Raw genomic sequence first — 64852 nt, 5'->3', positions numbered from 1 at the left:
GTTCTTTGCCATCTGAGCAAGTGCTGACAATACCTGTTGTCACAGTATTCTGTAAGGCAAATGGGCTTCCAATGGCCACCACAAATTCTCCTGGCCTCAGATCAGCTGGAGTGTCCCAGTAACAGTACTGGTATTTTTTTCTTAGGGTGAATCTTTATTGTTGCAATGTCAGATTTCTTGTCAATGTCTCTGATAGTTGCTTCATAGGTATCTCCATTCTGTAGCTGAACTTTCAGTTGCTGTCTCCCAGATATAGCATTAGTGCTTGATACCACTTGGCATTGGTCACAATTAAACCAGAATCAGACATCATAAACCCAGATCTACTGGAGAGCGGAACGTTTCGACCGAAGAGAGGATGATGCCTGAGGAAAAGTTCAATGTGCACAACTGCAGGTGCAATCTTTTCCACCACGTCTGCTCTGAAGTTGAATTTGCATCTCGGGCTGTAGTGGAACAAAACAATCAGACGCCTCTGATTACCGAGAAGTGGGTGTGAGCCGGTATCAAATCCACCTGTGCCCAATCAGGGCAGGGCCCCTATTGAGCATGTGCAAGACCAGGGGGCCAATAAAAGGTGAAACTCACACCCACAGACCAGCTCACTCCCGAACACTGTGTTACCTTTATTGCGCCACCAGCGCTCATCGCCTCCAAGGTGAGGCTCTCTGTGGAGTCTCGAACCTGAGGCCTTCGGCATTGCAGTACTGGGTCTTAACCAGCTGCGCCACGAGAGCCTCACCTTTCCCCCTTTCCTGCGAGGGACTGGGTGGGGACTGGGAGCGAATGGGAGGGACTGGGACCAGATTGGGAAGGACTGGGAGGAACTGGGAGGGACTGGGAGGGATTGGGAGGCACTGGGAGGGACTGGGAGGGGAATGAGAGGGACCGGGAGGGACTGGAAAGAACTGGGAGGGACTGGGAGGTGACTGGGAGGAATCTGGGAGCGACTGGGAGAGGGCTTGTCGGGACTGGGAGGATCTGGAAGGGACTGGGAGGGGACTAGGAGGGGACTGGAAGGGACTGGGAGGGTCTGAGAACAGAATTGGGAGTGACTGGGAGGGACTTGGAGTGGACTAGGAGGGGACTGGTAGGGACTGGGAGTGACTGGGAGGGGACTGGGATGGACTGGGGGGAGATTGGGAAAGACTGGGAGCAACTGGGAGTGGATTGGGGGGACTGGGAGGGACTGGGAAGGACTGGGAGGGACTGGAGAGGACTGGGAGGGACTGGGAGGAACTGGGAGGGACTGGGAAGGGACAGGGAGGGGACTTTGAGGGACTGGGAGGGGATTGGGAGGGAGTGGGAGGGGACTGGGAAGGACTGGGAGGAACTGGGAGGGACAGGGAGGGGATTGGGAGGGACTGGGAGGGGACTTGGAGGGACTGGGAGGGGATTGGGAGGGACTTGGAGGGGACTGGGGGGGACTGGGAGGGACTGGGAGGGGATTGGGAGGGACTGGGAGGGACTGGGAGGGGATTGGGAGGGGACTGGGAGGGGATTGGGAGGGACTGGGAGGGACTGGGAGGGGATTGGGAGGGACTGGGAGGGAGAGGGGATCGGTAGGGACTGGGAGGAGACTGGTAGGTACTGGGAAGGACTGGGAGCGACTGGGAGAGACTGTGAGGATATTGAGAGGGACTGGGAGAAACTGGGACAGACTGGGAGGGGATTGGGAGGGATTGGGAGGGACTGGGAGGGGATTGGGAGGGGATTGGGAGGGACTGGGAGGGGAGTGGGACGGACTGGGAAGTATTGGGAGGGACTGGGAAGGGAATTTGGAGGGACTGGGAGGGGACTGGGAAGGACTGAGAGGGACTGGGATGGACTGGGATGGGATGGGATGGGAGAGACTGGGAGAGACTGGGAGGAGACTGAGAGGGACTGGGAAGGGACTGGGAGGGGACTGGGAGGGACTGGGAGGGACTGGGAAGGGATTGGGAGGGATTGGGAGGGACAGGGAAGGACTGGGAGGGGACTGGGAGTGAGTGTGAGGGACTGGGAGGGGATTGGGAGGGAATGGGAGGCATTGGGAAGGACTGGGAGGGACTGGGAGGGACTGGGAGGGACTGGGAGGGACTGGGAGGGACTGGGAGGGGACTGGGAGGGACTGGGAAGGACTGGGAAGGACTGGGAGGGACTGGAGGGTGACTGGGAGGGACTGGGAGGGGATTGGGAGGGAATGGGAGGGGTCTGGAAGGGACTGTGAGGGACTGAGAGCAGGATTGGGGGGACTGGGAGGGACTGGGAGGGACTGGGAGTGACTGGGAGGGGATTGGGAGGGAACTGGGAGGGGACCGGAAGTGGATTGGGAGGGACCGGGATGGGATTTGTAGGGACTGGGAAGGACTGGAGGGTAACTGGGAGGGGACTGGGAGGGACTGGGAGGGGACTGGGAGGGACTGGGAGGGACTGGGAGGGGATTGGGAGGGACTGGGAGGGGACTGGGGGGACTGGGAGGGTACTGGGAGGCACTGGGAGGGGATTGGGAGGGACTGGGAGGGACTGGGAGGGGATTGTGAGGGAATGGGAGGCGATTGGGAGGGACTGGGAGTTACTGGGAGGGACTGGGAGGGGACGGGGACTGGGAGGGACTGGGAGGGGTCTGGGAGGGACTGGGAGGGGACTGGGAGGGACTTAGAGGGGACTGGGAGGGGATATATGGCCACAGCAAGACTATTATTTTCTTGTTTCTTTATTAAAACCCCTAAGGATTTGGTCTAACTCAGCAAATCTCTCCACGTTCTGTGTTTGAGTGTGTAGAACATGGAGATTCTGAATAAAACCCCACAGCAGTATCAGCCCATTGTGAGAAATGGCTGAGTCTCTGGTAGTAGCAAGTGAGACTTGGTTTTATTTCGGTGAATAAAGGCAAAGCAAAGAGCGCTGGGTGCCTGGGGAGTCTCCGCATTAAATTAAATTAAAATTAAAAGTTTGATCTTTTGGCTTGTATTCCAACCTTTAATTCATATTCATAACTATTCTAATACTCTGTCACGGTTTAACACTGGCCCGGCAATTAAACCGGAATAACAGACGCTCTCTATTAATGTCTCTCTCCTCTTGACAAGAAAGGAGAGAGAATAAGGGAGAGAGACTGATGGGTTGGGAAACTAAACTACACAACTTTAATGAACAGTAATGATAAATAGGAAAAATTACTAAATATATACAAATATACAGGAAAATTGGAAACCACATTCCTCCCTCCTTTCCCCCAATAACTCTCACGTCACCACCGAGGCTGGGAAAGTCCATGCTGGACTCCTGAGTTGGCAGCAGTCAGGAACTGGAGGCAGGAACACACAGATATGGGCTGGCACGGATCAGGACCACAGGCAGACAAACGGACAGGGATCCTTCCAGGATGTCGGGTGAAGGAAGGGAAGAAGGGGAAATCAGGAAATCCAGAAGTTGGCAAATCTGGAAATCCGGAAAGGATCTGGCTCGGCCCTCGTGATGCCTCAAATTTATACTGAGTGTGACGTATATGGGATGGAATCCTCTGTTGGTCAATTCTGGCATCTATCTTGTCTGTTCCTCCCCAAAGGAGGGCTCAAGGTGGGACCTCTTTATCCTCCTGGACAGTAAAATGTTTCCTCAGAGCTGAGCAGTGTCCTTGGCTCTGCACACCAAGTCTTCTAGCCAGTAACTATAAACATCAAGTGTTATCAAATCCTAGAAGCACACACTGTCTGAGAAACTTGCTGTTAATTTCAGCAAGTTCAACTATTTACAAGAGACTGAGCTAAAGCAAAAGTACCAAGACAGAAAATCACCTTTATCCTGGCCCAAACCAGGACATACATATTCATGAGTTTCTAGGAATAGGCCGGAATTATGTTTATTAGTTCTTGGGAGAGGCAGCCTTCAAAGGCACATGCCCACTTTAACTCTGAGGGTCTTTTTGCCCCCCCTTCTGGTGGTTGTTTGATCAAGTCAGTGTCTGCCTCAGTTTCCCCTCTCGTTTACCCTTCGGATTCCGCACATGAGCTCCTTCGCTCTTTCCTGTGCAACACTCTGCAGTCAGCAGTAAAACCAGCTCAGATTAGCACCAACAGGATGTACATCGGAGCCTTTTTTAGGGTACAGGAACTGTGCGTGTCTTGTTTCCTCTTCCCCTAAGCCTTTTGGTTACGCAAGGAAAGGTTTACATCTCATTCCCCTGATTCCACGTTGTGCCATATCCACAGGAATCTGTGTGTTTGCATATTTCACACTACGAAGAGGGAAGTGGATTATTTATACATATTCACAGTTGTTAAAAATGTTCCTAAAGAGTTTGATAATAATGTTGCCTCAAAATGATATGAATCCAGACTGGTTTGAATTGTGTTACGAGATGAAGTGAGAAGTTTTTAAGAAGCCAAGAGAGCAACAGAGGGGTCAGGTGTTTGTGGGTTTGGTGCAAAAGGGAAAATAGTAACCTGATTGTTGGTGGTGCTGTGGGTAGGGTTCCATGTAGGGTTAGGGCCAGCAGAAGGTTTTCCTAACCGGGCTTTAAATCGGAAGCTTCTCCAACCTGTTTTTTTTCTTTTTTTTCCCCCACCCCGCATTCTTCCTGGCAATTAACCCCTCCCATCTTCCCAGAGCTTCCTCAGAAAGCTTCCGGGACCTCGGAATTTAGGAATTTCCTTCCCACCCTTGCCCTGCTCTGGTGCCTTCAAAGCAGAAGCTTGGAGCATTTCGTAGGTACTTTTTGAAGGCTGAGCTTGACTGTGCTGCTGCTGTTAAAGAGGCTGAGTGTGTATCTGGGGGCTGTGTTTCCAAGTAGAGAGGGATAGGTAAAATACACTGAAAAATTGGTGGGGTTTTGGGGGGTTGTTTTTTTGGTTTTTTTGTTTGTATGTTTGTTTGTTTTGTTTATTTGTCGGGCACGTGAGGCGGGAGCCCAAAAAGGTCATGGGTGGGAGGAAATCCTGAGGTCCAGGTAAATTTCTGAGGTGTCTCCTGGAAGCTGGGGGAGGGAAATTGCCAGGAAGGATTTTGTAGAAAAAAAATATTCCAGAGCAGATCTAGATGCCTGGTCAGGACAAGAAGCAGGGAGGGGTTAGGGCGTGATGTTCTCAATGGGTTCCAGCTGAGGCTACTTCATCCCAGGTGGGACAGTCCAGGAGAGGAGGGGTTTTTCTAGGGGATTGTGGGAAAGAGTGGGGAAGGAAATCTCAAAGCAGCTCCAGGAGGGACAAGGGAACAACAGCCAGCATGGGGTGAGGAAGGCAGGTCCTGTCTGACCAACCTGAGCTCCTTTATCATCAGGGGAAGGCTGTTATGGAGTCTGCCTGGACTTCAGGAAAGCCTTGGACACCATTCCCGATAGCATTCTCCTGGGAAAAGTTTATCAACCCAGGGCTCAGACAGGAGCACTCTGTGCTGGGTTAGGAACTGCTGGAAGCCCCCAGAGAGTGGTTGCTGAACCCTCCTGATCCAATTGGTGTCCCCCAGGGATCAGTGCTGGGCCCAGTTGCGGTTTATATCTTCATTGATGATTGAGGTGAGGGGTTTGAGTTCACCATTAGCAATTCCAGATGATCCCTGTTGGGGAAACGTTCAGAAATATACAGATGGGAGCAATCTTGACTTACTTCAGCTTAGGCTACAGTGGGTTAATGGTTTATTGAGGCCTAGTTACAGGTTTCTAAAAATGACGTATGGGAAAGAGAAAACTAATTGGCAGCAGAAGAGAAAAATAATTATGTCGAGAAGATCGGTTCCGTGAGAATGGGATGTGTAATTGGAATACAAAAGCCACTGCATGATAAGATGGTGTAAACAAGGCTTCTCTATATAAGTGAGTGCAAATTATTAATAAACGATTTCATACAATCATACTGATGTGCACATGGAATCCTTTAAGCCTCCACAGACTGTTTTCCCACAAATGGCGCCCGAACAGGGACTAAAGGATGGCCCAGACCAGGGACTAAGGATGGCCCGGACAAGGGACTCTCATGCTGTTGCTTCCAGGAGTGATGAAAGACAGTGGAATGAAAGACGAGCGGAGAAGCCAGTCGAAAGGGAGATTGCTGCCCCGGCAGTCTGTGTAGCTGGTGCCCGGCTACGGAATAAACGAGCTCGGAATTAAAGAATCTTGCCCTGATCAGGTGAGCGGCTGGGGAGGAGATGGGGTCTACACTCTCTACAGAAGAAGAGACACAAATTAAGCTCCTCCAATGTATTCTCTCTCTAAGAGAGGTTTATCACATGAAGGTAGGACCTTACATGAATTACTGAAATGGGCACGGGATAGAGACTTGATCCCCTCGATGGTAACTGTTTTTGAGTTACCTACTTGGGAAGCCATAGGTACTGCCCTATGGATAAAATTAGCAATGGAGATGAGGAGGCACGATGCTTAGTGACACTCTGAAAATTGATTAGAGAAACCTTAAAAGAAATGAAAAGTGAAAAAGCATGGTGCTCAGTGCCTGACTGGGGTTCAACCACAGCAGTCTTCATTTGGGCCAATGTGGGGCACAAAGGGCTTAGATTATGGCAGATCTGATCAGAGTGTGTTAAAACAAATTGATTATAATTCTAAATTGTATGTGTTAAGAGTTTGATTGTCACCATATTTTGTGGGTGGTTTTGTTTTTTTTTATTTTTTCAGCTCTCCTCCTCAGTAACCAAGTTGGGAGAGATGAACGAGTGATTGGCTTTGTGGGGCTTAGGTGCTTACTGGGGTAAAACCACCAAGTTACTTTCTTGGTGCCCAGTGTGGGCCAGGAGATTGAGATAGAGGTTTGATTGCAGTGTGTTAACATATATTTGCTGTAACTATCCACTGTGTTGTTTTGCAGTCGTTGGTCGCCATGTTGGTTGGTTTGGTCTCAGAGCTGTTCTTAGAGCTGTGGGATGTCACACCTTCCTCTCTCCTTGTTTTGCTGTCTTTCAGCTCTGGAGCCTGCTCAGGGCATCATTGGGCTGTGCTGTGTGACACTGATGGTGACACTGACCCAGGACCTGCAGCCAGCATGGCTGCCATCTCCTCTTCAGGTGCCACCTCCTGCAGACTGTGAGCAATTACAGTCTTACAGTTGACTCATGAGTCAACTGATGCAGAAGTCATCGCATACCTCAGGTGCTCTCCCCTGGACATTATTGTTAGTAACTCCAGTTTTCCATGTGCTTATGGGGGAGCCCAGTTATGGAGGAGACGTGTTTCTGCATCATCCCCTTCTTTGCCAGGCTAGTTAAAAGCCTTTCATGAATTTTTGAATGTTTTACTATTATAAAGGTACCGAAGACATGTTGAACCTGCCTGGTCCTGTTGCTGGGAACCAGCACATTCCTGTATGTGGTTCAGGTCTTGTTTAGGATACTTTTGACCCATGATTTTTCTGCTCTTACTCTTCCTTTCTGTTGGAGGGTGTGGGCTTGATGAGCAAAGAGACGACTCAATACGAGTTAGCAACAAAGCTCAATTTTATTAAGCAAAGCGTTACATTTATATGTTCTTCGGTGTCTTCGTGGCTCATGTTGATTGGCTGCGTGTTGCTGTTCACACACCTGTTGTCATGTTGTGATAGGTGCTGCTTATCATCCTTGTCCTGCTTGCTGACCGCAGGCATCCTGTTTGCAGCTTTTTATCTGCCGTAACTTTCTTCTTCTCAGGGGTCAGAACTGGTTAAATACAACTGTTTATGTGCTGCCTATGCGATGCTTCCACCCTGTAATTCTTCTTTTCTGCTGCCAATTCCCTTATCTTCTGCACATAGGTGATCTTTTAATAACCTTGCAGCTGGCCTCAAGGCCCTTAGCTCTCTCTGGCTAAAGCTAATTAGTCAGGATTGCTCACATGTCCGTTTCTTCCAAAAACTCCAACACCTTTCCTCTTCCACCATCCCACCTGGGGAAGTGGAGTGAATGACTGTGTGATGCTGAGCTGCCTACCAGGGTAAACCCACAGGCACCAGAAGGAGCTTAGCATCTGTTTGCCTGTTTTGATGTCCCAGTAAGTCCCTTCTGGCCCTGTCTGCTTGTGTTCTGTTGTTACCTAGCAAGGAATGCATCCCCACATTCAAGATCAAACATGCAAAACGGGTTGAGGTGACAGAAAATCAGGCCAGGCCAACCAGTACAGTTTTCAAAGTTTAAACCACAGCAGTACAACAAGGAGCAGCTGTACATTGAGATTTAAAAAAAAACCTAGAAAATGTTCATGGCCTTCACCCAAAGGAAGCCTAAGGACCCTAGATGCTTTTAATGGTCATTTGACTCTTGTTTCAGATCCTCTACAGTGTCCTGCCATCATGAAAATATAATGGTTCTCCAGAGAGATGATTCAGTGTCACATCTCACCACCCAGCAGGTGGCTCACGTTAAAGTCCAGGCTCACTTTGCCATTATCAGAGCCACAGAAGGGAAGACCTGGAAGATGATTCACCTCTTTCTATGTGTGACACTGAAAAAAGCCCAGAAAAATCAGTCTCTACCTCTTTTCAGCCACTGATCAGCAAGTCTGTTTGGAGAAGATTTTGTCCTTGATTCCGCACACCACTCAGACAGGAACAGACCTTGGGCAGTCTCCAGCCCATCCTCTTTCTGAAGGCAGAGTTTCCACTGAATTCAGGCCAGGCTACTCACAGCTTTGGCCAGCTGGGTGGTATTGATCTGGGTGGCTAAAGTCCCCAAGAGCAGAAACTCCACAGTCTCTCTGGGACCCTATCGCTGTGCCACTGCTAGAATGTCTCCCTGGTCTTTTATTGACTTCCTTTTTCCTTTCCTTTCCCATCAAGTTAATCAAAAGTGACACAACTCAATGCATGATAACACAATGGAGGAGAATCACCCCCATGCTTTTGAACTTTTCTGAGTTGACTCATAGAGACCCTGCAGATGATCCGTGGGGTCTCTCAGGTGATCCCTCATACCTGAGGGTGGTCATCTCTTCACTGGATGTGTCACTAGATCCCTTTGACTCCTGTCTGTGCTTTGACTGTTTCCCTTGACTGCTGACCTTGTTCAGACACAGCCTGAAGTAGGTATTTGCATTAAATTCTTTAGTGTCACTGAAGGTGCTCTGGAGTACAAAAATACCATGGTGGAGCATGACATAACAGAAATGCATCAGGAGACCACTTTCCACCTTGAGCAGGATCAAAGCCAAGCAGAAGATCTGATTTTGTCTGACCAAACAGGAGGCACCTGTGATCAAGCAACCATGTACTACACCAAATCTGTTACTATTTGGGACTATATTCACAACTCTGCCGTATCATTTTGTCCATAAGAGTCTCTTCAAGGCAATTCTCACCGCCTTGTTCCTCAGGCTATAGATGACAGGGTTAAACACAGGGGTCACAATTGTGTAAAACAGGGCAAGGTATTTGTCAGTGTCTACAGAGATCGTTGAGTGTCTCTTTAAGTAAAACACTGTGGCTGAGCCATAGAAGAGAGTGACCACCCCAAGGTGTGAGGAGCAGGTGGAAAAGGCTTTGTGTGTGCCAACACCTGAAGGCATTTCCAGAACTGCCCTGCTAATTGTAGTGGAAGAAAGAACTATAAAGGAAAAGGGAAGGACTGCGAAAACCACGATGGTGGTGTACAGAGTCACTTGGTTCCAGAAAGTGTCTGCACAGGCCAGTTCCAGCAGAGGAGGAACATCACAGAAGAAGTGATGAAGGTCGTGGGATGCAGAGAAGGGCGAAGTGAACACCTGGTAGGTCTGAACTACTTGCACTGGTACAACACCCATCCCTGATCCCAGCAGCAGTGTGACACAGAGCCCGCTGCTCATGATGAGGCTGTAGTGCAGAGGGTCACAGGTGGCTGTGTAGGGGCCATAGGCCATAGCATCCAGCAGAAGGCATTCAATGCTGCCCAGCAAAACCAGGAAGTAGAGCTGGGCAGCACAGCCAAGGAAAGAGATCCTGCCATCTCCCATCAGGAAACCCACCAGCATTTTTGGCTGAGTGACTGATGTGCAGCAGATCTCCAAGAAGGACAAGTTCCTCAGGAAGAAATCCATGGGGCTGTGGAGGCTTGAGTCCACCACTGTGATGAGTGCAATCAGGTTGTTCCCTGTGAGGACCACCGGGTAGATGAGCAGGAAGACTGTAGAGGCCCTGCAGGCTGGAGTGGTCAGAAAATCCCAGGAGAATGAATCCAGGTCCAGCTGTGTGATTCTCCAAGCCTTTTCTCTGGGACATTTTCCCTCCACAGATCAATCCCAACAGCAGGCTCTTTGAGGGTGCTGATGTCCTGTCCACCATGCTATGGCAAGCCTAGAGAAAGGGGAAACAACCCCCCCATTTTCAAACCTGAAAAAGAAGAAGAGAAGAACTCCAGGCCATTCAGTCTCATCTCTATCTCCATTCTGTGGTACTATGATCTCTGTGCCTGGCAAGGTCATGGAGCAGATCCTCCTGAAGGCTCTGCTAAGGCAAGCAGATAACAAAGGGATGACTGGTGACAGCTTCACTAAAGGCAAGTCCTGCCTGAGTAACTTCGTGGCCTTTATCAGTGGGGTCACAGCCTTGGTGGAAAAAGGCAGAACAACAGACGTCATCTACCTGGAGCTGTGCAGAGCATTCAGTGCTGTTCCACACAACGTTCTGGTCTCTAAACTGGAACAATAGGGACCTGATGGATGGACAACATGTTGGATAAGGAACTGTCTGGATGGTCAACACCTAAAGAGGTTTGATTAGTAGCTCAGAGTCTGAATGGAGATGTGTGAGGAGTGGTGTTCCTCAAGGGTTGGTACTGGGACCAACTGTTTAACATCTTTGTTGGGGACATGGGCAGTGAAATGGAGCGCACCCTCAGCAACTTTGCTGACACCACCACACTGTGTGGTGACCTCAACATGCTGGAGGGAAGGAATGCCATCCAGAGGGACCTGGACAGGCTGGAGAAGTGAGCTTATGAAAACTTCATGAAGTTCAACAAAGCCAAGTGCAAGTTGCAAAGGGTTTAGGCAATCCCATAGATGAATACAGGTTGGAAGGAGAAAGGTTTGAGGACAGCCCTGAGGAGAAGGATTTGGGGGTTGTGTTAGACCAGAAGCTCAACATGAAATGTCAGTGTCCATGTGCAGCATCAGAAAGACATAGAATTCCTTGAGCATGTCCAGAGGATGAGCTCAACAAACCACTTTCAGTGCTCAATGCACAAAGTATTGACAAATTGTAGAGCTGTTTTTCATACCCAGTGGCAAAACTACCCACTTATACCTCTCCATAGGATCTTGACATAGGAACCGAAAATGCAAAATGTGTACAGTCATCTTCATGAAAATAAATGGTAAAGAAACAATTTTTAAGATCAACAATATAACATAGACAATTTTAAAGAAAAGCAACCCACTCAGCTTTCCCCCAGCACTGGGTTGGAGGAAAGGACTGAGGCAAGACAAGGAGAGTGTAATGATTGATGGGAAGGAGAAATACATTCTAATAATAGTAAAAAAATCCGACATTTTAAATACGTATTAAAAGAAAGTTTTACAAAAGACCTTTTCCATTATCCTCAGTTGTCTCCTCTTTGCTCATAGCCATTCCTGTCATCTATCCTGCTACTTTCATGTTCAAGAACTCAAAGCTCACAAACATTTCAGCTGTCTGATTCTCTCCTAACCAATCTCTGTCAATGTTTTTTGGCCATCTTTTTGTGTCTCCTGACACAAAGGATTTCTCATAAGATTATCCCTTGTAGAAAGGTGACCTCATTAGGGACAGCTTGTACTTAGCCTATGGTTGAGGAGTGTGTTTGATTTGCCATGAAAATTTATCATGCTTTGCTTTGCTTTGCTTTGTTTGCAAAGCGGAAAACTCCTGCTGTGCCTGTGTGCAGCAGTTCTCTAAGGAAAAGAGGGGGCAGCTGGTGCAAAGGAGCTGAACCATCCAGCTGCAGAGACCAGGGAAGAAGTCTGATGGGAGGAGAAGTGATGCAAGTCCCAGGGGCCAAGGACAGCAGTGGTGGGGTTGGGGAGGTGAGGAGCAAGGGTGTCCACCCAGGGTCAGTCAGACCTCAAGGAACTGCTTCTCCTTCTGGTGCAGACCTCCTGAGGAGACCCTCTGGGTCATTATCACTTGGAGAATCTGCTAGAACCTCTCCTCTGAAGTACAAAGTAATGAAATATTCCCTTTCAATGAAGAGTGCAAAGGTGTTCTTTGAAATCTTCCTCCCCAAATCCACCAGGAAAAAATTAAAAACTCCAGGGAGATCCATAGGTCTTGAAGACATGAAGGAAAATACAAAAAGGTAAAGAGCTCCCCTGGGATTGTGAGGCTCATTAAACGAACTTCAGATAGTGAGAGAATAATTAAAAAAGATCTCCAATAAAGTCAAACTCAGAAGCAAAACTTAAAAAACCTTCACACACCGATGGGCCCCCCTGAGCCTGCCAGAGCCTCCCCATGGCCTCATTAGAGCAGATCCCTGGAGGCCATGATTGCAGGAGGCAAAGGCCCTGTGCTGGCGGCTGTAATGCTGAGAAAACCCTTTGGTTTGTTGGATGCAGCAGAAAGGCCAAGCCCTGACCCCAGGCCCTGGGAAGGCAGATCCTGAGAGCCTCAAGAGAAAGTTTCCTCTCCCCAGCCTTGGTGGCCCAGGACACTGCTATGGCCAAGGGGACAATGACCTCACTCCTTGACAGAGCCCTTGGCCACCTCTCCTGCAGGCTGTCCTACACTGTCCATGCCTGCAGCTCTTTCCCTTCAGACTATTGTCACCCTTCCTGCTTTCCCACCTAACTCTGACCCCAGCATTTCCAGACCTTCTCTGCTGTCTCTCTGCTCTTACTGGCTTTGCCTTGAAAACAAAATCCTGGGCTGATCCAGAACCCCTCTAAACTTGTAACACAAGGGTACCATCAGGGCGAGACTTCTTGTTCTATGCCTCCAGTCTGAACGTTCCAAGGTGACCTTTGTGAAGGTTTTGGACAACCAAGAGAAGTTCCATCATAAAGGCATAGAACTGTTTGGGTGTGAAGGAAGGGATGTGACAGACCAGACTTGTATTTCTCGTGATCACTCCAAAAGGACTGCCCAGACCACCTTTGTGGAAACTTCCCCAGGGTACAGTCTGGAGTTTTGCTGGGATGGGTAAAAACTTAAGTGTGATGTTGGCTGAGAAGAGTGTGTGCCTCAGAGTCTGGGATGGAAGCTTCAGATCCCATCCCTCTAATCCGTCTTGCTCTGGGGATTTAGGAATGCCCCAGGACATTCCCACAGTTCTGCTCCCAGCCAGGCAGCCCCAGCCTGTGCCATGGCCCGGGTGAGTCCCCTGCAGGGGCAGACACTGGCACTTGTCCTTCTGAGATTTCTCTGCAGATGAGCTCTGCTGCTCCTTGATGCCTTTCATGCAGGCACAGCCCAGAACAGGGTGCACTCCTGCTGGAGACAGCTCTATCTGATGGGATGGCCTCAGCAGTCCCTGGGGCTGTGTCACCCTGTGGTGGTCCTCTTGGGCAGCATCTCCAGCTCCTGGAGAAACCATGTCAGCTGTGGGGCTTCAGCGACAGCTCTGCCCCAGGCTGTGCTGGGCTCTGGGCCAGGAGAGAGCCCGGGTAGGGCTGGGAGTTCCCCCATGCAGGCACTGAGCCCAGCAGGAGGATGGAGATGCTCTGGCAGAAAGACCAGTGCCCAGCCCAGGCTGCTCTGGGCAGTCCCAGCACAGCCCCAGCCCCTCTGAAGGGCACAGCAGCTCCTGGGGGGCAGAGAGAGCTCAGAGCCCCAGATGGGTGACCATGCATGGCAAAAGGAGCAGGAGGCACCCTGTGTCCCCTGCTCTGCTCTCCAGGAGATCTGCAGAGCTCTGCAGCCCCTCGGGGCCATCCGCTCTGCCCAGCCCAGCACAACAGCCCTGGCCCTTGTGCTCCTCAAGAGCTCTGACTGCTCCAGGCACAGAGCAGCCTCCCCAGGGCTGCTGCAGTCAGGGAAGGGCTTTCACTTCCCATTCATTCCCGAAACATGGAAAAGGGACAGCAGACAAGATATTTGTTACATGTAGATTTATTTCCTTAAAACCAGTGGAGGCTCTTTATTTAAACAAGTTTTGTTGGTCACAAAAGGAGGAAGGATGAATAATAATAATACCTTAACAAAATTAAAATCACTGTTGAAGAAAAAGGAAAAATGTGTAAAGAAAAAAAGTATGGATTATTCTGAAACACAGACAGAGTCATTTGAAGAGGACACGAGGCAGCCTATGTCTGCTGAAAAACCCTAACCATTTCCCCATAGAACCCTTGAGCTCCTGGTTCCTCATGCTGTAGATGAGGGGGTTCACTGCTGGAGGAACCATCGAGTACAGAAATGACAACACCAGGTCCAGGGATGGGGAGGAGATGGAGGGGGGCTTCAGGTAGGAAAAGATGCCAGTGCTGACGAACAGGGAGACCACAGCCAGGTGAGGGAGGCACGTGGAGAAGGCTTTGTGCCTTCCCTGCTCAGAGGGGATCCTCAGCACAGCCCTGAAGATCTCCACATAGGACACCACGATGAAAACAAAACAGCCAAAAGCAAAACACGAAGTGACCACAGTAAGCCCAAGTTCCCTGAGGTAGGAGTGTGAGCAGGAGAGCTTGAGGATCTGGGGGATTTCACAGAAGAACTGGTCCAGGGCATTGCCCTGGCAGAGGGGCAGGGAAAATGTATTGGCTGTGTGCATCAGAGAATTGAGAAACCCAGTGCCCCAGGCAGCTGCTGCCATGTGGACACAAGCTCTGCTGCCCAGGAGGGTCCCATAGTGCAGGGGTTTGCAGATGGCCATGTAGCAGTCGTAGGACATGATGGTCAGAAGAGAGAATTCTGCAACAATGAAGAATAAAAAGAAAAAGATCTGTGCAGCACATCCCATGTAGGAGATGTCTGTGTTGTCCCAGAGGGAATTGGCCATGGCTTTGGGCAGAGTGGTGGAGATGGATCCCAGGTCGAGGAGGGAGAGGTTGAGGAGGAAGAAGTACATGGGGGTGTGGAGGTGGTGGTCACAGGCGATGGTGGTGATGATGAGGCCGTTGCCCAGGAGGGCAGCCAGGTAGATGCCCAGGAAGAGCCAGAAGTGCAAGAGCTGCAGCTCCCGCCTGTCTGCAAATGCCAGGAGGAGGAACTGCCTGATGGAACTGCTGTTGGACATCTGATGCCTCTGGGCATAGTGCACTGTCAGAGAAAGAAAATGTTAAATAAGTAATGTCAGAATTTTCGTGGCAGATCCATTCAGTTTCTCACAGAAATCCCCAAAGCACCTTGCTCCATACAGGAAGAATTTTGGCAGGTCTTGTTCATGAGCTGTGGTTGGTGCTGGCTGATGGTGTCATATGGAGAAAGGGCTGCATTCTTGGCTCTGCAGGTGTCAGTCCTGCCCTACAGAAACTGGTAAAAAAGAACATGGGGGAAATTCAGATTAAATGCACTCTTGACATCCATGAACATTTCAGAATTTTTACCCCCCAATGTATCAGCCTGCAGAGCATACCTGAAGGGAAAGTATTCACTTTGTCTCTTCTACTTACCTCATAAATAATGATGAGTATTTTTAAGGCAGATATGCCTGAGATATCTACTGGCCTTTAAGGAAAATCTGGAGGTAAAGTGTCGGTTTGGCAGAGCAGTGAGGACATGTGGTCTCTCCATCAATTCTGCTCTCATCTGTTTCCTTCTGGAGGGCAGCCTGCAGCTGGGGACATCCCAGATGATTGGAAGTTGGCGAACGTCACGCCAATCTACAAAAAGGGCCGGAAAGAGGACCCAGGAAACTACAGGCCCATCAGCCTGACCTCAGTGCCTGGCAGGGTCATGGAACAGATCATCCTCAGTGCAATCACACAGCACCTGCAGGATGGGCAAGGGATCAGACCCAGCCAGCACGGGTTTAGGTCCTGTCTGACCAACCTGATCTCCTTTTATCATCAGGTGACCCGACTGGTGGATGAGGGGAAGGCTGTGGATGTGGTCTACCTGGACTTCAGCAAGGCCTTTGACACCGTCTCCCACAGCATCCTCCTGAAAAAGCTGTCAGCCCGTGGCTTGGACAGGAGCACCCTGTGCTGGGTTAGGAACTGGCTGGAGGGCCAGGTCCAGAGAGTGGTGCTGAACGGGGCTGATCCAGTTGGCAGCCGGTCACTAGTGGTGTCCCCCAGGGATCAGTGTTGGGCCCAGTTCTGTTTAATATCTTCATTGATGATTTAGATGAGGGGATTGAGTCCATCATCAGCAAATTTGCAGACGACACTAAGCTGGGGGGGAGTGTGGATCAGCTGGAAGGCAGGAGGGCTCTGCAGAGGGACCTGGACAGACTGGAGAGTTGGGCTGATCCCAACGGGATGAGGTTTAACACAGCCAAGTGCCGGGTCCTGCACTTTGGCCACAACAACCCCATGGGGAGCTCCAGGCTGGGCACAGAGTGGCAGAAAGGGACCTGGGAGTCTGGATTGACAGGAAGCTGAACATGAGTCAGCAGTGTGCTCAGGTGGCCAAGAAGGCCAATGGCATCCTGGGCTGGCTCAGGAACAGCGTGGCCAGCAGGTCCAAGGAAGTGATTCTGCTCCTGTGCTCAGCTCTGGTGAGGCCACAGCTTGAGTCCTGTGTCCAGTTCTGGGCCCCTCAGTTTAGGAAGGAGATTGAGGTGCTGTAGCAGGTCCAAAGGAGGGCAACCAGGCTGGTGAAGGGACTCGAGCACAGATCCTATGAGGAGAGGCTGAGAGAGCTGGGGGTGTTCAGCCTGGAGAAGAGGAGGCTCAGGGGAGACCTCATCACTCTCTACAACTCCCTGAAAGGAGGTTGGAGCCAGGGGGGGGTTGGGCTCTTTTGCCAGACGACTTTCAACAAGACAAGAGGGCAGGGTCTTAAGTTGTGCCAGGGGAGGTTTAGGTTAGATATTAGAAAGAATTTGATCAAGCATTGGAATGGGCTGCCCAGGGAAGTAGTGGATTCTCCGTCCCTGGAGATATTTCAAAAGAGACTGGATGTGGCACTGAGTGCCATGGTCTAGCAACCGCAACAGTGGTTCAAGGGTTGGACTTGATGATCTCTGAGGTCCCTTCCAACCCAGCCAATTCTATGATTCTATGATTCTATGATTCAAGAGGAACCCCCAGAGAAAGAGACACTGTTAGTGGAAAAGTTTGTCACATGAAAGCAGTGCTAAACAAAAGGGGTCACATGCATCTGCATTCCCAGCACTAAGGAAGCAGGGTGGCAGAAGGCAGTTTCAGACAGGTTTGCATTTTTATTTCAGCTCCCCTCCTCTCTCCTAGGGAATGTTTCTGGATGTCTCAAACCCTCAGGATTTCTGCTGCACTCTGGGAGAACAGAGCAAGGCAAGAAGATTGCCTGTGGCTGCGTGCAGAGAAGGGGGAGCTGGTCTGATGAAGGGAGGGTCAGCTCCTCCCCAGCCTCACAGAGGGAATTGCCCAGAGCTCCAGAGGGCAGAGGGAAGGTGGACACCTCCTTGCCATGGACACATCTGCTGCTTGGAGCTGCCCCAGCCAGGAGCTGGTTCCTTGGCCTATCTCCCTTCCTGCCCCTGCTCACAGAGCCCAGCCCAGCCCCTGGGTGCCCAGCTCTGCCCTGCAACCACTCGGGGGGTGCAGGGGCTAAAGAACAGGGCACACACCCCCTGAGGACAATGGAAAGGGGAGCCTGAGCTGAGCTGAGCTGAGCTGAGCTGAGCTGAGCTGAGCTGAGCTGAGCTTTAGGGGGGTGGGTGGTGGGTGGAGGCAGTTCCCGAGGTTCCCAGTCCCCTTCCAGGTGATGCTTGAGGAGTCTCAGCCCCTGCTCTCCCCTGCACAGCTGAGTTTCCATCCCACCAAGCTGAGCCAGAGACAAGTGGAAGCAGAGCCTGAGAAGAGCAAAGACTGGAGCAGGAAAGCCCTGCCCTGAAGGGACTCCTGAAAAGTCCCCTCAGAAATCTTCTGAGCATCAGCTGGAGCTGTGTGCAGCCCTGAGCAATTCCTCCCTCTCTCACCAGCACCAGGAGCCTGCCCTGTGCTCCCTGTCTCCTGCCAGCCACAGCTTCTGCCAGCACCAGGGAGCTCCCCGAGCAGGCTGAGAGCTGCCCCTGGCAGGCAGGCAGGCAGGCAGCAGAGTCCCTGCCCCAGCACACAGCCCCTGGGCTGCAGGACCCTGCTCTGAAGGACAGCCCTGGGCACCCCTGCCTGCACACACCCCCTCACTCCTCTTCACAATTCCCCTTCCACCTCCAGCCCCTTCCCCCCTTCCAGCTCCCAGCACCTCTGGCTCTGCAGCTTTAGGAGATGCCTCCAGGAACTGCACCAGCTTCACTGCCCTGCACCAGACACTCACCATGTCAGAAGCTGGGAAGGTTCTCCTCCACTCAGCTGGCACTCATCCCCTCCATCTTCACCCCCTTGAAGCTCTCTGCCTTGCTCATCTCCCCCAGATAGCCTGGCAGTGCCCTCAGCCCTGCTGCGCTCTGCAGAGGAGCTGCTCCTACCCAGAGCTGTCTCTCTGCAGCACTCTCTGCTTGCCAGCAGCTCTCTCAGGCTCAGGACCCGGCTCAGCAGCACAGGACCAGCGCCAGACTTTGCCACTTGCTCAACTCTCTCGGGGCTCCCTCTGGCTCTCCCTGGGGCTCCCCAGGAACCCAATGGGACACACACTGAAGTCATGGCTCATGTCCCCTCCCTCCCTCCTTTCCAGCACTGCCACTTCCCCTCTAGAGACACAACCTCTGCTTCTCCCACTCTCCCACTGGACACCCAGGCAGTGCCAGAGGGAATCTCCTTTCCCTCCTCTTCCCATGCAAGCCACGGGTGACACTGGAGGTGCCAGGGGTGGTCCCAGACATGTGTGGGTCCCCAGCTCCAGCCCCTCAATGTCCTTCTTCTTGTGAGGGGCCCAGGACTGACCCCAGATTCGAGGTGCAGCCTCACCAATGATGAGTACAGGGGAACAATCAGCTCCCTGCTCCTGCTGCCTGCACTGTTTCTGATGCAGCCCAGGATGCTGGTGGCCTTCTTGGCCACCTGAGCACATGCTGGTGGTCCATGTTCTGTCTGCTGTCAACATCACCCCAAGGTCCTTTTGTTCCAGGCAGCTTTCCAGCAGCCCCTCCAAGGTCTTTAGCACTTCCTAGGGCTGTTTTGACAAAAATGCAGGACCTTCAGCTCTGGTACAGACTGGTACAGGCTCAACCATTTCACCTTAGTCCATTGACCCAGCCTGTCCAGGTCCCTCTGTAGAACCTTTCTAGTCTCTGGCAGATCCACACTCCCACCCAGATTGGTGTCATCTGCAAAGTGCCTGAGGGTGCACTCACCCCCTTGTCCAGACTATTGATAAAGAGATTGAAGGTGAGCAGTCCCAGCACCCTGGGGAACACCACTGGTGAGCAGCCACCAGCTGGACTGAGCTCCACTCACCACAACTCTTTGGGCCCAGACATCAGCCAGGGTTTGACCCACTGAAGAGGCCACTGCTCCAGGCCACATGTAGCCAGTTTCTACAGAAGGGTTTTGTGGACAATGCTGTTGAAATCTTTACTGAAGTCAAGGTAGTCAATATCTTCCACCTTTCCCTCATTCAATCAATAATCACCTTGTCACAAAAGGAGATCAGGTTGGTCAAGCAATCCTTGCCTTTCATAAACCCATGGTGTCTGGCCCCCTGAAGCCACAGGAATTTTATTTATTTATTTATATTATGGACCAATCAGGCCAAACTCTGAACTCCTGTCAATAGGAAGGCAGAGCCCACCCCTCACTAGTGGGTCAAGATTCTTCTGGGGGCCGTGAGGAATGATGATGAGCAATAAAAACTATAGGAAAAATGCACAACACCACCCAACTACCCCAAGAAGGGGCAAGGAGCAAACCAAGTGCAGAGCCTCAACATCAACTTCTGCCTGGTGGTGGTGATCCAGTGACCATTTCTAAAGTCACCTTTCCAGACACAGACTGCCCAGACAAAGGCCATTCCCATTCCTCTCCAATTGTCCCTTTCTCCTACTCTTGGTTCAATCAGATGTCTCTCCCCCGGGTGCTGCTTTGAGCAGCAGGTTGTTCAAAGCTCGCCTGTCTTTCAGCAGCCTGATTGTCTCTTTCGCCACCTCTGTCATGATGACCACATCTCTCTTTTCCCATCTGTCTCTCTAAACCCTTTCTCATCAGATTCTTCTTCACTTTCTCTGTTGGACTTTTCTTGGCTGGCACAAAGGAAACCTCCTGCTGTGCCCGTGTGCAGTCAGTTCTCTAAGGAGAGCAGGTGGGAGGTGGTGCAGTGGAGCTGTAACCTCCAGCTGCAGAGAGGAGAGGAGAAGTCTGATGCCAGGAGCAGGGATGGAAGTCCTAGGTGAGACAGGAAAGAAATGGTGGGGCTGGGGAGGTGAGAACTAAAGTTGACCACACAGTGTCAGACCTCAGGAAACTTCTATCAGAAGAAAACAATTTACATTAATCACATTATGAAATGTTCCGCCTTAACTACAGTGGGAAAACCTCTCCAATTAGCTGTACAAGTCTTGAAGATGTGAAGAATATCCCTTGGAGAGCCATGGCCCTTTAGTGCTCTCTGGATTTCAAAGAGCCCCAGGGTGTGTTTGGTGCTGAGTCCATGATCCTCAGGTGCTGGGAAATGAACAAACTGCTCCAGAAGTCAGAATGGAACCGGAAAGTTCCTTGAAGCATTGATTGGCCCCACTGAGGGCCATTGCTGCCAGAGCCTCCCCACGGTCTTGTTAAGAGCAGAGCACTTAACAAGGAGGCCATGATTGCAGGGAGGCAAAGGCTCTGTAAAGGTGGCTCTGAAGCCAAGGATTTTTCATTATTTATTTATTAATAATGCACTGAGGACAAACTCTGAACTCCAGGCAATGGGAAGGCAGAGCCCATCCCTCACTTGTGAGTCAGGACTCTTCTTGAGGACAGTGGAGTATGAAAATAAGTAATAAAAATATTTCTGACACATCCTGACCTCCCTAAGAAGGGGAAAGAAAGTCCAGAGCCTCAGGACAAAATGACTCCTGGTAGACCTTGGTGGCTGAGGCAGCTGCCATGTCTGAGGTGACAAAGCCCTTGGTCCTGTTGGGCCTTTCAGCCTTCCAGAGCCCTTGGCCACCTCTCCTGCAGGCTGCCCTACACTGTCCATGCCTGCAGCTCCTTCTTTAAACTGCTTTAAAAAAGCTTTAAACTGAAGGACAAGGCGGGAGGAACCCAAGATGGCAAAGATCACACCACCATCACCACTACCACTGATCTGGGATTAAACCAGGCCTGCTGACCCCAGGAGTCCAGCTTGGATTTTTCCAGGGCTGCCCTGAAGCCTTGGTGGTTATGTGAGAGTTATTGGGGGTGAGGGAGGAGGAGCGTGGTACCATTTTTTCTGTATATTTGTATATATTTACTAACTTTTCCTTTTTATCATTACTGTTTCATGAAAGTTGTGTAGTTTGGTTTCCAACCCATAAGTCTCTCTCCCTTATTCTCTCTCCTTTCTTTATCAGGGTGGGGAGGTGAATTAATAGAGAGCTTCTCTTATTTGGTTTAATTGCCAGCACAGTGTTAAACTCTGACAGATTTATTGGCACCCAATATGGGGCTTAAGCTAATTTGCTCGAGTCCAGTTGAAATTTCAGCTCATTTATATGAATAGTTTGAATTTTGACTTCAGTGGGAGGATACCCAGATGGCTCCACTGAGTGGGAATCAAACGATTTCCTTTGGAAACTTCACAGGGTTGGAAATTAAACCAATCCTGCTGTACCTTTGGTACTCTGGGTATGTGATCTGTGGCTTTTTATCTGGGATTAGTGTTGCTCTGTGGTTCATTCTTGGTAAGAGCTGCTTAAGAGTCGTAGTTGTGATATGGTCTTCAGCTGTGTGGTACATGGTACAGTGTTTTTTCACACACCTAGGAGATACACACAGGATACACATTTCATACACATAGGAAATATCCCTATAAAGTGGCAATAGACTGCCCCCAGGTCAAAGCACCCACACTTGGAAAAGCTCTCAGGTATCTGAAAGAATTGGCTGTAGAGATGAGATCTCTACCAATGATGAGACTGTAGATCCTTATCACGTGCCATGCCCTAAGCCTGTGAGGCAAAGGTTTGTGCATGCTGCACCATCCCCATTTAACCCTACACTATCAGCAATGTTCTGGGTTCCTGGAGAAATGGAACCAACTGTGGGTGATGGGATTAAAACAGCACGAGAATATGAAGATGCTGTCATGGCTCCACATCGGGGCTGGGTCTCAGCTGTAAAGGGAACAGCTGAGAACCTGCACCTACCCCATCACAAAGCCCTGGTGGTGCTGTCAGGAGCTCAGGGCTGGAACTGGCTGGGATTGTGTCACAGAATCATAGAATCATGGAATGGATTGAGTTAGAAGGGTTAAAGATAATCTTGTTACAACCCCCTGCATGCATGGGGACACCTCCCACCCAACTGAAGCCAACCCTGCCCCTGTCCCCATGGAACTCACTAGAAATCTAAGACAAAGAGAGGCAAAAGCCATCTCACCTTCCTGCCCCTTGCCCCAGACATGCTCACGCTGCTCAAATGTGACTTTTTCTAAAATTTTATGTATTTCAGTTAATAACTGATGTCACCGTGATACAGAGTGCTCCTCCATGAGCTGCAGATCCACATCTGCCCCTCCGTGCTCCTCCATGGGCTGCAGGGGACAGCTGCCCTCTCCCCACAGCCTGCAGGGGAACTTCTGTTCTGGCCCTTCCTTCAGTCACTGACCTTGGGGTCTTGTGGAGGGCTGGCAGCAGGCTTCCACCTCCTTCTCCAGGGACATCTTGGGCATTTTCTGCCACAGACATTCCATGCTCACCCAGGGCAGCTGCTGACTCCTGAAGGAGGTGCTCTCCCAGATATGGGCACCCCAGGTCTCCACACCCCTTATATACCACTAGGGTCAACATGGAGATCCCCATGACAGTGGTGTCCAGGCACCAGACCCTGCATCACAAAGCCCTGGTGGTGGCTGTGGAGATGCCCAGGCCTGGAACTGTCTTGGACTGTGTCACAGAATTATGGAATGGGTTGGATTGGAAGGGTAAAAGATCTAGTTCCAACTCCCTGCATGCATGGGTAGGGACACCTCCCACCCAACTGAAGCCAACCCTGCCCCTGTCCCCACAGACCTCACTTCTTAATCCCATCCACAGCATCAGCCTCAGTCAGAGCTGGTGGACAGACAGATGAGTATCAGCCAGCTGTGTGCCCTGGTGGCCAAGAAGACCATACCTATCCAGGCTTGTATCAGGAATAGCATGGCCAACAGGAGTAGGGAAGTGATCGTGCCCATGGATAAAGACAGGAAACAGTTTTTTTAACAAGTGTTTAACACTGAGGCACTGTCACTGCTTGCCAGGAGGACTTTGGATCCCTGATGGCACTGTGACCCTCATCATCTCGTGAACTTCCCACCCACCACATCACCCACCTCTTCCATCCAGACATCCCCAGTCTGGCTACAACAGGACAATGGTAGAGCATGGCAAAGGGCTTGCTAAAGGCCAGGTGCACCCCATGCCTTTCTGTCCCCTGCCCACTCTGCTTCAGCAATCCCCTCTTTGTCCTTCACCTGCCTGGAGCAGGCTGGACCCCATCACTGTCCCAGGGACTGAGGTCATAGAATCACAGAATCCTAGAATGTTAGGGGTTGGAAGGGACCTCTAGAGATCATCCAGTCCAACCCCTCTGCCAAAGCAGGATCACCCAGGGCAGGCCACACAGGAACACACCCAGGGATGTGTTGAAAGTCTCCAGAAAAGGAGACTCCAGACCCTCTCTGGGCAGGCTGTTCCAGTGCTCCCACAACCTCACAGTCAAGAAGTTTCTCCTCATGTTGAGGTGGCACTTCCTATGTTGTAGCTTAAACATATTGTTCCACTGAAAAGAGAGTGGCCCCTTCCTTTTGACACCCACCCCCTCAGATATTTATAAACACTCTTAAAATCCCCTCAGTCTTTTTTTCTCAAGGCTAAGAAGACCAAATTCTCTCACTCTTTATTCATAGGAGAGATGCTCAAGTTCCTTACTCATCCTCCTATCTCTCCCTGGGACTCTCTCTAGGAGATCCCTGTCCCTCTAGAACTGGGGACCCCAAAATAGCATCCAGTATTCCAGGAGTGGTCTCAGCAGGGCAGAGTACAGGGGTAGGAAAACCTCCCTAGATCTGCTAGATCACTTTTGCTGATGCACCCCAGGTCACCACTGGCCCTACAGACTATCTGTTTGGTTATTCATTTGTAGAAGGATGTCAGGTATCATCAAGAAAGATTTTTCCTTAGTAAATCAATGTTGGCTGCAATGTTGTGTTTGCACATTCAGAGTACTGAATATTCTGTAAGGCAGACATCTGCTTTCCTACTTGTAATTAGGAGCTACATCTACCATTGCAGAGATGTGGAATCCCCTCAGTTTCAACACAAGTTTTCTCCTTCCCCTCTTTTCCCCTCCTCTTTGCCACTGACTCTATCATAAAAGACATTCCAGGATCCCAAACCACAGGTGGTGTACAGAGACTGATGAACCAAGGCTGTGGACTCTGTGGGCAGTACAGGAGGATCCTGGGAGTGCCTGAAGGGTGGGTTTGGGCATGGTTGAGCTTTTCTTCAGAGTGGGAAACAGCTTGGGCAAGAAAGAATGGCCCAAAGTGCAGCTGGGAATACCTGGAGTGCAGAGCAGAAGAAAGAAATGTCAGTGCAAGGGCCATGCTGGGGAACACCACATCCCCCAGAAGGAGCCTGGATCAGCCCAAGGCTCTGTGTGCCAAGGCTGAGGCAGGGAGGACACAGAGATGTCAGGAGAGGAAGGGGACAGCAAGGTGGGGCAGGTGGGTGAAGGAGCAGAGCCTGCAGGGCAAGAGGCACAGGGGATGGGACAGCCCAGGACAGACTGTGCTGGAGATGAGAGAGGGAAAAGGTGTGGAAAAGCTGGAGGCACACTTGGCAGAGCCAAGATCTCCATGACTTTGCTGATGGCTCTTGTCTCTGTCCCTGATGGCCATGGGGAGACAAGTGGAGCTTCCAGCAGCACTGGGGCTCAGGGCCTCCTTGTCCATGTGCAGGAGGCTGGGAGGTGCCGTGCCATAGTCCTGCCCTTGCCATTGCCCATCTCCACATGCCAGTGCTGCCAGGAGAGCCCTGAGGGCTGAAGGAGGGACAGGATCTCCCTCCCTTGCCTGGGGTTGGGGCTCAGGCCTGGCAACTTTGGGGAATGGGCTCAGGGCTGGGCCCTTTGCAGTCCTGACACACAGCCAGGCTTCCTTAGCACCACCTGCACCTTCCTTTTCCCCACCTGCCATCACTGCCTCCTGCTTCCTGCTCCCCCCACACCCTGCAGGGGACGCTGCTTTCTCAGGGCTGTCCCTCAGGGGCACCCAGGCACACAGCAAGAAACTTGGGACTTGAACTTGGACTTTCTTGTTGAGAAAGCAGCTTCTGCAGCTTCCTTTCCTTGCCTCTTGAGCAATTGTCATGGGCTCAGCATCAACCCCCCAGAGGGCTCCTGACAGCTGTGAGCTGGGCTCCTGGGATGGAGGGAGCTGCTGGCAAGTGGGCAGTGCTGCAGAGAGACAGCTCTGGGCAGGAGCAGCTCCTCCTATGCTGCTGCTCTCAGCTTCAGGCAGTCAAAGCTCACAAACATTTCAGCACTCTGGTTGCCTCCTTAGCCAACTCGGTCACTGTGTTTGTGTCCAGCTTTTTGTGTCTCCTGACTCAATGCATTTCTCATAAGATTACGCCTTGTAGAAATGTGACCTCATGAGGTCACCAACAATCGGGCTATGGCTTTGCATTTTACCACAAACCTTGAATCTACCAGGCCTCGTAGGCCACTCTCCACTGTTGCTGAACAGGGCTCCCAAAAGACCAAACAATCGGGACCGGCAAACAAATGCAAAGAGTGACCACTGAAAACTTTGGCTGGCCCTAATCCTCACATGGAACCCTACCCACAGCACCCCCAACAATTGGGCTACAGCTTTGTGTTTTACCACCAACCTCGAATATACCAGCCCTCGGTGGCCTGTCTCCACTGCTGTTCAAAGGGGCTCCCAAAAGTCTGAACGATCGGGACTGGAATACAAATGCAAAGAGTGACCACTGAAAACTTGGGCTGGCCTTAACCCTCACATGGAACCCTACCCACAGCACCACCAACAGTCGGCCTACGGGTTTCCGTTTGACCACCAACCTTGAATCTACCAGCCCCAAGTGGCCATTTTCCCCTTTTGCTGAATGGGGTCCCAAAAGTCCGAACGGTTGGGACTGGCAAAGAAATGCAAAGAGTGACCACTGAAAACTTGGGCTGGCCCTAACCCTCACATGGAACCCTACCCACAGCACCACCAACAGTCGGGCTACAGGTTTGCGTTTGACCACCAACCTTGAATCTACCAGCATTCTCTGGCCTGTCTCCACTATTGCTCAATGGGGCTCCCAAAAGTCCGAATGATTGGGACTGGCAAAGAAATGCAGAGTGACCACTGAAAACTTTGGCTGGCCTTAACCATCACATGGAACCCTACAGACAGCAGCACCAACAATCGGGCTACAGCTTTGCGTTTTACCACAAACCTTGAATCTACCAACCTTCTCTGGCCTGTCTCTACTGTTGCTCAAAGGTGCTCCCAAAAGTTTGAAGGATCAGGACTGGAATACAAATGCAAAGAGTGACCACTGAAAATTTCAGCTGGCCCTTACCCTGACATAGAACCCTACCCACAATACCACCAACATTCAGGCTATGGGCTTGCGTTGTACCACAGACCTCGAATCTACCAACCCTCGGCAGCCTGTCTCCAGTGTTACTCAATGGGGCTCCCAAAAGTCTGAACGATCTGGACTGGAATACAAATGCAAAGAGTGACCACTGAAAACTTTGGCTGGCCCTAATCCTCACATGGAATCCTTCCCACAGCACCACCAACAGTTGGGCTACGGGTTTGGATCAGGATCATAGCACAGTTATACTCCAAGTCCTAGCCACAGGTCAAGTGTGCAACAAGAACCAAATCCCACACCCCTGCTGGCAAAGGAGTGCAGTTTTAAAGGGAAATGAAATATAGTGTCATGGAAAAATGTTGACTGGATCCTCTGGATCCCTTCTGATCCTCCCCACCCCCAAGGAACTTCATTGCTGCCCAGGAAGGGATTTGCAGCATTTTCGTAGTTCTCGTTATTCCCAGGACTTTCTTACTGCCCCAGAAGCCTGGAGCTAGTTCCTTTTCCTCTGTCTTTTTCCCAGGGCACAAGGAGGAGTAGGGACACACAGCTGTAGGGTTTTTCTTGAAGATGTTAAGGGAAAAGGATGTTGAGGATTGGAGAAAACAGGATTGTGGGGCTTCAAAGAAAAAGCATCCACCAATGCCAGAGAGCAGCACAGAGTTTATTGACACCAGCTCTGGGTTTTGAACCTCTGTGACTTAAAATGAGAGAGAAGATGATGTCTACTGCCCAAGCCAGGGACTGGACACTTCTCCTGCCACTGCTCAGTTCTGTGCAATCACCTGGAAGGAGAATAAAGGCCAGAGTTGAGCTGAGCAGGGACAAAGCTGGTGCACTTTTGATAGCACCAGGTCCCAGCTGCACTGTTTCCTTACTTTGGATATCCAGGAGATGTAGGCAGAGACACGAGTGAAGACGGTGGGTTTGTTCCTGACATTGCAGCCCTGACTGGACACGAAGCTGGTGACACCATGGACCTGGTACTGCCCGTTCACTGCACAGTGGAGGGGACCACCCGAATCACCCTGTGGGACCGAGGAACCCAGGTGAGATTGGAGGAACGGAGATGTCAGGGGGATGCTGGGGAAAGCAGGATGCTGTGGCCAAACCTGGCAGCCGGAGCGTACACCATCACCGCCAGCACAGATCATGGTGTTCTTGACGGTGGAGCCCCAGTAGGAAGGGCTGGAACAGATCTGGTAGTCCACCACGGGCAGGTAGGCCTGCAGCAGGGTGCTGGAGAGCTGCCCGTTGGCTACACATAACGAGCACCAGTTAATGCCATGCAGGCAAAGCCCTGTGAGACCCGTGGCCAGAAACACAGCAAGCCCCCCACCCAAGCACAGCTGGAAGCTGCTTGACTGTCCCCCCAAACCATACCAACTTTGGGCATCTCCATATCCAGAGCAAAGCACTGTCTGGTGCCCCCTGGAACCTCCAAGGCCTTAAAAATATCACCCAGCTCCCCCTCTTCCTGTTTCCCAGTGATTCAGGGCACTCACTGCGGGTCAGACCCCAGCCTGAAATGTAGCAGGCATAGTTGTTGGGCAGGATGGTTCCCTCCCGGGGCAGTGCTGCCAGCTTCACGTAGCTGTTCAGGTTGGCATTGCCAGACAGGCGGAGCAGGGCAATGTCATAGCTGGCAAGAGGAGGGAGATATTTCAAGGATGCCCCATTCCCAGGGGGTTGCATTCCCCCCAAACACCTCTCCCCATGTGTTTTACCCCGCAGCAGGGTTGTTGCTGTTCCAATTGGGATGGATGATGATCTTGCTCACACCAAAGATCTGCTCACTGCCATCATTGGCATTGAGGTTGTGTTCGCCAGCCACGACACGAAAGTTCAATTTACTGCCACAAAGGTGAAAAAAGACAAGATCAGGTCGCTAATTATTATTATTTTAACTGTGGGCTAGTCTGTAAAGGATCAGATCAAGAAGCTGCTCCCAGAGATGGTCCAGTGAGGCCTTAATGGAGGAACAGCAAAGACCCTCAAGGACTGTTGCTCTCAGAGCTGGGGCAGCCAAAACTTCTCCTTGGGAAATGTTTTTGGTGGAAAATGGCTTTTCTACAAGAGGAAGGTGGGATCCCTGTGCCTGCTCACCGATCCACGCAGTGGGCTGCTGTCATCACCCAGTTCCTCTGAATGAGGGTCCCTCCGCAGGTGTGATACCAGCCACCACTCGAGGAATACTGGAGGGAGATCTGGGGAGAGGGGAATGTCAGTCAGGGGGGTCTCATGGTCCAAGAGAACCCCACGGGATTCATCAGCTGACTGCAGGAAGGACCCACCTGAGAGGGCCAGGCGTGGGAGCGTGCCTCTGTCCCACCGACCACCCGTTGCATCCCATCAAGATCCTGTTTGGAGCAGTGCCCTGTAGGAGAGGATGGGGGGGAGCAAGTCACAACCTGGGGGTTGTCACCAGGTAAGAAGGCTGAAGGCTGCCCACGGAGGACGCACCGCAGAGGGCAAGGGCGGCAAGGAGCACGAGCTGCAGCACCATCCTGGACCACGGCAACCTTGTCTGCAGCAGGGGCTGCACTGCTGGTGGCTTTAAAGGGGATGGAGAAGGAGGGATGGGAAGAAAAGCAGGTGCCACGGCCATGCTGAGTAGCCTTGGTTCCTCTTCCAAAACACACATGGCCCTGAAGGTCAGGTCTAAACCCCCCAGGTGCACCTGTGTCTCTTTCAGTTTTGGATGCTCAGCCCAAAGCCCCAGGGAATGATTCCAGGTCCTCTTGAACCTTCCTCTTCTGCACATCTTGGGCAACCTTGTCATGAGTTTCTGCTGGCCTCAAGCCCTGAGGATGCCCCAGCCATAGCTCTTGCATCACATTTATCCCTGGGATGTGTCCAAGAGCCTTGTCCAACACATAAACAGTTGCTGATTCAGCCTTGGGATGGGGAAACTGAATCAATGGCAGAGCAAGACCTTCACTCCCTCCAAAAACACCCACCCCACTCAGGACAGGTGGCTCCCAAGTATGGACAGGACAGGACAGACAGGACAGGACCCACATGGGGCATTCTGAGGTTAAATGAAACACCAACATGGATTGTAATAAAAATCTGATCTGTGGCCAAAAGGGTTTTATTTTTCCCTCTTCTGATAAGAAATTGAGGCTGTTTTGTGGGGTGGGGACAGACCTGCAGCAGCAGGTTACCACTCCACTTATGGAGCAGTTGCTGGAAAACAAAAAAAAAACCAAAAAACCACCTGCTGTGTTTCTGCTCTTATCTCTAAGAAAAACACGAGATTTTCTGGGTCTAATGATCTCCAACTAATCACTTGTGTGTTTTATCAGTGCAGAAAGAACACAGTGAAGGACAGCAGCAAAGCCTCCACTCCACCACAGGGTCACCCCAACCTGAACTTGAAGCACCTCAAATTTGACACCTCATTGAAAATGTGGCTTTAGATCTGGTTTTGGGCTGCAAAAGGGAGTTTCCAGGGCAAGAGGCAGGGAAATTCAAACAGAGGAGGGGTGGGAGCCCAGAGGAAGTCAGAGACACGATGTTCATAAAATAAATCATCTCTTTATTTTAGGTCATGTTTCCAAAGACAGGTTCTCCTAAACCCCACATCACTTCCAGTAGGGTTTTTCCTCCCACTATAAATGAAATGGTAATGAAAGTGGCAGCTACAGTAGTTGGACTGGAAGAAAACCAGGAGAAAGAAAAGATCTCATGCCTGGGCTCTGGCAAGAGCCTCCCTGGAAGGACACCACAGTATATTTGAGCTGTGAAGTCCTGCAAGAACCTTCCTCCAGCTCAGCATGAGCAGAATCACACCAAGGAATCATCATCACAAATAATTAAAAAAAGAAAAAAACAAAAAACCAAAACAACATAAAAATGAATCATCTAACTTCCCTCCCAAATCAAGCCTGATGGCTAAGGCAGACAGCCCAAGTTCTCCCACCCCAGTGGGAGTGCTGCCCTGTGTTGGAGGGCTGGACCCCAGCAGCACTGCAGGGGATTCTCTGACTCACACAGGGCCACAGCAAACCACGCTCCACCCTCCCAGGGGATGAGGCATCATCAGAGGCCACCATCCTTTGTGCTCAAAGGAGTTTCCCATCCAGCTTTCCCAAGCAGGGCAGCAGGGGCTTGTGTTTAACTTCCTGACATGAACGGAAGAGTCTCTGGTTGGAGGCTGGGGGGAGAGGCTGAGCAGCAGCTGGGTACCAAAGAGCATCCTCAGGCACCCCGGTGACTGATGGGTCTTCAGCTCTGCTGGCTGAGCTCATCTCTGTGGGCTTCCCCCCTTCAAAGGCACAGGACTGAGTTCAAGGCAACCGTGAAATGCAGCATATTTAAGGCTTTAACTTCCTAAATAAGAAAAGAAAAAAAAACAAACAAAAAAAAGGAAGTTTTTTGGATTCTGGTTTCCTGAGCTCAACTAGGGGTGGCTGGAGGCTCGGACCACTCTTCTTCCCATCTAGGTGAAGGACCAGAGCTGGTGGGGGTCTGCCAGGTTGCAGGGAACCAGTGCTGGGTGCTTCCCTCGTGCAGTCAAGCACATCCCTGAGGCCAGGTTTTTAATCAGCCGATCCTGCCAGAAGATAAAGATGGCATCAGCTCAGTGATGCCGGTGGAATGAAGAAAGAATGTGACCAAAGGGAAGTGCAGATGCCACCATCCCTCAGGTGATTCCCAGGATGGAGCTGCAGCTCCTCACCTGTGCCAGGTCCCACTCCTCACTGGCTGGCACCCGGCCAGGTTTGCCCCGGTACTGGCAGTCCCCCAGCTCGGCTGAGCCTGAACCAGCCCGCAGGCAGAGCTCCTTCCCAATGTTGTGCCGCAGCTCCTGCTGGCTTGTGTACTCAAAATACTGGGGGTGAGACCAGAGAGGGGACATCACGCAGCTGCACCTCGAGAAACTCACCTCTAGGGGACAAGAAAGGGATCCGCAGGAGGAGAAACAGGGGGGTTGAGGGATGCCCACCTGGTTACCCCCCATGCCATGGCAGGGGTACATGATGAGTGGTTTCCCACCCTGGTTGTTTTCCCCGACGTCCAGGCAGCTCTTGGTGCCCTCGTTTTTTATCTGCAGGGGCAGGACAAAGGGGCAGGGGGGTGAGCCAGGTTCTGAGGTCCCAGGGTACGGACCTGCCTTGGCTTTGGGCTTTGAAGGACAGTTCATTATCACTGTGCAAACACCATCCCTGTACCGGGTGCTATGTACAGGTCCTTGTCCCTTCTAGGGCATGAGGAACTCCCTCACCAACACCTCTGTCCCACTGAGTCAGAGGTGAGAGCCGCCCAGAATGAGGCTTCAGGAAACAAAACGAATTAAAATCTGGAGCGGGGCCAACACCCAGCCCTCACCCCATCCAGCAGCTGCTTTCACATCACCCTGGCAGAGGAGGGATGGACTCAGAGCCCAACACCCACTTGGAGAAAAGGAACTTCTGTGGCCACTCCATCCTCAGGGACAGAGCTAGCATCCTGCCCATAAGACCCCAGATGGGTTGTGCAAGCCCACCCTGTGCCTGCCATGCTGGCCTGGTGCTGGCTGAGGCTTTGACTTGTTTCACCCAATTTAACCCAGTGCTACATCCTCATGGGTCCCCCACCCTACAACCCGCCCCAAACCAGCTTTGCCAGATTCCAGCTCTTTCACTGTCAGCCAGAGTCCACATCAGCCCTGCCAGCTGGTGACAGACATGGTGACAGATGCAGCTGCACCAAAACCCTCCAGCACACTTGTTCAGGCTGGTTTAAATGCAACCCCCCCAGGCCCAACCATCTGGGGACCTCATTGGTTTGGCTATTTCTAGCCAAGGGCTAAGCCCAGAAGAATGCTCTTGGGCACCTCTGTACTTACAGCTCCGTAAAAAGTTGGAGTCAGGTCAGGGACGAACATCTCCGGGTAGATGGTCTGGAGGTACCAAGTGAAGTTCTTGCAGTGGAGCTGCTCCCTCAGCTTGCGTCGCTCTGTAATGTCACCATACGTCTTCTATCGACGAAGTCACGTGAGAAAATTAAACTAACCTCCAAAGACAGCAAGGAAAAGACAAAAAACACCCTCCCAAGGCAGGGCTCAGAGCTGATGGATTTTCTCAGCTTTGTCAGTCACCCATCGTGCCATGCCTAGGATGAAGACTGGTGATGGGGTCTTGCAAGACACCCCCAGTCCCCGGCAGGCACCCTCAGGCTCTGGCACTCCTGGAGGGTTGTGACATTTTGGCATCACAGCACACCACGTTTTGGTGGTGTAAAAATAAATTAAAATTGTGTAAAGATTGATGTTTTTCAGCTAGAAAACATTATAGCCAAATAGAAAATAAATAAATTAAAAAGTTTTGCCTACTTCTTTCCACCTGCATTTGCTTTCCCAGCTCCAGGCTGAACCCACCTCCTCCTCCTGCTCACACTTGAGTTCCCCAGCAGGATCAGCACCCCCAGGAGAACCAGAAGCCCATCAGTGTGACTGGTACCTCTCTAGCTATCTGAGCAGCTTGCTGGTTCCTGCGGTAGAAGATCTCCTTGTAGTCATCCATCCAGACCTCAGCCAGGCGGACCTGGTTCCTGGAGATGACCTGGGTGCCCTTGGGGAAGGTGTGGGGGCTCTTAGAGCGGAAGACATGACCCACAACGGAGCAAGGGATGATCTCAACTTGACCCCCACACTGCCAGACCTACAAGGAGGCAACACCTGAGACATGGAGGTCCAACTCCCCCCCCATGCCTCCCAATATCGAGCATCCCTGAAGATGCCCTTTGAAGATGGCACTAACCCATTCTTACCCTGAAGGACATTTCTACGTTCTCACCACCCCAGATCTCCATCTGATCGTCGTACGAGCCTATGTGCTCAAAGTAGGACCTCGAGATGGCAAAAAGGCCACCGGCAAAGGTCGGGGACCTACAGGGGAAGAGAAGGGGCACAAAACAAGGTTAAAATGAAAACCAAAAAGCAGAAACCTGAGGTTTGGGGACATCATGGTCCACATGGTGGGAGTGAGCACTTTTTAGCTGTGTTCCCCCAACAACCCTGCCCCATCCAGCTGTTCCCCAGATGTGGTGGCTTTGACAGAGTAGCTGGACCAGGCTGCCAGGAGAGGATGGAGGTGGTGGTGGCAGCATGATACCAAGGGGCCTCACTGCTGGTGTTCGACTCAGAGCTAACAGGAGATATTGTTACTGAAAACCTATTAAGAAAAGAAGCTGCAGGGGGGCCAGGAGGGTAGAGCTCAGCAGACAACACCCCATCACTCCTCCGGAATCTCTAGTCTTTTCCATCTGATCTTTACTAGAGGCTGAGACAGAAACTTGTTTGTCATTCAGGAAAAAAAAAAAAAAGGATCGTCTGACCTGCTGCATTCCTGCCAAGCAGAGATGAGATGGCAATGGGACCCAAACTGCCAGCCTGTGTTAAAAGGGACCTTTACTGGGACAGGGACGTCTCCCAGGTGACCTCTGCACAAAGCCAGCCAGGGGATGGGATGCAGAGAGGCCAGGAAGGGTGTCTGGTATCTCCCAGTGGAAGCAGCCAGCCTACGGTGGGGCACCAACAGAGAGGTGCAGGGGGAAAAAAACGTTCAGGGTTTCTCTGCATGCAAAATAAGGGGTGAAAATAGGATTTTAGGCACAGTTGGACTCCCACAAGTGACATCTTAATCATGTGCCAGCACAGGTGCCCACCCTGTGCCCAGGCAGCCAGGTATTCAAGAGCAAGAAGATACAAAACACTGAATTAACTCTTAGTAAAATACTTTGCAAGAGCAGAGATGGCCAGAGACAATTCAAAGGTGTTTTTGCAAAAGGTTCATGCTTTCCAAAGTCCAAGGGAGGTTACTCCTCTGCCACCCCTTTGGCTCTGACCATGCCTGAACAGTTTCCCCCAGACACGAGCTTCTTGAGATACCTGAAATCCCATGGGGGAAGCTCTGCTGGGAATGAATGGCATCACCTGTCTGGAGGAACCAAAACCAGCAAGGAATACACCAGTTTGTTGGGAAAAGGAGCAAAAACAACTGGAGGAAGGGGCAGTTTCCTGGCACAGAGTACCCAGCTCTTTGCCACCCCTAGCCATCCCACCCTAAGCATGCTCAGTGGTTCTCTTTGCAGTCTTTTGGTCCAAAATCAAACATTCCCAGTGCTCATCCAGCCTCCCCTATCATCACACCAGCTCCCAAATGGATAAAAATTCTGATTTGTGATGCCATACTTGATGGGGAAGGTCTCATCCTTCCTCTGTTGCTTCTGCCAGAGTGGGATGGTCTCCCAACCGAAAGTCAGGCTCCAGTCAAAGTTGCCCCGGCTGTGCTGTTTGCCATTCTGGACAGGCTTGGAGAATTCAAAGGTATTGAGATCGATGGTGGCGATGTCAGGGCTCACAACAGCTGTGGGCTCTTCGGCGATGCGGGATAAGAGGGGCTCCAGCCAGCCGTGGAAACACTCGCCTGGGAGACAGGAAAGGGCTGGCCATTAAACGGAGAACCCCACCAGGGAAGCCAGGAAAGGGGCAAGTACTCACAGTGGGCATCAAGGAAGGTCAGGACCTCCCCGCTGGCCACGCTGGCCCCCAGCAGCCGTGCTGTGATCAGCCCTTTCCGCTCCTCCTGCCTCACGACTCGCACGATCTGGAGCTGCTCCACGTAGTGATCCAGATTGTCCTTCAGGTACTCTGGGGAAAAGCAGAGAGCAACCAGCTCTGCTGGAGTGAGGAGAGGCCGGTGCCTGCATACCCCCCAGCCCACCCTATGGCCTCCACTCCATCCCTGCCCCTCCAGGAGCTGCTGCCCAGACCCTGCCCCTGGGGTGGGATCCACAGACACACGGAGCCTCCCAACCCCAAAACTACATGAGCTTGTGGCTAAAGAAAGTGGAGGTGGCAAAGAAGCCAACTACCCAGCCCAAAGAGGGATCAGACGGACAACTCTGAGAGAGAAAATCTCAGGCCCTGAGGCTAAAGTGTCCCCAGGACGGAATGGACGTGCTGTCACCAAGGGAAGGGACAGTGGACAAGGTGTCACCCTGGGAAATTGCCACTTCTCTCCTGCCTTGGTAGGTACAGCCAAAGCAAGTGCTGGAAAAGGCCAAGCAAGAGCTGGGATGTTTGGAGATCCATCCTGGGAAGGGAGCAGCCGCTCCGTGTCCCCATCGCAGCAGGAGCCAAGCACCCAGCGACAGAGCCCTCGCACCGCCCCGAGGCTTCTGCTCCTGGCGAGGGAAGGGAGCGTTTCTCTGCAGGGCTGGGGCAAAGTCCGCTCCTCTCTAGCGCCCCAAGGCTGAACCCAGCGCTCCTGGGCTCTGGGTGGAGCTGATGAGGGCGACAGCCTCAGTCGCCCGCGGGCTCTGCGGAAGGAGCGCTCGGCTTTTCTCCAGGGCTGCGGTGACAGCAGCGCCGGGGAAGGGAAAATCTCCGAGGATGCTCCCGGCCTGAGGCGAGATTCTGGGAAGAGCTGTGGGGAGATCCTGGGCTGCTCCGGGGGCCGGCACCAGCCGCTTCTCCTGCCTGAGGCTCAGAACCACTGCTCCGGGGAATGAACTGGGGGCTCCCCGCAGACCCCCCGGCCCACGCAGCCCCTCCTCCCAACCCACCATCCGTGCTGGCATCGTCCACAAGGATGATCTCCTTCAGCAGCAGGGCCGGGGAGCTGTGCAGGACGCTCCACACCGTCCGCAGCAGCGTCGACCAAGCTTCGTTATGGAAGACGATGACGACGCTGGTGGTGGGCAGGGGGGGGCACCGCTTGAATTTCTGGTCGATGCACCTCCGAGAGAGAAAAGCAGCGCCCTAAGCAAGGCAGGGATAGGGGGACAGGGGCAGTACAGGAACAAAGTCCCCCTCGTCACTCCCAAACCCCGCAGCAGGACAGCAGCTCTCGGCTCATCGCTGCTTTGAATTGCTTTCTACTTCTTCTTCTCCCCCCTCCCCTCCCCCCCCCGCCGCCGCCGGCCCAGTGAATCACATTCCTGTGGCCTGCCCGGCCCCGGTGTCACCCCCATTGTCATCGCTACACCTGCTAAGCATGGATAATCACCTGCCAGCACGGGGGAGGCCCCTTTCCAGGCCAGGGATGCGTTTCTAACTCCCAACCAAGATTTTTTCACCACAAATCCCCCCAAAGCCTTCCCCAGCCCTCCCCCACGAGCAGGCAGGGGGCTTTAATCCTGGGGGATGGCGAGGAAGTCTCTAAAGTTCATGTGGCTTCCTTTGCCCCCACCTCAGCAGGGTCTGAGGCTGTTCCACTTGGCTGAGGAAAGAAAAAGTATGATTGCTAGGGCTGGCTGGCATAAAAGCAGGAGGGGAGGGAAAGGAGAGGGAGATGCTGGAGCCACCCACCATGAGCCACCACTGCCTTTGACCATTGCCATTAAAACCCAACCCTAAGAGGACAAAAGTTATAACAAATATATTTATATTTTCAGCCTTCCCTCAGCTCACTCCCCTACCAACACTCAGTGGCATCCCTCTATGCTTCTGTTTCCCCTTAAACTTGCCCCCCTGCCCACAGCAATTGGACCCCAGGCTCTTACTCGGGTGGGCGGCTGTCGGGTCCCAGCGCTCGCTGCAGGGAGATGCGGTCGCTGGCAAAGGCGTTGAAGCAATGCTTCTCGTAACCTCGCTCCTTCTCCTTCATCTCTTCAGGCGTCCACTGATCCTTCTTGAAGGCTTTACCATCGGCTCCAGGGCTGGCAGGGTCTTGGGGGGGTCTCTCCATCAGTGGTTGAAGCTCGGCTGCTGTGTAGACGCCGGGCAGGCAGGAGCGGGCGTCGGGCAGTGGTTCCTCCTGCTGAACCGGAGGTCGGATCTGCAGCTTTGGCATTGAGTCTCGGATGTTGTTGACCGCCCCCAGCATCAGGTCGAGGACTTGGTCCTTCCCCTGGACTATGTTTTTCAACCATGGCTCCTCCCTTGGGTCCTTGCTCCCCATGTCCTTCTGCAGGATGAAGATGAAGAGGACGAAGACAGCACCTGCTAAAGCCACCTTCAAGGGGCTGTAGCGTCTCCGCAAGAGCCTCATTTTTTTTCCCTGGGGTTTTCCAGAGGGTCCTCCCTGTGGGAGTGGGTGTTTCAGGCACCTGGGGTCTTGGGTTGCTTCATGGTGATCCACTAACCTGGGCAGGAGAAGAAACACCCACAGCTTAACTCATTCACTGAATACACTTGGGGCACATCCCCTCGAGATTCATAGAAAATTAATTAGATATTAATACCAAGTTAATTAGTAATACAGAGCCAGTGAGTCACCTTCAATCCCATTCTCCCCCTATCCTCCCTCCCCCCCCCCCCCCCCCCCCCAGCCCGGAAAACTGCGCTGGGAAGGAAGCACCAAGAAAAAGTGAGGTTGGAACGATGCAGCGAGATGTGCTCGATCCGGCCACCACGAGCAGGGACCTCCCCAGCACTTTCTCCTGCGAGGGAGGCAGCTGCAGCAGCATCGCCCCTGCAGCCTGCTCCCGCAGCCCGCCAGCGACACAACCGAGCTGAAATTGAGCCGCAAAATTGGCCAAAAAGCTTTTGGCTGCTGAGAAAGAGCCTGTCCCCGGGTGGTCTTCCTTGCCTGCAGCCTCACTGGTAAGGGAAAGAGCAAGACTCCGAACTGCTTCGGTTCGATTGGAGTAGCAGTCTCGCTGCCCCGGAGCTCAGCCCCTACTGCAAAACCCCCGCCGGCACCCAGCGAAAGCACCGCGACCGCCCGAGCTTCCCCACCGCCCGTGAACCTCCCGCTGCTGCTCTTTGTGAGCCGCTGCTGCCGGAGCATGGACAAGCTCGGCAGGAGCCATTCACCGGCATCTCCTCCTCCTCCTCCTCGGGGTCCTCCCGCCTTTATTTCGCTTTTCCTCTGCTTTTTATTGTCTCAGCAACGGTGCGGCCCCGAAGCCAAGCTGGCACCTGCCAGCAACTTCAAGGGCGAGGAAGCTTCGGCCGGCGAAGGAGGAGGGACCAGGCGCTCCCCGGGGTCACCTCTTGCAGCGTGGGGATCAAAGCCGGCGGCCGGACCACGGTCCACTGCCAAGGGCGTCCGTCCGCCAGTCGAAGCGAGACCGCGATTCCCCAGCCCCACAGAGGAGGGGGAGGAACGCAGAATTAAGCAAAAAATTAAATTCACCCCAGTTTCTACTCGTCTGTGAGCAAACATGCTCCCACCCCGCCTGTTCCCCACCCCGACGCTTTCGTTGCACAGCACAAGACACTGCCCTGCAAGGAGGCGAGCAGCAAAGGGCAAAAAGTTTTGGGGAAGAAAACCCCATTTCCACTATCTCCGCATCTCTCTGAGAGTCTCCCTCCTGCCGCGATGCAGTAACCACGTTAATGAAGAGCGCTAGTTAGCGCGTTAATAAGCCTTAGAGAGGCACCAGGGTTAGTACCTAACAGGGCGGCTGCAGCTCCCGAGGAGGCTCTGGTCCCTAACACCCTCCCCAACCCCTGCTCACCCCCAAAATAAATAGCAAAATGAAAGCACCAGGCTGTCCCGCGAAGCTGCTGGGTGGGTTTTGCAATGAACTGTGGCGTGACGTCCCGGTGCTCTCCAACAGCCGTACAAACACGCGAGGTCAATGCTGCCCTGTCCCGTACAGCCCTTCCCCAAAATCCCACCCTGGGATGGGGGCTCTCCCGGCTCCCAGGAAAACCAGCACTCGATTCAGCCGCTGGAGCCCCTCAGCTTTGGAAGAGAGAAAAGGGGGGTTGGTGGGAATTTGGTGGTGTGAGAGGCAGGAATCACGGGAGAGGTTCAGCTGCTCCAGAAAGGAGAAAAAAGCAAATCAAGGCCGACTCGGCGCCGTGAGCAAACAGGGCAGCTGCGAGACATGTGGTCGCGCACTCCACGTGGCAGCGAGCTGGTGGCCACGTTGGCGACGTCGGGAGTGGTCGGGATTGCAGGAAACCAACAGGAAGGAGTGATCCTACATGCCCACACCCCGCTGCTGTACGGGAGGGGGAAAAGCCGGGTTCTTCACCCCAAACTTGTGGGTGCTGCTAATGACATTCTGCTCCTGGTGCCCCAGCATAGCGGCACTGGCCGGGCGAAAGAACGGGGCTGGGGGTGAGAAGGTGGGTGCTGCTCAGGGTGAAGGGGAGGGTCCCTCGGGGCTCCCCCGTCCAGCCGCTGGCCTGGCCCCGGCTAGGATGAGCCTTCGGCGTTCGGACACGCTCCCACGTGCTTGGGGGTCGGGACCCCTTGAGACGGGCTGGGCAGCAGCTCTGCTACTCGGGGTGGGGGAGCTGGTGTGTCCCGTGGGGGCAACGGGGATCGGATCCGGGCTGGATCCTGGCCACCCCCGAGCATGGAGCCACGCAGCCCTGGAGAACCGATGGGCTGCTCCGGACGGCTCAGTCTCGGGATCCGACACCTTTACTCGGCGGCGGGACCCCGGCCCGCCACCCTCTGGCTCTCCCTCTCTCGGGGAGAGGCTCCGCACCGGTACCCTACCATCCGCACCTCCCCGGGAAAGGGGATCGGCACTGCGACCCCTCGGCTCCCCTTTCCCCGGCGGACTCGGTCCGTGAAACCCTCGGACCCCCCCCAGGGGCGGGGGACCTGCGTACCGGCCACCCCTTTCTGAGGAGTTCTGGACCGCTCTTCGCCCCAGCGCTCACGAGCACGCCCGGTGCTACAGCTCTGCAGCCGGACCGGGACCAGAGGGACCGGAGCACCGGGACCTGACCCCCATCGACCCCCACTCCCCTCATTCTCCCCCCTCACCCGTTCCAGCGCAGCGCGGGCCGCAGGTGCCTCCCGGCGGGGTGGGGTTGGGGCCCTCGAGGGGCGGGGCTGTCGCGCGGGGGGTGTGGCCGCCGCTGCCACCTGCGGCCCCGGGTACAGGTGCGCGGGGCGGGGCCTCCAGGGTCCTAGCGCCCACCCGGGGCGATGGCGGCCGGAGCCGGGGAGCGCCGGGGCTGCGGCCTGCGGGGAGCACGGAGCCGTGGGGGATCCGGCAGTGGAGACAGCGGGCCTCTAGGGAACAGTGCCCGGGAGCGGGTTCGGCGCGGTTCCATCGCCCTTCTTGCCGCGGCTCACGCCGCCTTTTTTGGGATTCTTTTTCTTCAGTAATTATTCCGCGGGTGCTGAGAAGGCTCCTGAGCTTCCCGGCTCGGGGGCAGCGGGTCCCTGCGGCTGGGAGTTCATTCACCGGCCGCTTTCCCTCCCAGGATGGCGTCAGCACTTCTGGTGTTTTGGGTGAATGCACCGGTGGCTGGAAGTAGACTGTCCCCTGGGAAACTGGATAATGATTTCCGTTCCTCTGGGACACCCCTTGCCAGCCCGGACCTCCTCGCCGACAGCCCGACCGCATCTCCTCGCTGCCCTGCACTGAAGCCCCGAGTCCGGGATCTCCGGCGTGCAGCAAGGTGGCTCCTGTGCCCTACGGAGGTTTTGGGAGATTTGAGCCGGAGCAGAGTCAGGATAAGTCTGGATCTCTGGGCTGTCAGCTGGACTTTCAGCTGCCTCACCGGGGGGGAATAAGCCGGGCAGGGCTGCGGGGCTCGGCAGACCCAGCAATACCCAGCAGCCCCCACGTGAAATTACTAAGGAGTCGCTGGAGAAAGGCGGGGGGGAAACTGAGTCACAGAAAAGCCACCTGCCTCCCTCAGCGCGGCGCGGAGAGGAGCTACCACTCACCGGCCATGAGGCCACCCTGGGCCTTCGTACCCGTCTCCTCTGCTCTTCGCAGCTCAGTTTCAAGTGTGTTTGTGTGCAGCGGCTGCCTGGAACTCGCTGCCGCTTTGTTTCCTGCCCCGCCGCCCTGCAGCGGTTTCGCTCTTAGCACAAACACTGAAGGGGAAATCCCCTACCCCAAAGGTTGTTGCTGGTGCGGCTGAAGCTTTTTTTCAGCTGCGACTTTCCGCCTTGAAAAAGCTGAAGCTGACAATAATACTCCTGGGGAGCCCCAAACCCACAAAAAAGCAGCACAAAAGCAGATTTGGGTAGAAACTGATCAGTTGCTGAGTTTCCTCATTCAGGAGCTTGGGAGAGGGCAAGGGAGAAGGGGCTGCCTAGGAGCTGGAGGCAGCATGCGGTTCCTGCAGTGTGCACATGCCTGTGCACACGCGTGTGCACCTATGCACACACACAGCTTGGTGCATCACCCTGTGCACAGACACCCCCTGCTCCACTGTTGGACTTCTCTGGAGCAACATCTTCAGAGGAGCCAAAAGAAAGGGGAATCCTAGGGGGTGCAGTTTTAATCCCCTGAAGGGCAGAGTGATGAAATATTTCTGTTTCCTGCATCAAGAACAGTGTCTCCTGAAGGAGCAACTCTGACTCCTATGGTTGTCCCCAGTCCATCATTCAGGGAACTGTTATCAGAAATAAGGGGATAAGGGTCATGTCCTTTCAAGGACTAGGAGCAACCTATCTGTGCCCTCAGCCAGGGTGGGGATGGCTAATGACTCATTTCATAACTGACCCTCTGATTTTGTCTACCAGCAGTGAAAGAAAAATGTTTCTTGATCCCATTTCACTTGGACAGGAGGCTGAAGCTGGCAGCTGGAGCAGAGGGTCTCCATCTCCAGTAATTCCACAATTTTTCAAGGGGTCATTAGCAGAGCTGGAGGTGACAGTGAGATCTTGGGCTTGTGGTTTTGATGGGGGATTTTATGTTTCCTGTAAGATATTTGTCACAGGCCTTTCTTGGAGTAACAGGCCCCTGGAGCTGGTGGGAAAGGCTGAGGGTGATGGCATCAAGAGGGGTTCTGGGGGGACTTTGAGGGGCGTGTGGAGGGGGGGAAGGGCATCTCCAAGATGAAGGGGTTGGCAACTTTCTGGAAAATGGGGTAGGGGCTATGCAGGGGGCATCTGCAAGGGGGGGAGGTGGGACATAGGTGGGTGCAGGGAGGGGGTGAGGAAGGCACCTGTGCAATGCCTGTTGGGGGGGTTCCCAGCTGTCCCCCCCATCTCCTCCTCCACATCTCAGGGTGAGCTGGATGAACTTCTGCTTTGTGCAGTTCCATGTCCTCAATTACACTAAAGCCTTACCAAGGGAAAGATATTTCTTTCTGAACCAGAAGAGTTGTACTGAGGCAGGTAAACTGAGGCAGGATACTCAAAAAGTCCCTCTCTGTCATGCTAGAACAAAGAACTCGCAGCAAAATACTAAATATGGAGCGGTTTTCTGGACATGGATGCAAGGAGAGGATGCACTGAGCTTGTGCCACACAAGGGGTTCATTACGGCTCTGGTTGCTCAGGCACTCAGCAGCGAGGGATGGAAAGCTGCTGGGAAGGGCTGAATGGTGATGTATGCGGGGAGGGGGGTGAGGGGGGAGAGGACAGCCTATCTGCTCGTCCCTCCGTGGGTGATTGCAGGTTGGTTTTGAGGTCAGTTGCTCTTGAAAATGTTAAATGTTTAGGGGTTTTGGCGACAAAAACTTGGAGCCTTCGAGCCCATCCGGGCATGGTGGTGTGTTGGCCAGGACGTAAAATGCCCGCCGGGGGTGTGGGGGGGAGAAACATCCACCCACACTGCCCAATCCTTCTGTTTCTGCCCCTTTCCTGACGAGGCAATGGAACTCTTGGAGGATCCAAGAGCTGGGGGTTCCCTGAAATGGGGGGGGGCTGGGGGGCACTGGCTGCAGTCAGGAGGGGGACGGGGGTAGATGGGAGACGAGGTGGTCAGGAGGGGATCAGTGGGTGCCGGGGGGTATGGTGAGAGGGAGCTGCGGGGTTGCGGAATTTGGGGGGATCTGAGATGATGCTGAAGCGGAATTTGGGGAAGGTGCTGGAGATAATCGACTGGGGGAAGGGAGGTGAGGGGGGAGGGGGCCAGAGGGTTCCGGGTGTGTGACGAAGCGGAGCTGCAGGGTCCCGGCTAGGCGTTGCCCCCCGGCCGCCCGTTCCTGCCTCCTCCCCCCAGCCCTGGGCGGGGTTTGGCCCCGGCTCTGGGAGATGGAACCGTTGTGAGCGGCCGCGGGGCTGCAGCGGCTGCGGCCCCCCCTGGCCCCAGCCCCGGGGGGGAGCCCGGGCCCCGCCCGGCCCAGCCATGCCGGCCGGCAGCAACGAGCCCCCGGGGACCCTTAGCTACCAGGTGGGGATAGCGGTCGTGGGATGGAGGAGGGGGGGATGCTCAGAACCCCGGGAAGGGCCGAGGCGGCCGGAGGATGCTCCGTGGCTGCTCACTGCGGCATTGAAGAGAGCGGGGAGCAGGGGGAGGCATGGGGTGTGAAAGGCGGGGGGGGGGGGGGGGGGGGGGGAGGGGGCTGGGAGAGCAGGGCGATTGCGTGGGGAGGGGCTGTGAGGGGCGTGCAGAAGGGGTGAAGGGCATCTGCAAGGTGAGAGGGCAGAAGGGGGGTGGCAGGTTTCTGGAAAATGGGGGTGCAGGGCTATGCAGGGGGATGCAAGGCATTAGCAAAGCAGGGGGACGAAGGAGGACCGACCGAGATGGGTGCAGGGATGGGGGGAGGAAGGCATTTGTGCAATGCTTGTTGGGAGGGTTCCCAGCTGGCACCCCCTCTCCCCCCCGTGTACTCCTCCACATCTCAGGCTGAGCCCTGATGATACTGCGGCCCTTTGGAGGAGGGGACAAAGGGCCCTGTCCCCACAGCGCCCCATGGCACCAGTCACTGTTGGGGAGCTGAGCTATTGTCCCCACCAGGCACTTGCAGGGATGAGTTGGTGCTGGGTGCAGGAAGGGGGCAGGTGGGTGCTCCCCCCTTTCAGCATCCCCTTGTTCCTTGCTCCTTACTCTGGGTGACCTCCCCCCTGCATCCCCAGGACCCGCCAGAGGAGCTGCTGTGGGTGGGAAAGAGAGGTGGGGAATTTAATGACCCTACCCTGCAATTACATTAGTCTTCCCTCCACTCCTGTCTGTATTGAGGGGTTGGAGAGAGCCAAAGCAGGAGATTTGCCCACTGGCTCCAATCTTTCGGCTTCTCCTGGCAGCAGGAGGAGTCAAAGCCAGAGCTGAACCTCTGCTTTGTGCTGTTCCTTGTCCTCAATTACACTAAAGCCTTACCAAGGGAAAGATTTTTCTTTCTGAACCAGAGGAGTTGCACTGAGACAGGAAAACTGAGGAGGATACTCAAAAGTCCCTCTCTGCCATGCTAGAACAAAGAAGTCGCAGCAAAATACTAAATATGGAGCAGTTTTCTGAAGATGGATGCAAGGAGAGGATGCACTGAGCTTGTGCCACAAAGGGGTTCATTTCTTAGAAAACAGTGCAGTGGAACAGCTCTGGCTGCTCCAACACTCAACAGCAAGCAGCTCGCTGTCCCCTTTCCCATCCCAGTTCCAATGATTTGACGTCTTCCAGACATCTGTCCACAGCAGAGAAGGATGGAGAGGGAGGGCAAAGCGTGTGCAGGTGCTGGTGTCTGTTCTGGGTTGGGGTAGTTACTTTTCTGTCAGTGTTTCTCTTTCTTGCTCTATCCCATCCCAAGTCCACAGATCCCACAGCCCCAGTAAATCCTTACACACTTACACATCCTCCAGCAATTTCCTCAGTGAATGAACCTCTTGAGTCCATTGCAGTTTTAAACCAGATTGAGCAGGGCTCTTCCTTCAGTGGCATCTCCATGCAAGACTTCCATGATTTCAGTGATGCTGCAATGTCTGTGAAGGGTGATGGGATGCTCAGAGCATCTTGCCACAGACCTGGAAGTGACCCCTTGTCCTGTTTCTTCCTGGTTTTGCTCTTGAAGCTTGAATATTAATAATAAAAAAGCAGTGGGTGTCTGAGCTTGGGTGAGGGTGGGATTTTAACTGATGAGGCCTTGGTGTCACCTTCCCTTGCCGTGTTATTTTACACCCCGTGTCACCTTTCAGGGCAAGCTGGGCAGTTAACCTTTGTGCCAGGTGGTGCTGGGGAGGAAGTTCATTAGAGCAAATTAATTAGCAGCACAGAAATGATGGATAAACTCATCTTGGAAAATCAAGCAGAGACGGAGATAGCTGGAGGAAGTGAGGAGAGTAAAAAGTGTCACTTTTCTGGACATTTCCATACCATGCTAGGACTTGGTCTGGCTAACGAGGTTTCCTGGATGCATCAAAGGGATGGAGGCCCTGCCAAAGCAAGACTTTCCTGGAATGCCCTGATTTTTGCAGGAAATGTTGAAAATCAGTGTTGCTCTGTAATGTTTCTTTTCCTAGTGGTTTGCACCTCCTATGTATTTTGGCAGCTTGTGCTTCTAAATACTCCCAAACACTGTTTTAAGTCCTCTCACCCTGCAGGATGTGACATTTACACCCCATTTCTCTATTCTCGAGAGTTTCTGCTGGAAAAAGAGATGGTTTCTCTCCATCCATTAAGTTTTCCAAGTAGGAAGAGTTTCAGGTTTGTGTGTTTTTTGGCAAATCTGGAGGGGAATAGGATGCATTGCTAAGAGAGGATAGAGGGTGGCAGAGGCTGTCATTGGGGAGAGGAAGGGAAAGCCACAGGCTGGTGAGGATCTGGCTGTCAGTTCATGTGGGTGAGTTCTGGGAGGTGGCAGGGAGGGAGCAACAAGCCGGCCCTGCAATTAAACTCTGGAAGCAGCAAACTCCTTTCCAGGCAGGAGTGGTACCCGTGCCTGGGAGGCATGAGCTCTCCCCAGCATCGCTGCTGCCAGGTGTCAGGTGATGCTCTTCAGGCAAAGCAGGAATCTGAGGAATAAAGAGTGGATTTCACAGTAGTGTTTGCAGCTTGAATCATAACAATTTCTGCATCCTCTGGTTTGTCAATAAATCTCCATGTTTGATGCAGCATTATTAGTACAAGAAGCAGTGGATGCCAGCGTGGTGTTTGAAGTTGTACTTGGAAATTGAGGTTGTCTTGAGCTGAGTGCACAGTGGAGCTCTTGCCCCTCACGTTTTGTCCAGCAGTCCTGCCTGTTCCTCCAGGTTTCTCACTGTGTTTTCTCCCATTGTTCTTCTTTGGTTTTTAAGGCCCACAGGCTCTTCCTGCATCGCCAGCAGTGGTGGTTCAGCCAGGGAGGGCATTAGCTCTCAGCCCTTGGCTTTCCCAAGGAGAAGGATCCTGTCTTCCCTGGAAAGCGCTTGCAGCAAGGGCAGCTCTGAGCCTGGCTGAAGGCAAAGCTTTGCCCTTGCAGGTTCTTGGGCACTTTTGGAGGTTTTTGGTGGCCGTGTCGTGTGGCCAAATGCCACCTAGTGAGTCCAGTCGGTGTCACATTTGGAGACTGAAACTCGCTGGGATCAAAAATTATTTTCAAAGAAAGGCTGGAGCAAAGCTGGAGATTTTAATTTTTTGTTTGTGGTTTTTTGTTTGGGTTTTTTTGTTGTTTTGTTTTTGGTTTTTTGTTTTGTTTTGTGTTTTGCGTTTGGTTTTGTTTTTTCTTCTGAAACACTCAGCCCTCTGCTCCTAGTAAATGCTTCCAGACTCACGTTGTCTCGTGGCTCATGTTATGGGGGATGATGGAACGGGAAATTTGACTGCAGATCCCAAGAGATGGTACAGTTCAGGCCCCATAGGGCAGCAAGCAAGCTCAGTACCCTCTAATTCAAGAGAGCAGACTTTGGCCTATTCACCATCGGTCTGGTGAAGTTCCCACCGACTAAAAAAGGGGAACCATAACCCCTATTTCCAAAAAGGGAAGAAAGGAGGTGCTGGGAAACTCCAGGCCAGTCAGTGTCACCTCTATGTCACCTCTCACCTCCTTATTCCCTTTTTTATCTTCACCCTAGGAAGGTAGAGAACAGTCCTGTCCTCTGGGTTTTAGTTCACCCTGACCACTAAACCCAGACACATTATCATAGAATCATAGAATCATAGAATTAGCCGGGTTGGAAGGGACCTCAGAGCTCATCGAGTCCAACCCTTGACCCAGCGCAGCAGTTCCCAGACCATGGCACTGAGTGCCACATCCAGTCTTTTTTTAAATGTCTCCAGGGACGGAGAATCTACCACCTCACCGGGCAGTCCATTCCATAGCCTGATCACCCTCTCCGTGAAGAAATTCTTTCTAATATCTAACCTAAACCTCCCCTGGCACAACTTAAGACTGTGTCCTCTTGTCTTGTTGAAGGTCGTCTGTGAAAAGAGTCCAGTTCCCACCTCGCTACAGCCTCCTTTCAGGGAGTTGTAGACAGCAATGAGGTCTCCCCTGAGCCGCCTCTTCTCCAGGCTGAACAGCCCCAGCTCTCTCAGCCTCTCCTCATAGGGCCTGTGCTCGAGTCCCTTCACCAGCCTGGTTGCCCTCCTTTGGACCTGCTCCAGGACCTCTACATCCTTCTTAAACTGAGGGGCCCAGAACTGGACACAGTACTCGAGGTGTGGCCTAACCAGCACTGAGTACAGGGGAAGAATCACCTCCCTGGACCTGCTGGTGACGCTGTTTCTGATACAGGCCAGGATGCCATTGGCCTTCTTGGCCACCTGGGCACACTGCTGGCTCATGTTCAGTTTCTTGTCAATCCAGACTCCCAGGTCCCTTTCTGCCTGGCTGCTCTCAGCCACTCTGTCCCCAGCCTGTAGCGCTGCATGGGGTTGTTGTGGCCAAAGTGCAGGACCCAGCACTTGGAATGCTGAACCTCATCCCCTTGGGATCAGCCCAGCTCTCTAGTCTGTCCAGGTCCCTCTGCAGAGTACAACATATATACAACATAGGGTTGTTTTATCTGTGTATGGGATGAAAACCTTTGACAAGTGCATGTATTGAGGGCTGTGCCTGGAGGAGGAGGCGTTCAGAGGTTTGGTGCTCATGGCCTGGCCTGGACACAGGGGTAGATGGTGGCCAAGAGGACATACAGGAGCTCTGCACACCCAGTCCCAACTCTCACCTTCTTCTTGTTAACCAGAGACATGATGAGGAGGCTGTGATTGACCGAGGAAGAACGAGCAATGTTGTCAATATTCACTATGAAAAGGAGGAGTTGGAAGGTAAGTCCCTGCTGAGATCTGGGTGGAGTGGCCACCAACAAAACATGCTGCACAGTTACTTTCACATTTTTTAACATTATGGATTTTTACTAGAGACAAAAAGGCCCTGCAGGTAATTCATGCTTGTTTTTTTAATTCACTCTTTTTTTTTTAATTCATGCTCATTTTCTCACAGAGGTTGCTCCCGGTGTGGAGAGGTCAGGAGAATAGTTTGACAGCTGCAGAAGTGGGGCTGTGATTTTCTTCATTTGTCCTGGAGTTCATTGTCATGGGACTGATTTGATCTTGCTGCTTGGTGCCTTCAAGGACTGTAAAAATAATTGCCTTCTGTCACTGCTTACTGAGCAAGCCTGAGTGTTGTCCAGCCAAAGCTGCAGCCTGAGAAGAGTTTCAGTGCTGTCAGAGCACGTTTAGATGACACAGAGCCATCGCAGTGTTGCATCACTTGTTTAGATGTCACGGTTTAACACTGACCCGGCAATTAAACCGAATAACAGACGCTCTCTATTAATCTGTCTCTCCTTGATAGAGAAAGGAGAGAGAATAAGGGAGAGAGACTTATGGGTTGGAAACTAAACTACACAACTTTAATGACACAGTAGTGATAAATAGGTAAAATTACTGAATATATACAAATATACAGGAAAATGGAAACCACATTCCTCCCCCCTTTCCCCCAATAACTCTCACGTCACCACCGAGGCTGTAGGGCAGCCCTGGGAAAGTCCAGGCTGGACTCCTGGAGTCGGCAGCAGTTGGGAACCGGAGGCAGGAACACACAGATATGGGCTGGCACGGATCAGGACCACAGGCAGATGAACAGACAGGATCCTTCCAGGATGCCGGGTGAAGGAAGGGAAGCAGGAAAAGATCTGGCTCGGCCCTCGTGATGCCTCAAATTTATACTGAGTGTGACGTATATGGGATGGAATACTCTGTTTGGTCAATTCTGGCATCTATCTTGTCTGTTCCTCCCTAAAGGAGGGTTCAGGTGGGGCCTCTGTGTCCTTGGCTCTGCATACCAGTCTCTAGCAGTAACTATAAACATCAAGTGTTATCAGTCCTAAAAGCACACACACTGCATGAGAAACTTGCTGTTAATTTCAGCAAATGCAACTACTTACAAGGGACTTAGCTAAAAGCAAAAGTACAGAAACAGAAAACCACCTTTATCCTGGCCCAAACCAGGACATTAGAGTAAAACAGGCTTGGAAAACAATGAAGAGAAGTTGGTGTTTCTCTTGGGATTTAACTATGGCTTGGTGAGGCACAGGCTGTGTCAACCATTTCTGCAGTGCCCAGAGTGCTGCCAAATACCTTTCTTGCAGGCCACCGGACCCTGTATGTGGGTGTGCGGATGCCACTGGCGAGGCAGAGCCACCGGCATCACCGACCCCACGGCCAGAGGCATCGGAAACGGGACCGGGAGAAGGACTCTGCTCTGATGGGACAGGGCTACCACTGTGAGTCCCACCCTGGCACGTGCTAAACTCACTGGGGGTGATGTGGGCTTTGGGGTTTTCTTTAACCAAGTCCGTGTGGCCAGGTGGACTGACTTGCTGTTCTACCAAGGAAAGTGTTATTTAGCAAGACCCCCTTTCTCCAAATTTTTGCAGGTTTTAATGTTTTTTTTAAGGCAGTGAAATGCAAAATGGCTTCTGGCTCACCTTCCTGAGAGGGATCCTGGCTTTAAGAAAGGAAATCACCCAGAATCATAGAATCATCAGCCAGGTTGGAAAGGACCTCTGATCATCAAGTCCAACCCTTGACCCACTACCACTGTGGTTCCCTGAGTGCCACATTCAGTCTCTTCTTAAAAACCTCCAGGGATGGAAAATCCACCACCTCCCTGGGCAACCCATTCCAGTGCCTGATTACCCTCTCTGTAAAGAATTTCTTCTAACCATAAACCTCCCCTGGCAGAGCTTAAGCCCATGCCCTCTTGTCTTACTGAGAGTTGCCTAGGAAAAGAGACCGACCACCCCCTGGCTCCAACCTCCTTTCAGGGAGTTGGAGAGAGTGATGAGGTCTCCCCTGAGCCTCCTCTTCTCCAGCCTGAACACCCCCAGCTCCCTCAGCCCTTCCTCACAGGACTTTTGCTGGAGTCCCTGCAGGGAAGGAAAGCAGCCCATCCTCTGGCAGAGGTGGAATAGATGCTTCTCCTTCTTCATGGCTCTGTGCAAGCCCAGCCAGAGCCAGGGGAGCGGGGCCAGCCCAGTCTTTCTGGCTGAACTAGCACCAAACCTGTGCCTGCTTTGCAGGGGCTGTGTTCAAGCACTGTAAGAGGATGGGGCTTTGTCTTCTGTCCCCAGACACTCCATCCCAGAGGGTGCAGTTTATCCTTGGCAGTGAGGAGGATGAGCAGCACGTTCCCCATGACTTGTTCACTGAGCTGGACGAGATCTGCGTGAAAGGGGACGAAGGTGCTGAGTGGAAGGAAACAGCAAGGTGAGTTCTGCTGCCTACTGTGGTTGGTGGGAGAGGAGTCCCCATGCCAGCAGTGCCCACAGGCTCTGCTTCCTGCTCTCTGGGGTGGGAAACTTTTGCAGCTGCAGGTGCTGATCCCAGGAGCCTCCTCCTCTTGCCCCCCGACGGCGCTACCAAAGGGGTGGCAGAGCTGGGGCTCTTTCCTTGCAATGGAGCTGATCACACCTGATGTTTGCAGGTGGCTGAAGTTTGAGGAGGATGTGGAAGACGGTGGCGAGCGCTGGAGCAAGCCCTACGTGGCCACACTGTCCCTGCACAGCCTCTTTGAGCTGAGAAGCCACATCACCAATGGCACGGTGCTGCTGGACCTTTGTGCCAACAGCATTGAAGAGACTGCAGGTACCATGGGCACCACATCCCTCAGGAAGGGCCAAGTTCAGGTCACAGGGATGCCCTTCACCCCCAAATCATTCCCTGCCCCAAGACAGGTCCTTTTCCACAAGTCCTGATGGGGTTTGAAGTCATGAGTTGGTTCTGCTGGGCAGGCAACAGTTGCACCAGCTTTTCCTTCCCTCACAGGATCCCATGGGAGCAATCTGTGGGGTTTGAAAACAGATCAGAGAATATTCTGCAGGTGTCAGGGTTTTCAGGCTGCTCATAGCCATACAGACTCTGCCTCAGAGCTGAACCTCCTTAAAGGAACTATTTCTAAGAAGTCATTTCCTCACATTCTTTTTTTTCATTTGCCTTAACACCCAGGATTTAAAAGTTTTAAAAGCAGAGGTTGTCTGGCAAGGCTCATGTATCAGTGCAACCTTCTGTAGAAGGTTAGTCAGTAATGTTATTGAGGTCAGAATTTCACAGACTGTGAAGGTACTATTGCTGTAGAAAATTACAGGGATAGAGAGACCATATTATCCCTCTGGCAGTGTATTTCTATGGGGAATAGAGCAGAAATTAACTGAAAAAGCAGCTTTGGAGAAATGGTCTTTGACTGCCAGGTCTCCATTCTGCACTTTCCAGGGCAGCCAGAGCCATCCTTAGTACATTTCTCCCTGGGCTTGGCACATGGGCCAAGGGAACTGAGGGAAACTCTGTGTTCCATATGCATTTCAATTTGGTTCCATGTGTAGTGCAGCCAGAGAGGCCAGTTTGGGCAAGGAGATGGCCTGTGTTAGAGTGGATGCTGATGAGCTCAGCAGAATCACGGCTAAGCTCTTTGATGATGGTTTTTAGTGAAAAAAAAATAAATTTGTTGCTTTCACTGCAAAGGCAGAACTGTATGAAATGTCTTGGTAAGCCAGGCTGAGCCCCTGTCAGGTTCTCCTGTGTGGGGCAGCTTTCCCCAAGGGCTGCTGAGGGTCAAAGTTGGGGGGTTTCAGCTCTGAGGGCTTCATTTCCCTCTGCCCTCCCCAGACATGATCCTGAGCCAGCAAGAAGAGTCTGTGGAGTTTGATGAGCAGATGCGGGCGAAAGTTCGGGAAGTGCTTTTGAAGAAGCATCACCACCAGAATGAGAAGAAGAGAAACAACCTTCTCCCCATCGTCCGCTCGTTTGCTGACATGAGCAAAAAGCAGACAGACCTGCACCACCTTGACAAGCCAGGTGAGGGTTTCTGCAGGCACCAGGGGAAGGTTCCTGGAGAGTTTGGCCCCGCTAGACTTGTCCTGGCAAAGGAGAAGCATCTCAGCTGCTCCTTGCCCATCTTTCTGAGTGTCTTTCTTTTTCCTGCCAGCCCAAACACTCACCCCTCATCCTTCTCCCACCATGGCAGAAGCTAAAAATGGACTTAACCATGAGACTGGTGCAATGGATTTAAGCAAGGTGAGACACTCTTAGGCCTTTAGGGCCAGATTTGCTCCTGTAAACTTGGCTGCAGACTGTGGTGCAAAGTGCTGGTGTTTTGCTTTTGAGGTAAGTGCCTGAAAATCGCTTGTTGTGCCCAGGCGGAGCTGCACTTCATGAAGAAAATTCCCACTGGGGCTGAAGCATCCAACGTGCTCGTAGGAGAGCTGGATTTCCTTCACCAGCCCATCACGGCCTTTGTCCGCCTGACCCCAGCTGTCCTTCTCTCAGGCATGACAGAAGTTCCCATCCCAACAAGGTCTGAAGAAGAAAGCACAAACTTTTTTTAAAAAAAAAAACCTAACAAACCCTCAAATTGCATTCATCGGTTTGGCATCCCAAGGGAGCAAGGCCAGTGGGAGCAAGCACGTTTCCCACACCCACATCTCCTCACCTTCATTTCTCCCTTCCCTGCTGTACCTTTTAAGCCCGTTTGCCAATTGGAAAGAAAATTGGCCCCAAAATGAAATTTGCCATCAATTTGAATGAATTTCAAATTCATCAGAGGATGCAGGGAGCCTCTGTGTCCCCTCTGGATTCATCCTCTGAGCTGCAGCTCCTGGGGATCTCCTTTGAGCACACATTGTTATCTCTCATTTTATTCTTCTCACCCAGGTTCCTGTTTGTCTTGCTTGGACCAGGAGGAAAAGCCCATCAGTACCATGAGATCGGCCGGGCCATGGCTACTCTTATGACAGATGAGGTCTGAGAAGAGAAGAGATACCTTGGGTCATTGCTGGCTTTCTTCCCCTCCCTGTCTCTGTAGTAATGTGGAGGAGAAATTGCTGTCCCAGCTGCTCTCCAAACAGCCCACCACTCCTTCTCCCCCCAAAGCAAACGTGGATTTGCATCACCCTGCATCCTGGAGGCTGAAATCCTAGCCAGGTGCATCCAGCACCTCGTTCTTCTCCCAGGGGCCCCCAACTTGCTGTCCCCAGTGGTGGCATTGCCAGGGCCAGTAAAATTTCTCCTCTTTAAGCAGAGGGTGTGGTGTGCCATGGGGGGCAGTGCCTCATGCAGATGGTTACAAGTATCATGCTGCAGATTTTTCCTTTTGGGGGAGTACTTCCTGCCATTTCCAGCAGGAAATTCAGGGGAATTTACCTTGCATGTAGCCAAGAGCTTAGTGCAGTGGTTAGGAGATCTGAGGTGGGTTGTCCTCTCATCAGGTTGTCTCCTACTGGCAGGTTTTCCATGACGTTGCCTATAAAGCCAAGAACCGGGCTGACCTCGTGGCTGGCATTGATGAATTCCTGGATCAGGTCACAGTCTTGCCTCCAGGAGAGTGGGATCCATCGATCCGAATTGAGCCCCCCAAAAACGTCCCCTCCCAGGTGGGTGCTGCGGCAGGAGGAGGCACATGGGGGCAGATGGATGGACATACAGCACCACGGGGCTGGGGCTGCTGCTCCAGGGCCCACATCCACATGGTCTCACTTTGACACTGTACCCAGAGCAGAAGCCCAACAAACCAGTGGCTCCCAGTCCATGCCTTTATCTTCTTTCCATCTGAACAGGAGAGAAGGAAGATGCCAGGAGCTCTTGAGGAGGGAGCTTCTCACAGCAAGCCTGAGAAGCACAGGGGGCCTGAACTGGAGCAGACGGGAAGGTGGGAGCTTTACTAGTTTGGGTTTTTTCTGCTTGCCTCTAAAATCTGACCGTGCCCCTTCCTTTCCAGGAGGTTTCTGGGGTCAGTTGTTTCCCTGGGGTGTGCAGTGGGAGATCTGGGTCACTAGGTTCAGCCGCAGCCTCATCGCACTCAGGTTTTCTTTCCCTAGGGTGGCGGCAGATGGGTGAATGCCTCCAGGGAGAGCTCTGCTACTTCTCAGGGCAAGGGGCTGTGGCAGTAAGAGAGGATGGGCTCTCTCACCTTGGGTCTTGGTGGTGGTGGTGGAGGGCTTGTTTTTATTCCTCAGCTTCTCCTGGGTGTAAAATGGGAGAAGGGGACATCTTCATTTTAGCCAGAAAATCTCTTCTGAGCCAGGGATCACCCTTCTGCAGCAAAGAAAACTCCATGTGGTCTTCCAGGAGAACAGGCTGTTTCTTCTCTTCCTCCAGGCTCTTTGGAGGCTTGATCCTGGATGTGAAGAGGAAAGCCCCATGGTTCTGGAGCGACTTTCAGGATGGTCTGAGCCTGCAGTGTCTGGCCTCCTTTCTCTTCCTCTACTGTGCCTGCATGTCCCCTGTCATCACCTTTGGGGGACTGCTGGGGGAGGCAACCAATGGCCACATAGTGAGCACCTCTCAATTGGGTGGTGGTGTGGGATAAAACTCCTGCAAAAGTCCTTGCTGCAGTGAATTCCCTTTGGGTTTTTTCACCTGGATGATTTCTTCCCTCACTGTGGCCTCTCTTCCCTGGACAGAGTGCCATGGAGTCACTGCTGGGCGCATCCATGACTGGTGTGGTCTTCTCCCTCTTTGCCGGGCAACCTCTCACCATCCTGGGCAGCACTGGACCCATCCTTGTGTTTGAGAAGATCCTGTACAAATTCTGCAAGTAAGGCTGGTTGCCATGGCTGGCTGCTGAGAGCCTTCCAAAGAAGGCAGGGATGGAGAAAAGATGTTTTTCTTGTATTTTTTTTTTTTAGTGCTAGTTGATAGATTTGTCTTCTTTGTCACGGCTGTGGCTCACTGGTGCTTTAGTACACGATGATGCAAGAGCCCTCATCTCTGAAGGCTGGATGGCGTTTTTGCAAACGGGGGGGTTAAAGCAAAGCATCAGGAGGAGAGGAAACCAAGAAACCACAAGGAAGATGCCCTGAGATGGGCTGCACAAGGAAGATGAGACAAATCCCTCTGGTTTGGGAATGAGGGAGGATTTGCTTCCCCCTGAGTACCAAACTAGGCAATGTTTAGCTGGAGGCTTCCAGGAACTGAAAATTGATGTTGCCCAAAGAGCCAACTAGGTTTTTGCTGAAACTTTTAGACTTTTGATGAGTCTAGTGAAAAAGTAGGAGCTTTTCATATGGAATGGGTATTTACCATGACCGTGCTTTAGCTGTGATGACTTTGATGTGAGGTGAACCACCCTTATTGCAGTTCAGCAGGTGACTGGGTATAAAACAGACAGTTTGGGTGTGAGGACATGGGGATGAAGCAGGAGGTCACCATGTGCCCCAGCTGGGGCCTGAAGTCAGTCAGCCTCCAAGGCATTAACACAGAGAAGTGTTAAAGAACAATAATTAAATAATCAGCCTTTCCTTCTGAGAGCCCCCACCCTGTGTCGCAGCCCTGAGGCTCTCACAGCACCTGGAAACTGCATTTGCCTTCTGCAGATGTGGTTCTAGATTGCTCCCAGTTTTTCCCCAAGGAGGTCTCAACTCAGATCCTCTTGCTGGATTTGGTTTGTTTTGGCTCCCCAGGGACTACACACTCTCCTATCTCTCTCTGCGAACATGCATTGGGCTCTGGACAGCCTTCTTCTGCGTGGTGCTGGTGGCCACTGATGCCAGCTGCTTGGTGTGCTACATCACCCGCTTCACTGAAGAAGCCTTTGCCTCCCTCATCTGCATCATCTTCATCTATGAGGCTCTAGAGAAGCTGATACACCTACGAGAGGTCTACCCTGTGCAAATGCACAGCAAGCTTGACTTCCTCACCATTTACTAGTGAGTTTTTCTGTCCTAAACCACCACTGCCCCTTGGCAGGAGCTCAGGGCTGAACCTCCATTGCTTTTCCCTTCCCCCTGTCTTGGCTTCTCTCTTCCCAGCTGTAAGTGTGAGGCCCCGACCCATCCCAGCAACAAAACCCTGCAGTTCTGGGAGAGCAACAAGATCAACGTGTCTGGCATCACCTGGGGAAGCCTCACGGTGACTGTAAGTGCCCTGAGCCACTGCTTCCTCCTGCTGCGGCCACAGGAACCAGGGGCATTCACAGCTTGCAGAGCTCAGAGCCCCTCAGGTGATGGTGGGCTTCAGACCCTGCTGGTGTTGCTGTGAAAAGTCCTTGTTTCAATCTCATGGGTAGGGTTAACCTGCTTGGTCATGGGAAGCAGAGTCCTCCTTGTCCAGTTCACATCTTGGGCAGTAACTGTCATCCTTGACCCAGATGCAGGACAATGTTTATGACCAGGAGCAAGGTCAAGTGGGTGCTTGGATTACTGTAGCAGTTGGAAGGACTTAAGTTCATGCTTGAAGGTGGTCCCTGGCTTCCTTAATGGGTTCCTTATAACTCCAGGCTTTGCTTGATTAATCAGTGCTGTCTGTAGGTGCATGCATAAATTTGCCTGTGTCTGCAAACTCTGGGGCTGCAGACAGAGTCTGGCCATGGATTGCTCTCTGCCATGGAGATGGAAGGGTTCTTAGGGCTGACTCTCCAGTAGCTGTTACAAGGTGATGGATCTTGGACCAAGATCCTCAAACCCCCTTGGTTATCCGTGGTTTCCTTGCTGCACCTTTGTGTCCTGACCTCTGTTTCTCCAGAAATGCCGCTATTTGCACGGAGAGTTTCACGGACCTGCCTGTGGACACAGCGGCCCCTACACACCTAATGTCCTCTTGTGGTGCTGCATCCTCTTCTTCTCCACCTTTGTCCTGTTGACCTTACTGAAGAAGTTTAAAACCAGCCGCTACTTCCCAACCAGAGTAGGTAGAAGGTGGTGGCCAGCAGCAGCCTCCACACCCGTTTCCCACAGTGGCTTTCCTGGAGCACTTAGCAGCATTTGCCACCACTTGGTCAAGCTGGGGAACACTGACTTTGCAGGCCAAGCTCTCCAAGAGCTTGGATGTTCCTCACTCAATGCTATGGGTGCAAAAGGACCATAGCATTTCCCACCTGCCTCACAAACTCCCCCTGAGCAATTTTTTTCCCAGGTGCTGGGAAATCAGATCTTCCAAAGTAGGGATTTTTCCTTCCCTGCTGAGCGTTATGTGCTCCAGTCACAAGTTGATTCAGATGAGGAGGTGCCAACGAAAAGGAGACAATTTCATCCTTTTGAGGAACATTGGGTGCCTCAGGGCCTTAGTGCAGAATTCTACTGCATTCTAGCAGTAGAATGATAGAATCCTTTTGGTTGGAAAAGAGCTTTGCAGTTATGGAGTCCAGCCTCTGAGCTGGCAGAATTCTGATTTTGTAGTTTTTAATATTGTTTTCTTTCAAGATTTGAATTAAAATAGCTATTTCTACCTAGAGATATAAGTTAAGAGTCTGACATGAGATCTTCCAGGACAAAGCATTAGCAGTATCTAACAAAGGGTTTTGGCTGCATCTCCTCATTGTTGGGGTTTTGTTAACCAGCTGTAATGTTGCCACCATCCCTCACTTTTCCATCTCATATCATGGGCCTGTTTGCAATGCCCCTTTCAGCTCTGGTTTCTTGCCCCAGGTGCGGTCCACAGTAAGTGACTTTGGTGTTTTCCTCACCATTGTCTTCATGGTGCTCATTGACTTCATGGCTGGGATCCCATCACCAAAGCTCCAGGTCCCTCATGTGTTCAAGGTAATGTGGGGATTGGCATGGAGTGGGTTTCACCCCATGCTTGTGCCCTTGGGGATGCCACAAGGTTATGCCAGGCAGGACAGGGCTGAGTCTGGAGGAGATTCTGGTAGTGTGACCATCTCCTCTTTTCCAACTACAAGTACAATGTTTCCTTCTGGAAACAAGAAGACAGCCTCAGAAGTAGATACCTACAGGAGCAGTATCTGTAGGTGCTTGCAAGGAGGACGCTGGCACTGCTGAATCCCCTGGCAGAGGGTGGCAGGAAGCCAGGGCTGGAGATGCTGTGATACAGGGAGGGAGGGGAAAAACAAAGCCAGTGAAGCAGTGGGGCTGGGCAGTGATGCTGCTGTGTGTGCTTTGCTGCAGCCTACCAGAGATGACCGTGGGTGGCTCATCAACCCCATAGGACCCAACCCTTGGTGGACGGTACTGGCTGCACTCATCCCAGCTTTGCTCTGCACCATCTTGATATTCATGGATCAGCAGATCACTGCTGTGATTGTCAACAGAAACGAGCACAAGCTGAAGGTGAGGGGCTGCAGGAGGTGACCCCATCCCCAACCCACTCTGGGCTGCAGCTATGGCAAGAAGCTCCTACTCCAAACACTTTGTGGAGGCATTGGCCTGGGACAGCATCAGGCTGCGTGACAGGATGCTGTCCTGAATTAATGGTGATACAGGGAGCAAAGGCCAGGGGAGTTCCTATGAGCAATCTTTCAGAGCAGCAGATTCATCTTAGAGCAATAGAGAAATGCAGTTTGTTTGAATATGTCAGCAGCAGCTGGGGGAACAAATCATTTGGATGTGCTGTCAAGAAGTTGAGCTGTGCTCACAAGTAGGGTTGGAGTCAGACTTGCAGCCTTGTCCTGACTCTGGAGTGCTGGGATGCTCTGATTCTTGTTTCCTTCCCACAGAAAGGATGCGGGTACCATCTGGACCTTTTTGTGGTGGCTGTGATGCTGGGTGTGTGCTCCGTGATGGGGCTGCCCTGGTTTGTGGCTGCAACTGTCCTGTCCATCACCCACGTGAACAGCCTCAAAATAGAGTCCAGCTGCTCAGCTCCAGGAGAGCAACCCAAGTTTTTGGGGATACGAGAGCAGAGAGTCACTGGCTTGATGATCTTTGTGCTGATGGGCTGCTCAGTCTTCTTCACTTCTGTGTTAAAGGTAAGAGGAAAATGCAAAACACCCAACAACCATGAGGTTTTTCAGAGGTGACACAAAACCAGTCCTGTCTCTCTGGGCCTGAGTAGTTTTAAGAGAAGGAGGAGGTGATCCCAAACCTTGGGGCTTGACCTGGGCTGGGAAGCAGCCTTATTTGTGCTTTTCATCCCCTCATACCTCAGCTTGGAAGCCTGAGGCAAGCAAACAATTGTCCCAGAATGTGGCATATTGGAGCCCAGCTGAAATCATCTCTTTTCTCCAACTTTTCTGGGAAACGGGATTATTCTGATGAAGCATAACTCAAAAAGTTCAGCCTGAAGCAGAGCATTAACTCACTGGGACACGCTGAATCTCTCATTCTTAAAATCCGACTCATACCCCATGGAAACTGGAAAGCTCTGGGCAACTTTAGGCAGTTCCTGTAGGAAAGAGGCAATCCTGACAATGCCATTTAAACCCTGACATGGGTGCCTTCTTTTGGTTCCAGTTTATCCCCATGCCTGTGCTTTATGGTGTCTTTCTCTACATGGGTGTGTCATCGCTCCGAGGAATTCAGGTAGGGACTCTTCCAGGGTGCATCGTGTCTGCTCCCTCAAATTTCAGCCCTGTGGAAGCAGGAGAAAAGCAGTGGTTCAGGGAAAAGCCTCTGTGGGAGCAAGCAATGGAAATACTCTGTGTAAGACAAAGGTTGGTGGAGGCACAGAAGATCTCCAGGGCTGGGTGGCCCAAGCAAGTTCAGTGGTCTCTGTTTCAGGGGTCAGAGCAGGTCAACCTTTGGCTACATGAAAATGAGGGATTTGGTGCAAAGGGAAGGCAGGTTCTAGCACTGGTGGGAATCATTGTTCAGCGGGCCAGGAAAAGCCAAAACCAGAGTAATGTGAGGTAGTTGCAAGGTGGTGGGCAGCACTCTTGGGCAAGCTGGTTTATAGCTGGAGTGACTGGGAAATGGGTGCTGCTCCCAGGGGGAACAGAGTGGGATCCAGGATTTCTCATTGCTAGCTGGATCCTGGAGCCCCCCTCCACATCTAAACAGGGCCAGAATCCATCTGCAGGTGCCAGGTGGCAACTTTCCACTTTGATTTTGCAGTTCTTTGATCGCTTGAAGCTGTTTGGGATGCCAGCAAAACACCAGCCAGACTTCATCTACCTGCGGCACGTCCCCTTGCGAAAGGTGCATTTCTTCACCTTGATCCAGCTCATCTGCCTTGTCCTGCTCTGGGCCATCAAGGTGTCCCGTGCTGCCATTGTCTTCCCCATGATGGTAGGACCTGGTGCTGCTGGGCAGTGGGATGTTGGCCACGTTGGAGTGAGCTATAGCATCATCTCTGGCCTCACCGTGTCTTCCCTCTTCTGTCTGAAGGTTTTGGCTCTTGTTTTTGTCCGGAAATTGATGGATTTGTGCTTCTCGAAGAGAGAGCTCAGCTTTCTGGATGACCTGATGCCAGAAAGCAAGAAGAAGAAGCTGGATGATGCCAAAAATGAAGCCAAAGAAAAAGAGGTAAAGCTTGCTGGGGGCTGGGGGCTATGAGGTTGCTGTTCCTATCACAGCTTGTCTGTAAGTGCTTGGGAAAGATCAGAGCTCAGGAGAAGCAAGTCCTGATAGTCTGGATCCCATATCATAAAATTTTTTCCCCTAAATCATCAGTGAGCTTAGCATTTGAATAGAGGGGTAATTTTTAAAATGACTCATTTATAATAAAGTGGATGGTGATGATGATGATGATGATGAAGAGGATTGCTTGTTGTGGTGTTTATATGCACCCCTGAAAAATGGTTTGGAGTGAAAGGACTTGATGTGCTACAGTAACAGCCAAAGCTGCTGAGGGTCAGAAGAAGAATGCAGCAGGCAATGTTCTTCCTGGTGTTTTGATTCAGAGTATTTGATTTGTCCCTTTTCCATGAGGAGTCCCAAAAGATGATGGAAGCTGCTGCTGAACATGCAGTTAAGCCGAAGCTGGGGAAGAGCAGTGATGTGGATACCCCAAAGCAAAGCAGTGACAGGTAAGAGCCTACAAAGTGCCAGGGCCTGGGGCAAGATGAGTTTGAAAGTGTTTGCCACAGTTTTCCATTCGCCTCTTCATTGAGCAGCCCTTAGAAACCAGCATTTAGCTTGGTGAGAGAATCAAAGGTATGGGCAGGGTGTCAGGAGGGGGTATCAGGGCTCTGATCCCAGGCACAGTGGCTGCCCAACTCCATGTTTGACCCCCTAAACTTCCACCATCAGTGAGTTTACAGTAGATGGCGATCCTCATCCACACAAAATAGGAGTTGCAGGCCTGCTCTGTGCCAAACACCAGGGCCAAACAGCAGCAGGAGCCTTTGCACAGAGCTGTAGCTCTGCAGCTCTTTCCTTGTCCTCCCACAACTCCTCGTCCAGCAAAACCTCCCGTGCTGATGCTGAGCTTCAATGCTCAGGACTCCCCTGTTCCTCTTGCAAATGCACTCAGGGGCTTCATTTCCCACACTGATGGATTGCTGTGTAAAACATCTCTTGCAGGGCTGATCCCTCTGAGATTAATATATCAGATGAAATGGCAAAAACAACAGTGTGGAAGGCTCTCAATATGGCCACAGAAACACTCTGAATCTGGGGAGCCAAAAGATCAAGGATTGCCTGTGACTGTGCCCGTGCTCCTCTGCCAGCGCCGGCGTGAGCCTGCGGTGTTCCCCTGCTCTGGCCGGCGGTGTCCCTGGGAACAGGCAGCAAGGACTGTGGGGAGCAAACCAGCTCCTCTGTGCCAGGCGGTGCCAAGGACAGGGCTGGATCAACAGCAGCCAGCAGATCTTCCACTGATGGGCATATCCCTCCTTGTGTCTTTTTCCCCCGTTTTCACCTTCAGGATTCTTGACTTGGAAGGAGAGGAGCAAGCAGGTGACTCAGGGATGTGCCAACGCAGACACAGAGAGGGAGAAACAGCTTTTGTTGAGCTGTAGGAAATCCTTGAGATGTGTCCAGTTCCCTTGGTTTGCTCCAGGCATCTCTAGATCAGCACACTGAGGTGCATGTTACAGGTGGTAGGAGATGGATATTGTGAAGTCTCTGTGTGTCCATCCGTGTGTTGTGGTTTTGTAGCAGCAGAGGGGCTGCTACTGCTTGAGCACTCAGTGATGGTTTTTCATGCTCTTATCCCTCCTCTCCTTTCTCTCTCTCTTTTTTTTTTTTTTTTTTTCAAATATAAACTCTGAATGTACAAAGTGATTTGCTCTTATCTTTGATGCATTCTCCACTTTGTTTTCATCATGAGCAGGTTTTTTGTCTGGTTTGGGATCTTAGTTTTAATTCACTCTTATGACTCACACTGGCTTGAGTGGTGGGACAGTGTCCAAGCAGTTGGGCTAAGGTGAAGGAAAATCATTTGCTCTCTGTGCCCCAGTTTTACAGCACTCTTTTTTGCTTTGACTCTGCCCTCAGCCTGAAAGCCACAAAATGCAGAAATGCCACCATCTTTTCCCCTGCCTGTCAGCTGAATTTAAGGGAGCACTTAAAATTAAATACCTCGAATACCCAGTTAGGGAGCAGCAAGGGGAGACCTGGGGCTCTGGGTCCCCTCCCTTGTTCCTCCATTTTCTCTCCTCTTACCTCCCTGTGACTCTGGGGAGTTTTTTTCTTCACCCCTGTCCTTGTGAAGGTTTTCCTCTCACAGGGTGGGATGAGCAGGAGGAATGTGGGATGCTGCCTTGTCCTCCTCCCTTCCCCTGCTGCTTAGCAAGAAGAAGCTGTTAAGAAGAGATGGGTTTTGGGCTCTCTTCATACTCTGGGGGGTTGCTGGACTTTGGTGTCCTCCCAGGTATTTGAGTCGAGTGGTTCTGGAGCCTGGGAGGAGAGGACAGCCCAAAAGAAAAGGGCCTCTTGCACCCTCCTGTGGGCTCAGCACCTTCTCCAGGCTCTTGGGTGTCTGCAGCTGGGAAGGGTTCAGGCACCCCTTGTCCCAGTGCCTGCAGGAGCCTTTTTGGGCATCAAACCAACCAAAATGAGGAGGGAAATAGAAACTGGATCCAAGGGGCACACCACCAGGCAGGGCTGAAACCAGGTGGGGTTTTTTTGGGCTGGGGTGACTGTTGTCTGTGGTGACTGTCAGAGGGGGAGGAGGAAACTGGTGGAAGTTTTCAGAGGGAGGGGAGGCAAAAACAAAGCTTGAAAGAAGGGAAAGCTGCAGGGCCTGGGTTTTCCTGCTGCTGTTCCTCTGATGGCCATGCACGTCCTGTCCATGCTGCCTTTCTTCTTGCTTCCTTGGTTCCCTGGAGCTGGGTGCTTGTGGTGCCGGTCCAATTGCTGCCCTGCCTTTAGAACCCAAATATTCAGCTTCTGGTTTTGCTTTTCCTTTTTTATTTTCCTTTGTGTCAGAGGAGAGAGCCGAGCTGGACTTTGCTCCCTCCTGGCAGGGACCTGGGCCAGAGGCTGGGATTTGTTTTCAGCACCTGCCTGGCATCTCTCCAGCATAGAGGAAGGGAACCGGTGCTGGTACCAGTGAGTCCAGCTGGGTCCAGCTCCACGGGGGGCTGCATCTTCCCAGACCTTGGGTGGGCTGCAAAGCTGTGGCGGTTCCTTATTCAAAAGGCAATCCAGAGTCCCTTGGCATGCCCCAATGCCTCCATCTTCTCTGTTTGAAGCTTTTGTTTTTTTTGTTTTTTTTTGCTATTTACAGGGCTAAAGGTTTTTTCTTGATTGATTGTGGTTTTTTTTTAATTACATGAGAGTTGTGGTTTTGCTTAATAACGAGACTCTGGGCCATTCCAAAATGTGGTTGTAACCCCCTGGGCTGGCTGTGAGACTCCACGCTGGGCTGTCTGCTTCTTTTGACACCAGAAACCCAGGGGCAAAACTGTCTTTTGGGAGGATTTAGTATTTCCATGTGCAGAGAAAAATGACCTGGGGGGCAGGGAGAGGAAAACCCTCTCAACAGTTTTCCTGAATGTGCTTTAGGACTTTAAAAAAAAATACATTCCTGGCATGACCCATGATGCTTTAGTTGCCAGCAAAGCCCCTTTCCATGGGTGCTGGGTGGGTGCTGGGTGTTTTCCTCATCTTTGGTGCCTTAAAACAGCTTCTGAATCCCCTGGGAGCTCCTTCAAGAGAAGTTTCCTAAAATAAGGTGTGTGGAAATTCCTAGAGGAGAGGTGGGGGGGGATGACACAGCTGTACAAAGGTGAGAATTAAGGTGCTGGCACATTTTCTCATTTTATTTTCCCCCCTAATATGTTTTCTCCCCAACGTGCTCCATGTAGAAATACAGAAATTATTTTTGTTTCGGAAATGCTGAAATATATTTTATTGCAAGAGATGATCTAGTTTGGAAACTCTCCGTGTTGTAACTAAAACTGAGGGGGGGAACGGGGGGGAAAGCCGCCTGGCAAATCTGTGTTATTTATCACTTTGTAATCTTTGTGTGGTTGTGGTTTGTTTCTTTTAAATCTGATTTCTGTGGTGTTCATTCTGTGGAATTCAAGTGACATAAATCGGTGTCACCGTCTTGTAGGTCCTGGCTGTGAAGTGTTGCTGTTGACTGGGGGGTTCTGCCCCCAGAACTGTGTCTGTCTCTGACTTTTCTCTTGTTGA

General features: G+C 52.2%; 4 protein-coding genes across 5 annotated transcripts; 1 reads left to right on the top strand and 3 right to left on the bottom strand.

Annotated features, from left to right (window-relative positions):
* Positions 1–9217: 9217 nt before the first annotated feature.
* On the bottom strand, positions 9218–10214 carry LOC103529001 (olfactory receptor 10A7-like). Its single transcript, XM_030468892.1, is given in 2 exon segments — positions 9218–10058; positions 10060–10214. Coding segments are annotated over 2 exon segments (996 nt in total).
* A 17085-nt stretch (positions 10215–27299) lies between these two features.
* CELA1 (chymotrypsin like elastase 1) lies at positions 27300–29201 on the bottom strand. The gene is made up of 8 exons (XM_030468902.1): positions 29116–29201; positions 28947–29029; positions 28759–28859; positions 28380–28505; positions 28158–28294; positions 27765–27910; positions 27531–27680; positions 27300–27437 (listed from the first exon to the last, which is right to left on the bottom strand). Exons 1-8 carry the CDS (start codon positions 29156–29158, stop codon positions 27420–27422), a joined length of 804 nt encoding a protein of 267 aa, XP_030324762.1. The 5' UTR covers positions 29159–29201; the 3' UTR covers positions 27300–27419.
* Positions 29202–30403: 1202 nt separating this feature from the next.
* GALNT6 (polypeptide N-acetylgalactosaminyltransferase 6) lies at positions 30404–41251 on the bottom strand. 2 transcript variants are annotated; one of them, XM_030468894.1, is made up of 11 exons: positions 41235–41251; positions 37147–37728; positions 36208–36380; positions 35141–35290; positions 34832–35066; positions 33409–33526; positions 33099–33299; positions 32486–32617; positions 31604–31705; positions 31337–31489; positions 30404–31210 (listed from the first exon to the last, which is right to left on the bottom strand). In XM_030468894.1, the coding sequence occupies exons 2-11, from the start codon at positions 37632–37634 to the stop codon at positions 31097–31099; spliced, it is 1866 nt and encodes a 621-aa protein (XP_030324754.1). In that variant the 5' UTR covers positions 37635–37728; positions 41235–41251; the 3' UTR covers positions 30404–31096. The 2 variants fall into 2 exon arrangements, with proteins under 2 accessions (XP_030324754.1, XP_030324753.1); XM_030468893.1 differs by lacking the exon at positions 41235–41251 and adding an exon at positions 40320–40398.
* A 2283-nt stretch (positions 41252–43534) lies between these two features.
* LOC103528999 (electroneutral sodium bicarbonate exchanger 1) lies at positions 43535–62430 on the top strand. The gene is made up of 24 exons (XM_030468901.1): positions 43535–43637; positions 48341–48422; positions 49751–49885; positions 50735–50870; positions 51088–51248; positions 52266–52454; positions 52585–52673; positions 52796–52953; positions 53310–53397; positions 53882–54028; positions 54212–54303; positions 54753–54927; positions 55058–55191; positions 56057–56302; positions 56405–56510; positions 57117–57278; positions 58019–58132; positions 58499–58660; positions 59047–59298; positions 59783–59851; positions 60383–60556; positions 60656–60793; positions 61199–61296; positions 61793–62430. The coding sequence occupies exons 1-24, from the start codon at positions 43593–43595 to the stop codon at positions 61878–61880; spliced, it is 3240 nt and encodes a 1079-aa protein (XP_030324761.1). The 5' UTR covers positions 43535–43592; the 3' UTR covers positions 61881–62430.
* The last annotated feature ends 2422 nt before the right edge of the window (positions 62431–64852 follow it).

This window comes from Calypte anna, unplaced genomic scaffold, assembly GCF_003957555.1.
Source record: "Calypte anna isolate BGI_N300 unplaced genomic scaffold, bCalAnn1_v1.p scaffold_87_arrow_ctg1, whole genome shotgun sequence".
Taxonomy (NCBI): domain Eukaryota; kingdom Metazoa; phylum Chordata; class Aves; order Apodiformes; family Trochilidae; genus Calypte; species Calypte anna.
The sequence above is the reverse complement of the archived record's forward strand: the minus strand, read 5'-3'. Positions and strand labels throughout refer to the sequence as shown.

Bases quoted from the DNA above. Each gene is read 5' to 3' on its own strand.
- LOC103528999 (XM_030468901.1), top strand. From the start codon at position 43,593: ATGCCGGCCGGCAGCAACGAGCCCCCGGGGACCCTTAGCTACCAG. The intron at 52,954-53,309 runs GTCTGAAGAAGA...CTTCTCACCCAG, and splicing joins GAAGTTCCCATCCCAACAAG to GTTCCTGTTTGTCTTGCTTG. The intron at 54,928-55,057 runs GTGAGCACCTCT...TTCCCTGGACAG, and splicing joins AGGCAACCAATGGCCACATA to AGTGCCATGGAGTCACTGCT.
- CELA1 (XM_030468902.1), bottom strand. From the start codon at position 29,158: ATGGTGCTGCAGCTCGTGCTCCTTGCCGCCCTTGCCCTCTGCG. The intron at 28,860-28,946 runs GTGGGTCCTTCC...CCCTCTCCCCAG, and splicing joins CCCACGCCTGGCCCTCTCAG to ATCTCCCTCCAGTATTCCTC. The intron at 27,911-28,157 runs GTGAGTGCCCTG...CGTTATGTGTAG, and splicing joins AGGCTGGGGTCTGACCCGCA to CCAACGGGCAGCTCTCCAGC.
- GALNT6 (XM_030468894.1), bottom strand. From the start codon at position 37,634: ATGAGGCTCTTGCGGAGACGCTACAGCCCCTTGAAGGTGGCTTTAGCA. The intron at 33,527-34,831 runs GTATGGCATCAC...CTTCCCCTGTAG, and splicing joins GATGAGACCTTCCCCATCAA to GTCCCCGACCTTTGCCGGTG. The intron at 31,211-31,336 runs GTGAGGAGCTGC...ATCTTCTGGCAG, and splicing joins AGGAGTGGGACCTGGCACAG to GATCGGCTGATTAAAAACCT.